Consider the following 50819-nt stretch of genomic DNA (forward strand, 5'->3'; position numbering starts at 1 on the left):
GTTGGATGAATTTTATTGATCAATTTAAAATTAGTTTCCTTGACTTTGGGGGGAATGGGCCATTTGATAGATACAGCTGAAGACAGCCAGAGGAAAGTTTCTCTTAAACAATAATTTCCAAATTAAAATGAGAACTATCAATTAAAAAAATTAAACCATGCAAGAAGTAAATAAGTGACTGGTTGGTAATTTGGCTTTTAACTGGAAATGTATCCATTGTTGAGGCTTAGCAGCAGTAGTTCTAATGAAAAGAAAATCTCATTTGCCTCAAAAAATGCACTGGATTCCGGTTAATATAATAATTTGCTCCAAAAATATAATTATTCTACCAAATACACTTTGAAAAGTAAAACCCAATTCAATGCAAGGCAAAAAGACTGAGGATTGAGGATAATAGTTGAAGTCTGAAATTTTAATTTCAGGGACTTCAGGAAATTATGTGGTGTGTGATATATTCTTTTTTTAATTTTAAAGCATAAATGTCCCATTTACAACCATCCAATTAAACAAAACAAATACATTTGGGTTTTGAGTGTTTCAACCAATGTTAAGGAGATGTTTTACCTTTGCTGCAAATGCGGCTTTTATTGTGAAAGTCTAATCCGGAAGTACAACTCTCATTCATGAAGCCTTTAGCTTCCCCGGCGCTCACAGAGGCCCTATTGTCGTCTGCAAGCGTTGTTCCTAAATACATTTTTATTTTTTTGCTACGGCAATGGACTCTGATGATTCAGGTAAATGTAAACAATGTCGGTGCATCAAGCTTAAATATTTTAGTGCATAGGCCTTTAGCGACCACAGGAGTTTATCTCTTAGCCTTTAACAAGCTAACTTTTGTAGCAATAATTCGCTTGTTAGCTTTAAAAGCGTAAAGTTTATTGGCTGTAAGGTTACTTTAACTTTGCAGCAGTACCATCAACGAATGATATGTTAATAAAATACATTGTAGTCGATTAAAAAATGACTTTGGGCTCCAGTCATTAATTTTTTTATTCAAGAATTCCATTGCAAAAGGTCTCTGTAACCCAGATCAACATCAATAAATACTGGTTCTTTTGATTCCTTTGTCTTGCGTTATCTATTAATGAATACAGTAATTACTAGGTTCCTATTTACTGATCTCAGTAATTAATACTACTGTTAAGTTGAGTAATTCTGAAATCTGTCTCAGGGAGAGGAGGATGGAGGACCAAACCAGTCCAGCAACAGAAAAACAAGATGAATATGAATATTCTTCGTCAAGAAAAGCTGATTGCTCAGAAGAAGAAAGAGATTGAAGCCAGAATGGCAGAGCAAGCAAAAATGAATGAGCAGCCTAATAACAAACCTCTGCCGCTAAGGTAATTGCACAGTTCCTAATGTGGCACAGACACATCATCACAAAAATGTCCTGTTTTATTTAATCATGTAAATTTGAATTGCGTATTTTCATGTTTCTATTTTATTACTTGTATTTTGCATTGTCAAAGAGGACTATAATATCATTTGTGCTGTATGTCGAACATAGGGCTGTTCGATTTTGCCCAAAAATAGAATCTCGATTTTTTTTCTCTCAAAATCCGATTTTCGATTACGATTACGATTATTTTGTGAATTGACAAAAGGCAAAGAAATGATTTCAAATATGCTGTTTTTTTATTGAACATTTGCCCCATTGGGCTTTAAGTGCAAACTTTGCTCTTATTAAACCAAAAATGAATGAATAAAGTGCAAAGCTCTGTAAAATAAGTTGAAAAAAAGTTTTAAAAAATATAATAAAATATAAAGTTTTATCTCTGGAAAAAAAAATCAGCAAATCAGCATTTGCAAACATACAGTAAGTTATATTTCCAATTAAATAAAACAAGACATTTTATAATTAAACTAAACTGGGTCTTTGCATGCTAACTAATAATGCAACCCATGAAGGAGGTAGAGGTGTGTAATGTCAGTCATTACATTTGCTATTCACATTTGCAAGTTTTTTGCAAGGAACACGAGCCGGTCTACCGCATCTGGCTTGAGGGATGCCCGGTGGCATGTTACAACGCCCCCTCCTACACTAAAGAGCCCCTCCGATGGGGCACTTGTCGCAGGTATTGAGAGGTATTTCCATCAATCATTAATATGGTATCAATCATTAATATGTGTCCATACAAGGTAAAAAAAAAAAAAGTGAAAAATCGATTTTACGAGTTTCACGTTTTAACATCGTTCTAATTACATAATCGCGATTACGATTTAAAATCGATTAATCGAACAGCCCTAGTCGAACATATAGCATATCTGGCAATAAAGCTTGAAACTTTGAACACATGGCAAAAATATAGTTTATATCATCCAAATAATTATTGTATTTTCTGAGAACAGTTCCTGTCATTCAGTGTTATAACTACAGAATGTTGCTTGTGCTACCAAAATTGAACTGATTTGATGTGGGAATGTGTTGTCCTTGCTGCTGATTCCAGCAGTGCTCCCAGTCCACAAGGGCCTTCCTCCAATAAGTTTGTAAATGATGGAAGCTTCTTACAGCAGTTCATGAAGATGCAGAAGGACAAACCAAATGTGTCTGGTTAGTATCGTAGACTTTATCATATAAATCTAAAAGTTGGATTTACTATGTCAGGTAATGATGACCCTTTTTAGATCTGGTCCTCACATCTGTCCTGAGTGATCAGATCACAAGTGGGGAGTTCTAATGTTTGCGTTATTTTTCCACATCGATTCACAATGTATGTCCACTGCAGCAGGAAACCCTATATTTTAACCATAGACTGTGAAAAAAAAAAAAACAATGGACGAAGCATTAGGTGATGTGACCCACTGGTCTCTGAAGAGTGCTTTTTAGAGCCCATTTTTCTTTATACTGGGTCCAGCCATGTAGCTTGGGAAGCTGCCAGATGCATATCCACGATATGTCAATCAAAGTTAGCTTCGGCTACCGGCTACTTCAGCAGATCATATAAATTGTCATATGAACTGTAAGAACCAGCTTTATTTATCCGTACAATGTGAGGGAGAGAATCTTTGAGGAAGCATGAAACTCAACTGGTGTCTTGGGAGAATAGTGTGTTACCTTAATTATTTCTTGTGATTACATGAATATTTTTGATTAAGAGTATCAATCATTTTGAAGCAGAAATGTTTGAATAATATAATTTGTTTTAATGCTAGTAAAATGTTAGTATAGAAGTGTAACCTTTTTCATCTTCTTTCAAGGTTCCCCTAGTGATACCAAGATGTCCTCAGTTTCCACTTCATCCCCAGGAAGTACTGTTTTACAAAAAAAGAACACATTTGTTGGCCAGCGGCCTGGCGTCGGAGTTAGCAAAATGCTTAGTCAGTTTAGGAGCTACTCACAGTCCAAGAGGAATCCAATTCTCAGCCAGAGGCCAAGCGTGTTTTCGTCTCCAGATGATGATGATGATGACGAGGAGGAGGCTGATTACGCCAGTTTCTTAGAAATAAAAGGTAATTCAAGGCCTGTATTTTTCAATGAATCTCAGGACATCGCCATGATTTGGGCATTTGATTGGTTTCACTACGTACACTTGTGGCAAAGTTGCCTTTTGACTGGCATTTTGTCATTTGTGCCCAAAGAGTAAATGTACTCATAGCGTGCTTAAAGTCTCTCCCCCAGAGGATTCAGACACCAGACTCATTATTGACAAGATGGCCTCTTTTGTGGCGGAAGGAGGACCTGAGCTAGAGAAAAGGGCCAAAGAAGACTACAAGGATAATCCTGTTTTTTCGTAAGTTTTGCAAACATTGTGGCCCAGTCAGATTCATTTTACTCGCAGTATTTTCAATACTTTATAAATTCAACTTTTATCCTTACCTTTTTAGCTTTTTATATGATAAGGGCAGCTTGGCGTATCTGTACTACAGAAAAAGAGTTGCAGTATTGAAGAAATATTTGGAGGGATCTAAGAGGGCATCGGAGAATGGTAAAATTATATTCATTTTCTCACACTGATTTTTCTCTCTTATATTTCCTTTCCTGAACTATAATTTCACAGGAACATTGCATTATTATTGTATCATTTCATTAAAATGTTTTTTCAAAATCATCTACAGATGGCAGGCAATTATTAGCAACTCTTTATTTTATTTACTCTAAAAATGTTTACTAGGATTTGATAAGTACAGGTGAGCTGCACTAGACCAACCTGTTATTTCTCACCAGCTGACTCTAGTGCAGTTTGTTCATGAATATTTTCTTAATTTCCCAGAGCAGGAGAATATTCCCTGCTAACCTAAAACCTTTATGTTTATGCATGAGTTGAATAGGGTCTTACAGTTTGTCAGTTAATTTCAAGTAAAACTACTAATCTGGTTGTGGGTTATCATCAAAATACTTTATAACTTAGGCTTCATACGTACCAGGATTGGCCTCCTCAATTTTCCTTTCTTGCGAAAACCATGTTTTTCAATTTTACTGTGAATATTTTAATTAATTCGCTACATTTTAGTCAGTTTCACCGTTATATACACTGTTTCCCCCATATTTCCCCCATTTAAGTTTTACTCCATTTAATCTTTTTTTGGTGTTATTATAAATATTGCATTCTTAACTGTGTGTATATATAACATTGTACATGCAAAAACAAGGTTTACAATGCAACAGTACATGTGGGGGAGACTGTTGGGATGTAGTCTCGCCATCTGCAGTAAAAACCTCACATCCATACAGTTCACCATTCACCCCCCCTTTCCCCCCTCATTCCTCCTCCCCTTTCCTCTTCTTATCCCCTATTGGCTCTAGACTGCTGGTGTGTGAGGGCCAGTTGAATAAGGTACAGTTGTAGAGTGTGAATTGAGTCCCAGTACTAATAGGATGCTTAAAGTCTCCCCCCCAGTGGATGCAGAAACCCAGCAAATGGTTGAAAACCTGGCCAGATTTGTGGCAAAGGGTGGCCCTGAGGTGGAAGACATCGCTATTGAGCGCAACCGAGACAACCCTGCCTTCAGGTCATTCACTCTATCGTTGACGTTTGCTTTTGTTTTGTTTTTTTTTTCTTGCAAATATTGGCATTCTTTAAGATCTCACTGACATACATATGTATCTTTACTCCTCCAGTTTTTTGTATGATATCCAAAGTCCAGCTCACCGTCTCTACAAAGAGAAGCTAGCGGAATATCGAGCCACATCCTCCCAGAGTTCTTCTCCTCCAGCAGCAGACTCCAGAACTGATGTTCAGAAACCAAGTGTTCCTCCAGCACCAGAAATCCTTCCAAACAATGTACCTACGTCTCATAATGAGGATTCAGAAACGCCACCTGTCAAACGGAAAAGAAAGAGTAGATGGGGGTCTGAAGATGATAAAGTCCAGTTGCCAATTCCTCCTATAGTAATTCCTCAGGAGTCTAACGTCCAAGACCCCACCACACCATCCCTTTCCGGTACATAAACTTGTTATTATTGTAATGCATACATGCAGACATTCATGTTCCACACAGTGGAGCGTGAATGTTTCTGAATGTGACACCATCTGAGTGTAGTTTTTTAAATGGTAATACACATGTTTTTTTTCTGGATGATGGTAAATATTTCCCAACCTATGTATTATGATGCATGCATGCATTTTTAAGTCATGGGATGTGACAGATACTGAACTAAGCTACTTTGACAAAAACCTGATACAGATTATTTTACACATTTTGATCATACTAATACCTTCAGAGACACAGTTTTTAATTTACACATTAATGATAAATTGAATGACTATCAGCTGCATGAATGGACATGTAATAAATTAGTCATTTTGTTGTAATATCTTTTTCAGCCCAGGAGCTAAGTGGTCTTGGTTATAAGAAGGGGAAGCCGCTTGGTCTGGTTGGAGTGACTGAACTATCTGACGACCAGAAGAGACAGATCAAAGAACAACAAGAGGTGAGAACTTCATAATCCCATAATATTTTAATTCTAGCTTTTTAAAGATAAACACATTTAAAGAGGGAGATCATTCTCACCCTAAACTAGTATAACAATTCATTAAATGCATCACTTTTTGACTTTTTGTTTTCTTTCCCTTTCCTTGAACAGATGCAGGAGATGTATGACATGATCATGAAGCATAAGCGTGCAATGGCAGACATGCAGAAGATGTGGGAGAAGGCTATTCGAGATCACCAACATGAGTATGACAGTGATGAAGAAGTGGATCAAATGGCTGGCACCTGGGAACATCAGCTAAGAAAGATGGAAATGGAGAAAACACGGGGTAAGACTGAGCAGTAGTAGAGGTTTTTACATGAACTTTACTAGCAGCTGCTGCTGTTGATTGTTGACCATTTTTATGAAGAAAAATGCTTGTTGTTTTCTTCAAGAAATGATTTTGTGCATTTCCAGAGTGGGCCGAGTCTTTGACGGAGATGGGTAAAGGGAAACATTTTATTGGTGACTTCCTACCCCCTGAAGAACTTGACAAGTTCATGGAGACCTTTAAAGCACTCAAAGTTAGTTCCCTCCCATTTCATTTGTTCTTTAACCTGATACAGGAAAGAAACTGTTAGGCAAGAGTTAATACATAGCATATTGTTATTTTGGGGTACGGGTGAACAAAGGCAAGATTTTAGAGTTTAAAAAAAGCACAAAATCCTAAAGTTAATTTGGAATTTACCCAAAAGTACAGAAAAGTGGGTTCATACATCTCCAATATAATTTATAGAGACATTTCTAGAAAAAAATGAATGTAAAAAAACAAAGGCGAGAGGAAACTTAGTTCTGTTTAGATCAACTAAACTGGAAGAAAACCTTTCATGATTTGTGCTAAGTCAGTGTAATATTATTTTGGAATAATTTATGTTTCTTCTAAACCCAGGTAAACATAGAAAAAGGGATTGTCTTGAATTGAAACACATTATTTGTGTCATGTCTACTCTGTGTTGTGTACTTGTAGGAAGGTCGGGACCCAGACTACTCCGAGTACAAAGAGTTTAAATTGACGGTGGAGAATCTTGGTTTCCGAATGCTCATGAAGATGGGCTGGAAAGAAGGAGATGGTCTTGGAAGTGATGGACAAGGAATCAAAGCTCCTGTTAACAAGTGAGTCTTCATCTTTCTTATATTACCTCTTGCACTGACCTTTCTGCGTTTGATTATTCATTAACTAATATATGAGTTGTCAATTAAAGATAACAAGATGAGAAAGATTCCATGAGTTTCAAATTTAACATAAAGTTACAAAAAGAGGTTTATTTTAACATTTTCAAACGAACTTAGTATAATTACTTAATCAGTACAACAATTTGACTCATGTATAAATCCACAATGAAATGTGGACCTATCTAACCTTTCATCTAATAGTGTTGGTCTTTTTCCAGTTGACCTATTACACCACACTCTAAAGCAATTGACAAAGAATTTGTCTAGAAGATAAATGTTTCCTTGTCAAGCATTGAGTTGCACAACTTTGCAACTCTGTAAATATTGTACCTCCTGTGCTATAAACTTTTTATAATAAAATGTGAAAGACGCTCTCACTTAATGTTTTAATAATCTAAAATAGGCTTGCTTTACAGACACTAAAAGAGATATTTTTCTTAATGCCTAACTACCAGAAAGACAAACAAAAAGTATTAATCATCATTATTTTGACTTTCTGTCCCTCTTTAGGGGAACTACAGCTATGAATGGAGCAGGTTTTGGTGTTGAACGTCCAGCTGAGCTTTCGAAAGGTGACGATGAATATGATGCTTTTAGAAAAAGGATGATGCTTGCTTACCGCTTCAGACCTAACCCACTGGTAACATATTTTATATTTTCTTTTCTTCAAAAATTGTCTATGTATTTGCACCTTTTAGAGATTATGTTCACTTCTGATTATATCAAAATCAATTTGCATTATTTAAATGTTTTAGATGTATACATTTGTATTATACATTTCTTTTGTCTTTACTGTGTTACTGATGTGCACAACATAGTCAACTTTAATTTAATTTGTTTTATTGTGATTACTTTCTTTTCTTCCTACAGAATAATCCACGAAGACCATATTACTGATGTTTATACTTTGTATCGTTCTTTAAAACGTAAAAGCTACTCTCTGCAGCTCCCTCTGATCTGCCTGGTGGTGAAGTGGACACTGTTTGGCTGTATCAATCTCTTTAAGTGTGTGTGTGTGTGTGTGTGTGTGTGTGTGTGTGTGTGTGTGTGTGTGTGTGTGTGTGTGTGTGTGTGTGTGTGTGTGTGTGTGTGTGTGTGTGTGTGTGTGTGTGTGTGTGTGTGTGAGAGAGAGAAAGAGAGTGAGAGAGAGGAAATGGAAAGGATGAAGCCGAAAATTTAACACAAATATTAATTCAGGAAAGTAACTGCTTTCTTTACATATTTGCTCACTGTTTTGTTACATTTCAGATTTTGTTCTGTTAATTCTTTGCACTCCTAGCTGAAGAACAGTTCAGTACAAGTCCAAATCTGCTTTGAGTAGGATCCTCACTGTGCTATAAGTGTTATCTCCTTTCACTATATATTGTATTGCTCACAATAAAAACATCCTCTTACTTAAGTGTAATGTTTTACTAATATCTTAACAAAAGTGGTGAACAGCAATTGCTAGCAACTGTTTATTAGGAAGCATGTTTGTGTTAAGATGAACTCACTGCAGTTTATTGGCACACCTGTGTGCCAAGTGTAGGTATTCATGTTACCACATTAATAACTTTATCACTTAACATTTCTCTGTGGCTCGGAACCACATTCATTAAGCGGGCTTCACTGGCCTCGGGCAGCCAGCAGAAAGGAGGGTAACAGATCAGTGAAATAAGACCTCCAGTTTTCCACTCTCTGGAGAGGTTTACATGGGACAGATATAACTCATGAGATCTCAGCTAAGCAAGAGTCACTTGCAGGACGTATCAGGGGCAGGAGAAGTCCTAGTCAAAGCAAAGTAAAGGATGAAGGAAGGCAAATATTATTTTTACGATTGATGTTTAGCCTGTAAAGCTCTGTTATGCTCCGGTTTTAGTTCAAATACCAAATTCTGTAACCAAAATACCATGGAAAATGTTATTGCAGTTTGATGGATGTCTTATCACATTTGGTCTCATACTTTATCATGATGTGTGCTACCCAAAATACAATACTACAGTAATTAAATGTGATCTTAGATTATATTTACTTTTTCCTATAAACCGATTGCAATATTCACTGAGTAAAGACCCAATAATTTTGATAACTGTAATACCAGAAACTTTCTTAGGGAGAAAGAATCCAAAGTTAGAGCTATGAAGACAAAATGATAAAATAACAGACAAATTTGATGTATTTGTGGGATCATGTGACATTGCAAGATATGAATTGTTTATTGCTTCTTATACCACAATATAAAACAAAAGGAACAAGACACATTCAATTCTTTTAAAATTTGATTTTTTTTTTTAAAGGGCATGTTTGGGGGATGTTGAACAATTTTGATTAAGATTTTTTTTTTGTACCTTGTATATTTTGTACCACCTCCTAAAAAATACAATATAAAGTTAAGAAAAATAACAATTAAAAAAAAATATGCAAAAGATAATGACACACACGCACATATATGTATATATTCATTCATTCATAAACTGTTAAAGACAGAATAATAATTTAAAAAGGATTTTCTGAGTGTCATTTAATGTCTATATAGGATTAATGTTCTCTTTTATTTAATTTTATTACATTATCTCGTTTGCACATGGGGTTTGCTTTTCATTTTAGTCATATGGTGTTACTATTGTCTTGATTTTCATTTTTGTAGAAAATTGTCTTTCAATCTATGTCTCATTTCGGCTATTTTGCAACATTTTTATCTGACATCACTTGCTGCCTCTCCTGGCATCCAGGTATTAGGTTAAATTAGCTGCACTTGAAGTTTGTTTTGTTGGGGATTTTTTGACTTTTTGCACCTCTAGGTTCAATACCTAGTTACATTTGATCTATTTGGAGAGATTTTACAACTATTTTACTATTTTTGGGACCAGGGACTAGGTCTCACGGTTTCGTGTGCTACTGTAGGTGGCGGAAATTAATAAAAATAAATATTTCAGGACTTGTATTATTGTTTTGTCCTCTTAAAATGTGTATATTTAATTAAACATATGAAAGAGGAAACATTTACTCTGTTTAAATGACTGAGTGTATTAAAGCAAAAGCAATTGCTGGGCTGAAACCCCTTTCAAGTCTCCCGTTTTGGCCGGGAAACTACCGTATTTTACCCCTCTTTCCCGCTGTCCTCCCGTATTAGTATTTTCTCGTAAATTTCCCGTTTTATAATATAATTTTTAAACAACAAACTGAATTGTCACTAGCCTCGCGAGAACTGCTGCTTGCTGTAGCCTGGGTGGCAGTTCTCGCGAGGTTAGTGGCGACAACGGGAGTGAACCATAGATCCATGGAGCGAACTCGGAACAACAAATCAGAGATGGATGGATCTAACGAGAGAGATTTATGCCATAAAAGTGAAGATTTCGTGGAAATATCTCTCAAACTCTGAAACTGAATTTACTTTTCTAAAGAGGAGCAGGATGGGGCTCAGTTACCAGTTCTGAAAGATAACAGCTGGAGACACAGAAACATGCGTCTGTGTCATCAGTCAGTGAATGCCAGAGAGCCACATGAGTGAAAATGACAAATTAAAAGAAAATGTAAATGTTTCACTTGAAAACAACCAATGTGTATATAAACTAAAAATATTTAAAATAAATAAATGTGCTTTAATTCCCCTTTGTGTTTTCATTTAGACTCTATTATAGGAATTACATACATAGGAATGTCCACAGCATTTCAGTGTCAACAAAGGTCGGCCTATCAGGCTATGAGCACATAATTGTGGATTATAAATTGTTGACAGGCAGTTATTTCAGATTTGCTGTAAAACTGTTTTAAAATGTAAGATATTGGATCTCGGTTGGGCTGGTGGGATAGCGGTGGAACATTTTCTGTATTTTTAAATCCAAAACTTGACAGGTACGGTGTGCCACTGTAGTGGGGGGGGGGGGGGGGGATATATTAAAATATGTACATTTAATTTAACATATAAAAGAAAAGCTGTGTAATGTATAATGTAGTGTTTAGACTCAATGACAGACTCATCTCATCCCAATTTATGCTCCCACTCATGAACACACCACAAGGGAAAACAACTTTTAAAGGGAAAGAAAAGGAAACTGAAATGTACAAGTTTCAGTGTAACCTGTAAAGGTCCAAAAATTTGGAATGAGATTGATAGTGCTATAAAAGAGTCTGGATCTCTCTCAATTTTCAAAGAGACTAAAACAAATGTTTTTATTAAATTATGTCTCTTCTTATTAAATTATGTTTAATTCTCAAATTACTCTCAAAACTATCTGTGAATGTTTATGTACCAATACCTGATGTATTATTTTTATAAAAATATCTTTGTATCTAGGAAATCTGAGGAGGTCTCAGGGTTTTATTGTGTGTTTGTTTTTTTTAGGTAATAAGGTTATTATATGTATCTGTGTAATTTATTTATAGTTGTTTTGCTATGTGACTGGGTCCCTATTCATAAGTTACAGTTAGCTTCTGGGGAGTCCCATTTTACAAACTTACCTCAATTGATTGTTATCTGTATTTGTGTTTTTAAATTATTTGTGAATAATATCTGTGAACTCTGTGAAAGAGGAAACATTTTACTCTGTTTAAATGACTTGGTTATGGTCGTGATATACATTCTCAATGTAAAATTGTTATTTTTATATTAATTGTGAAAAATAATAAAAAAAGATTTGAAACAGAAATGACTGAGTGTATTTGTTTATTTGTTTTTTTAAAAAGGATCCCCCTTAGTCTTCACCATGGGAAGACTATTCTTCCTGGGGTCCACACATAGACATACAAAAGATTACAATAATACAACTCAAAAAGGATGAAAAACATTCACTAGAATTCCTGAAATAATAAATTGAAACAAAAATAAAAGATTAAGTAACCAACCATCCACATCTTAAAGCAGCACAATGTAACATTCAGCTTTTGTTGAGTTTGGCGGCTCCTTTGGACAAAAGTGGTAGTGCTTTACCAGTAGTGTGGAAGGGTTCTTATCATGCACCTCGAAGTTACATAGTGCCAGTGAAGGCGATACAGACCCCTCAGACCATGACAGAGGTGTCATTAAACCTGTTGTAAATTGATGTACCATCACAATGACTCTGGAAATATTATATTAAGGTGGAAAAGTTACATTGTGCTGCTTTAAGTAACAATATTTGCTACTATCACCAGATCTGTATCCACTTTTGAGCAAAATAGTTTGCAACGAATTATAAAGTCGTTAAAGACTTTATAATTTATAATATACCCATACCTCTATTTATAGTAGTATAAATATACTACATATCATAATATACTTGTACATTATAATATACTTATACTACTATAATATATATACAATCATAGCCTACAGTAATTTAGAATAAATTTACTATTAAGTGTCAGAGTCCTTAAAAACAGGTGAGGTTCATCTGGATCTGGTTTGTTGTGGTTCCCAAGAACCAGAACCAAGAAAGGTGAGGCAGCGTTTAGTTATTCTGCTCCTCACCGGTGGAACAAACTTCCTGTAGACTTGAGGTCTGCTCAAACTGTCAGCTCCTTTAAATCAGGCCTAAAAACATTACTGTTTACTGAAGCATACTCCTAAATTAAACTTACCTGCTGTACTCTACTGCCCTTATTTTTAACAGCTTGTGCTTTTTATTATTTTACTTCTTTTCTTATCATCTTATTCTATATATATTATTTACTGTCTAAAAAGTCCTAAAAAGTCACCTACAGGAGGCTGCTACTCGTAACTGGGAATAATCAAAGCCTCTATTGCACATCCCGCTGTTCCTTCTGATTATTGTTTCTTGTTTTTGTTTTTGTTTTTTGTTTTGTTTTCTGCCTTTGTTTTGTATTACCTAGCTTATTCTATTTGTCTCATCACCTTTTTAGTCTCTCTCGGTGCAAAATAACAGTAATTCCCCCCTTTTCTTTTTTTTTTTACAATCTTCCCTACAAAGTACTGCTTCTTACCTGTATGTCATTCAATGTTATATGAGTTAAAAAAGGTCTCCAATGTAAACAAGTGTAATGCTTTCTTGGAATAATGCCTTTTAGTTGACTTTGTATCAGCGAATCTGTACTGTCATGAAACTGTACCTGATCCTATGCAATTCTTCTAATAAATTCTTCAATCAATCAATCAAGGGTTAAAAACATTACTGTTTACTCAAGCTAAATTAAACTTACCTGCTGTATTCTACTGCCCTTATTTTTAACAGCTTGTGCTTTTTATTATTTTACTTCTCTTCTTATCATCTTATTCTTAATTTTTTCAATCTTATTTGTTATTTACTGTCTAATTATGTCTTGCTGCTTTTAATGTCAATGTAAAGCACTTTGAATTACCTTGTGTTGAATTGTGTAATTTAATAGGCAAGGCAAGGCAAGGCAAATTTATTTATATAATATAAATAAATTTGCCTTGCCTTGCCTTGCCTATTAAATTTATAATATACTTACAATTTGCACAATAATCACAATATAGTATTAAAGCTAAAGCACTTGCTGGGCTGAGAGCGAGCGTTTGTGCTGGAGGGGAAACTTTGATCTGACGCAGTAAAGCCTGAATTATGGATCCGCGTTACACCGACGCAGAGCCTACGCCGTAGGGTTACGGCGTACGGCGCGCACCGCCGCGATACCCTACGCCGTAGTCACTGCGTCGGCGTAACGCGGGACCATAAATCCCTCTTTAACGCGAGCGGCTGCGTGGGGGGGGCAGGTAAACAAGATGGCGACAACCTGAGAGGAACAGACACACAATATCCACGGCGTCGAGTCAGAGTGGAGGGCGGGCGTCTGCTTCACCGAGGCACGGCCAGTCAGAGACCAACACAAGCATCGGTGAGGACTCGGCAGAGAGAGCCAGGTGAGAGCCAGGTGGCAGCAGAGCTAGTTAGCCGCTAGCCCCGTTAGCCCCGCTAGCCTCTAGTCCGACTCCGGGGGGAAACACGGCGGGGGCTTCGCTGCTGTTTGAGCGCTATAAACCCCAGCCAAACCCCCTGGTACAGACACATCTACGGGTAAATCAGGCGGGGTTTGCTCCCCCTGACAGCAGGGGAAGTGGGCTAGCTGTTAGCTGCAGCTGTGACGACGTTTATATGTCTCTGCCCGCCCAGCCGACCAGGGACGGGGGGTAAAGTTGATACAGACGGGTGAGGTTGGATATTTGCAACACTGGAGAACCTGCAAAGTGACAGCTGGGGGCTGAGGTTCATTCAGTCGGAGTTGGCTGCAGTAGCTCGGCTGATTTAGCTGGTGGAACTCTGTGAAGGATCGATGTGTGTTTGATATTGATCAGGGCTTGTTATGTTCACCAGAAGTGCTCAAGGTAATAGTTTCATAACGTTTAAAAGGCATGGCCCACACTTTGGGAGTCATTTGTGATTCCCAGAATATTCTATTTTTTTGAGATAGGATATTTGAGTTTTCTTAAGCTGTAAACCATGATCAGCAATATTAAAATAATAAAAGGCTTGCAATATTTCAGTTGATTTGTAATGAATCCAGAATGTATGACATTTTTGTTTTTGTAATTGCATTACAGAAAATCACAATATTCTAATATTGCAAGCCTTTTATTATTTTAATATTGCTGATTATGGTTTACAGTTTAAGATAAAGATTCCCAGAATATTCTAATTTTTTGAGATAGGATATTTGAGTTTTCTTAAGCTGTAAACCATGATCATGTTTGATATTGATCAGGGCTTGTTATGTTCACCAGACAAGGTAATAGTTTCATAACGTATAAAAGGCATAGCCCACACTTTGGGAGTCATTTGTGCAATTACAGGACTGTCTCAGAAAATTAGAATATTGGGATAAAGTTCTTTATTTTCTGTAATGCAAAAATGTCATACATTCTGGATTCATTACAAATCAACTGAAATATTGCAAGCCTTTTATTATTTTAATATTGCTGATTATGGTTTACAGTTTAAGATTAAGATTCCCGGAATATTCTAATTTTTTGAGATAGGATATTTGAGTTTTCTTAAGCTGTAAGCCATGATCAGCAATATTAAAATAATAAAAGGCTTGCAATATTTCAGTTGATTTGTAATGAATCCAGAATGTAGGACATTTTTGTTTTTTTAATTGCATTACAGAAAATAAAGAACTTTATCCCAATATTCTAATTTTCTGAGACAGTACTGTAATTGCACAAATGACTCCCAAAGTGTGGGCTATGCCTTGCTGTTGTAGCTGTCAGACATTACTTTGCATCACATCCAACGACAAATAGCGCATTTGCAAGTACCACGATAATACAGAGTATAAGAATAAGTAAGCATAGTGTACAGGACTGTCTCAGTAAATTAGAATATTGTGATAAAGTTCTTTATTTTCTGTAATGCAATTTAAAAAAAAAAAAAAAAAAAAAAAAAATGTCATACATTCTTGATTCATTACAAATCAACTAAAAATATTGCAAGTCTTTTATTATTTTAATATTGCTGATTATGGTTTACAGTTTAAGATTCCCAGGATATTCAAATTTTTTTAGATAGGATATTTGAGTTTTCTTAAGCTGTAAACCATGATCAACAATATTAAAATAATAAAAAGCTTGCAATATTTTTAGTTGATTTGTAATGAATCCAGAATGTATGACATTTTTGTTTTTGTAATTGCATTACAGAAAATCACAATATTCTAATTTTCTGAGACAGTCCTGTATACACGAGTCCATCAAAAAAAAGGAGTCAATGCACTTAAACATTTAAGTGTCGATTAGATTCTAATAATAAGAGTACATTTCTCTGAGAAATTTTAAATCTAAATTGAAAATACTTGAGGCCGATTCCATTACATGTACCTGTTTTTTGTGATTTGCTTGCTTTTTTAATTTTATTTTAATTGTATTTTATCTGTTGGTGTTTTCTGTCATTTATAACTATGTGTTGTAATTGCTGCTGCCTATCTTGGCCAGGTCTCCCTTGGAAAAGAGGTTTTTAATCTCAATGGGATTTTCCTGGTTAAATAAAGGTTAAATAAAAAATAACAAAAATAAACAATTTAGGTCTATACTTATTATGTAACTGAGACTTGCAGCATTTTGTTGGAAATTAATTAAAATGACAAAATCTGTCGAGTAAAAAAAAAAAAAAAAAAAAATCGGGGGGAGGGCTGTTGTAGCTGTCAGACATTACTTTGCATCACATCCAACGACAAATAGCGCATTTGTGCATGTTATGTAAGTACCACGATAATACAGAGTATAAGAATAAGTAAGCATAGTGTACAGGACTGTCTCAGTAAATTAGAATATTGTGATAAAGTTCTTTATTTTCTGTAATGCAATTTTAAAAAAAAAAAAAAAAAAAAAAAAAATGTCATACATTCTGGATTCATTACAAATCAACTGAAATATTGCAAGCCTTTTATTATTTTAATATTGCTGATTATGGTTTACAGTTTAAGATTAAGATTCCAAGAATATTCTATTTTTTTAGATAGGATATTTGAGTTTTCTTAAGCTGTAAGCCATGATCAGCAATATTAAAATAATGAAAGGCTTGCAATATTTCAGTTGATTTGTAATGAATCCAGAATGTATGACATTTTTGTTTTTGTAATTGCATTACAGAAAATCACAATATTCTAATTTTCTGAGACAGTCCTGTATGTTGGTCTCTCTATGTGGCCTTGTTGCTAAGGGGGGGATTATTGCTGTTTAATGTCAAGTTAACGACAGAGATGGAATTCAATAAGGTTAAAAGAAAAACGAGAATTTAGTGTTGATGCGGGGACACATTGTTTACCAAAGAAGGCTAACTTTGTTGAGATGCAAGTGAAATGATATGTGAATTTTCATTCATGCGTTTGCTTTATCCCTTTCTCAGGTACCATGCTGTAGAAACTGGTGACATGGAGGACACCTGAAGACGGTTCAACACATTTGATGGGTTATTTGACCTCCTGGAGGCCCGGTGACCTCAGAGATTAGACTGAGACTGCTGCATGCTTTTGGTGCTAGGATCAAATCCAGCTATAATCACATTTGTGTTCTATGGAAACTATGCCATGCAGCATGGACCCTTGACAGAAATGCAGTGCTGCAAGGCTGTGAAGCTAGACTGGTTGCCTTTACCGAAAGTTGTATGGTATCAAAGTTATTGAGCAGTAATTAAGACTGACACAGAGGGGAAGAATAACATCATAAACTTTAACTTTTCAAATTGATGTTCAACTGCACTCACTATAGACTTTGTTCATGATGCACAGTATAAAGCACTAAATCGGCACTGTAGCCAACAAGCTCTGCACCCCTTTAAGCTCCTCTTGAGCAAAAAGGGCCCATATGTTTACAGATTTCAAATTGATTTCCCCCCCCCATGTCCTTCAGCTCTCAGGCCTTGTTACTCTCCCATATTCAGTATTTTCTAATTCATCTTTTTGAATTGAAGCACTCGGTCTGCTGAAAGGTCAACAGTGGATTCCCCCGAACAACAGCGGTTGTAGCGATTCGCAAACATTTTTCTTGCACATAACCTAAGGTGTGGTTGCAAAACTACCAGTCATGAGTGCCGGAGAGCTGCATCATCTCGACTACCTGAATGATAATGAACTCATGGAGATGGATACTTTCATTCACCGCATTGACTCTACAGAGGTTATCTACCAACCACGGAGAAAGAGAGCAAAACTAATCGGAAAGTACCTGATGGGAGATCTGCTAGGGGAAGGATCTTATGGCAAAGTAAAAGAAATGCTGGACTCAGAGACGCTTTGTCGTAGAGCTGTCAAGATACTGAAGAAAAAGAAGCTTAGGAGGATTCCCAATGGAGAAGCCAATGTGAAAAAGTAAGTTGTTTTTTTATTTGTAGCTTTCTTTTGGTTTTGTCTTTTTCTGTAAGCTGCCATTCAAGATGCACATTTTCCCTCTTGAATTGGTTGACAGATCTCCTTGTATCACCGTGTGCTGAAGCAGGGTAGCATCTAAAACATGCAGGACAGTAGATCTCGAGTACCAGGGTTGAAGACCACTGCTTTACTGGAACACAATGGCCTTTACTTGACTTAAATGCTTGATTGAAATTAGTGATGCTCCGAAATGAAAATTTGTGGCCGAAACCAAAACCGAAAATAATAATAAACACTTGGCCGAATACCGAAAAACATACCGAACGATGGTTCTTCGCAGTTTTTCCATTTATTTTGCCAATTTTTTCACCATTGCATATATCAAATAAATCTGCTTTAGGCATGCTTTTCAAAGAAAACAATCTTTTACAAAATTGCAAGGTAGAAATATTTTTTGAACATGAAAAAGTGAACATTTTTTAATTTCCCAGCATTTTTTTAGATATTCCAGCAGACATTATACCAACAAAGCACAATAACTTAAAATAAATAAATTAGCAAAATAATTTTTTCGGCCATCTTTGAGCTTACATTAGGCCTATAACTGACTGCTGAAAAATTGGAACATAGGCCTTAAAAAAAAAAAAAATGCATTTAGTGCATTAAAGTGCATTGTAAAAAACGTGAAAAAGAAGAGGATAAAACAAAGTAAAGAAAAAGAAAATCAATCCCTTTCCCATACAAGTATTAATATGGGAAAGTGATTGATCTTCTTTTTCTTTATTTTGTTTTATCCACTTCTTTTGCGTCATCTAAACATGCCGTTATTATTCGTTTTTTTCCCCACTTATTCCACCGAACACCGAAAGTGTTTTTTTGCTATTTTCGGCCGAACAATTTCGGTTACCGAATATTCGGTGCATCACTAATTGAAATATCAGTTAAATAAATTAAACCGATGGTTTTGTTATGGCTACCACAGTGAGAATAAGCTTTCATGCTTGTCCCGTTCTCCTGTCATCTAAACTAGTGCTCTTCAACCCTGGTCCTAAAAGCCCACTGCCCTGCATGTTTTAGATGTTGCCTTGCATCAACACACCTGATTCTAATTAATGGTGATCATCAGCTTGTCATCAAGCTCTGCAGCAGTTTGGTAATGACATAGCCATTTCTATCAGGGTGTGCTGAAGCAGGGAAACATCTAATACATGCAACACAGTGGGCCCTGAGGACCAGGATTGGATTCCACTGATCTTAACCTTTTACTCCCTCATGCATACTTGTGTATTTTTAAGTTCAGTTCCTTTGTAGTTATTACAACTGATAAGTTGTCTTACCTTATTCTGGCACATACAACGGCTGCAATATCTTAGTTTCAATGCTGCTAAAATACTGTAATGCCTTGGTTCACTTTAACCTTGTTAAAGCCTAATTTGGAAATTGGAGTTTGTTCAATCGTGCAGTCTTTTCAAGTGTTGAGTTCTTTGCCCTGTACTCAGTCTGTTCTCATACACTCATCAACGTAATTGTTTGTGTCAAGATTAATTATAACACTTTAATCTGTAACCATAACCAGCAGTTATGTGAAGATGCATTGCGTCAAGCTATTCCATCATTTAAACTTGCCACTCTGAATTTGAAGTCGAGCCTCAAGAAATGTAAGTGGTTGTAGAGCCATATGAAAATACACCAGGCAGGATACCAAAAAGTTTATCAAACCTCAATTTAATTGGTGCATAGGTCTGGAATTTGCAGTAACTCAATACTTTTTGATGTTCAGACTTGAAAAGTACTTACTGGAACCATGAAGACTTTAACAGATGTTCAGAGGTTTAAGGAGGCTCATAAGATAAACTATTGATAAGCAAGTTAAAAGCCAATGAAGAAGAGAGAGTTGAGGAGTGATATCATTTCAAGAGCAGCTTGATTTTATATGTGTATTTAAAAGTATTGGTGAAAGGATGATGCTTTATTCTGATTTAAACAACTTCTCAATAACATTGTTTACTATTTGAACATGGTTATAGTCCATGCAACCAAAATTCTCTTTTTAAATTGTGACTGAGGAAGTGATAAGGTAACCATAAAGATCTTTAACTGTACTGTACCATAAAATTTCTTACTGTTGCATTTCTTCATAGCTGCCATAGTAACAACAGAGCAATTGTTTTGTATTTTCTGGGCCCTTTTTATCTCTGTTCTGTCTTAATACCACTCTGATTTGGCTCCCGTTCATGTGTCAAAACCTTTTTTCTGTATAATCAATTTTTTGATGAGTACCAGAAGTTTTAATCACAGCATTATTATTAAATATTACTCATACAACTTTTCCTGTGGGCTTGTTCTAATTATACAGTTGGATTTAGAAAATTATTGTAAATGGTTATTTCAAAGCACAGCAAGTTCCCTTTTGGCCAAAGTCAAAATGGTAAGAGAATAGTTGAAAACTGGTTTAACAGTCCAGTAAGTATCAGTTTCATTCAGAATTGTCCTAATAAAATAATTCCTTTTGTGGACTTATTTTTACTAAAACTCACCATTATGAGATAAACTAATTAAATTAAAAATATCAAATTTCCTCTAAAAGTAGGCTGTAGCTCTCTAAACTGGATCTTTTTCTTTTTTTTTTGCCTTAATGCTTAATTTGTGTCAGAAGTCTTTTCATAATATTCACAGCAGTTGATGCTCTACAGTAGGGCTGGGCGATTTTGGACAAAAATAAAATCCAGATTTTTTTTTTTCTCTGAAACCCCGATTTTCGATTTCGATTTCTTTGGTAAAACTACAAAAGACAATGGAATAAATTGTTTAAAATATTTTATCTTTATTTTTAAAGAAAAATAGCAAACAAATTTCCCTATTGGGACTGAAGTGCAATTGAAAGATATTGTAAATCCTCCTTGAGTTTAGTAAAGTGACAACATATACAATTTTCTTAACCAAACAAAGATGACTAGACGAGCTCTGTCTGTAGTGCAGCCAGCTGCAAAAAAGGAAAATCGATTTTCCGATTTTCCTTTTTTAACATCGATTTTGATTATTAAATCCGATTTAGATTTAAAATCGATTAATCGCACAGCCCTACTCTACAGTAAAAATAAAATGTGAGGGAACATACCATGTGAGGGGTCTGGGCTGAGCCTTTTTATTTGCTACCCATTTGAATGTACAGCAGAAGCAAGACTATGGGGATTTTTGCTTAAAACATGGTCAGGCTGGACAATTACACTGACCTGAGTCTACAATGTGACAGTACCATGAAGATCTTATTTGCTGACAGAAGTCTTTAGATCCAGCCCACCCAAACTGACATGGTTGAATAAGATCGACATTTTTGAGTTGGTAATGACACCCAAAAAAATTTTATCAGGCTTCAGAAAAGGGATTTCATTTTCTTTCTTTCTCATAATACGTCACCTTTAACATACTCTGGCCTACCAAAGTGTTAGCAATGATTAGGAAATCCTGCTATGTATCTCAAAACTGTGGGGAAACACAGCTATTCACAGAATATGGCCCAGTATTTTCTGTATTAAAAGATATCAAAAGATGCTTTCACACTCCTAGTTTTACTAGTTAGACCAACTTTTATCATGGTTGGCACTCAGACAGTTCTGGGTCATTTCACTTTCTGAGCAACCCTATTTGAATGCAGAAGCTTAAATTAGTCACTGTGCTTGTGTTACATGACAGGCAGTTTGGCCAAAGCTTGTAAGCCTCTTCATGAGTGGGTACCATAGTAGCCCCCAGCATCTCCATTCAGCAAGTGTTTAGCATTCCTCACTACCAAGCACTTCCTAGTTCTACAGTATTGCTTTTGGGAAGAGCTTGCTCACACTAGTATTGATTAAGCAATGTGACTTCTGTTTTGTATGGGAATACCCCCAGAATGTGGGTCTGTAATGATAAGAGGATACATGGACACACCAGTACTGATAAGTTTCAGATTTTAACATGTTTTTGTTGTTTGTTTTTTTTCTGTTGCTGCTGACTGCTTCTGTATCGTTTAATTGCAATCCTATCACCTCTACAGCCTGAAGGCCATAATGTTAAAGGTCCTTCAGTGGCATTTGAACTCAGACTGGGATGGTCTGTAGCAATCACTTAGTCTTCAGTTTCTTTTTGACCTTTTTTTGTAATTTTTGCAGCGTAGATTTGAGCAGAGGTTAGAATGCGGTGGGTTTTGCTTGACTTCAGATATGTCATTTGCACTTGTTTTGTTGGTTTTTAGATGGTTTTCAGCTTAGAAAAAGGCTGTTTATTACAGCGTGCAACATATTCACCATGTTTCTCTTTGATATGAACATTAAATAGCGACTTCTCAGAGCAGTGATGCAGCAGGACCTGGTTGTGTGTGAAAACGTGAGGCTTACAAGGCCTAGAATATTCTTTTGTCAGTGGTAAGGCCATGTTAAATGCAAAGCACTGACGCAGCTTATCATTTGCACAGTGATGAGACTCAATGTCCAAGTTTGGTTTAATTGTTTTTGGGGTTTGTTTGTTTTTTTTTTTAGTTAAGGTATAGACAGATATACTAGGACCATTTTTATGTTCTGTTTTCATAGAATATAGAAAATTGTGTTTTCCAGGAGGGGTTGAGGAAACATCAATTCCAAAGCAACATTTTGTTATACATTCACATTTTAAATATAACAGCCAAGACAATCCTTTTAATTTTCTTTATTATTTTTTATTAATAGTGTGCTTTTAGCATCTGGGACTATCATATTGTAATGGTGCAAGACATACCTTGCTGAAACAAATTTTTCTCTTAACTCCAATGTTCTATGATTAGCAGCCACAACTATTGCTGACAGTCATTTCCTGTTCAACAGCTTCTTAAAACAGTACAGTATTTAAAGAAATACAATACATGCGTTGGAGTAGCATTTTTGTCCTAGTGAGCTGTTGTTTAGTACCTTTTACCTGCACCTGCAGCAGAAATGAGCCGGTGTTAAACTTTATAACATTCCCACTCATGTATATATTTGGCTTGATCTGTCAATATAATGTCTTCTCTTTATGTCCATCTATAGGGAGATTCAGCTGCTAAGACGACTCCAACACAAGAATGTCATTCAATTAGTGGACGTGCTCTACAATGAAGAGAAGCAGAAAATATATCCTTTAGTTTGAAAATGAATGTATGACTTTTTAAATAAATCTGTTTTTGATCATTTGCTTGTATTATCAAAGTATTTGTTTGATTATGGCAAATTTTTCTTGACTCCTGATTTACGTATATGGTGATGGAGTATTGCGTTTGTGGGATGCAAGAAATGCTTGACAGTGTCCCAGAGAAAAGGTTTCCAGTATTTCAAGCTCACGGGTAAGTTGTTTTTTTTTGTTCTCCGTGTCATTGTTTCTCTCTCCTCCTTCCTTCTCTAAATGTGCCTTCTCTGAGCCTCTCTGCTATATTTAGTTTGATGCTCTCGCCAGCCACTTCTACAGGACTAAGTTTAGATCTGTGTCTACAAGCTCTCCTGTTAAAATAACCAACCCACAGATAGTATGAATGTGTGCTTGCTGCCAAAAAGCCGATGAAGCGCAAAGTGATTAAGATTTTCATTTACTTATATTTCTGCTCCTCTTTTAATGGTGTAAATTAATTCCTCTTGTATCCTCTATTTTTGCAGGTACTTTTGCCAACTTATTGATGGCCTTGAATATTTGCACAGCCAGGGAATAGTTCACAAAGACATAAAACCAGGGAATCTGCTGCTAACCACAGATGGGGCGCTTAAAATCTCTGACCTTGGAGTAGCAGAGGTGAACTCAGACTTTGTGTTACTATTGCCCTCACACTGAACCAAATCAAAACATGTAACTCCTGCTAATTGCAAGTTTTAATCTTTTATGTAAAAGCAATAAATCATTTGTAGAGCAAAATATAGTACTTTGTGTTAAAATTGCTCACACTATTTAAATGTTGTTTTTTTAATGAATGTCATATTTCTTGTATTATTTAACCAGGACATATTGCTTTTTACTTACGTAAAAATCAAGTAAATAAAAATTGTGTAATTATCTTTGAAACCATATTTTACAGTTCACTGAATTCCCTCTCCTGTGTTTTCAGGCTCTTCACCCATTTGCGCAGGATGACACATGTCGCACCAGTCAAGGCTCACCAGCCTTCCAGCCCCCAGAGATTGCCAACGGACTGGACACCTTTTCAGGGTTTAAAGTGGACATTTGGTCTGCTGGAGTAACACTGTAAGTAACGCAGTCAATTTCCTATGTCTAACTTTGCACCTTTGTCCATCGTTAAGGTCACCAGCCCTTTCTGCTATTCTTGAACTTTGCTTCTCTCCATTTAGATACAACATTACGACAAGTCTTTATCCGTTTGAGGGAGACAATATCTATAAGCTATTTGAAAACATTGGAAAAGGAGACTACACTATTCCTGAGGAGTGTGGACCCCTCTTGTCAGACCTGCTGCGAGGTAAATGTTGTGAACGAAATTTCTTTCGCCTTAAAAGAAGACTAAGCAGAATGCTCTCAGGCCCCTTTTACATTGGCGGATATCCCACATTTAGCGTGCCGATCGAGCGTGTCATCTGCCCTTTTTACATTGACCGAGGCGGGGTGGCGGATCCAATCTTGCACAGTCAAAACCATACAGTAACATTGAATAACTGCCAGATATTGAAGGTTGAAATTATCTTTGGAAAAGGGACATAAAGCACCCTTTGAAAATATGTTGTATGAACTGCCTGAAAAGCAGACAAAAATATCTCTCCTTTTTTTCTTCTTAATGTTTAGAAAATAATTGTTCAGCTGTTTTATTGACAGCTGATGTTAGAGAAACACATGGACAGCATGATTCTTTAGTATGTGTCACCATCTGCTTGCACTCTGTACTGGGTCTCTGGAAAGCGCCTAGAGACAATTTTGTTGTATTAAACGCTATATAAATAAAATTTAATTGAATTGAACTCCTCCAACCAACACTGGAGCTTGTAGACACCAACCTATAATGACCGCATCAATGTCTGAATGACCAACCCACTATTTTGTTCCAACAATGTCATCTCTCTTTGAGGATTGATAAAGAATTATAGAATTGTGTGTGGATTTATGGACAACAAAAATGCTCCAAATCCTGCACACATTCATATTCACTCACTACACCACTGTATACAGTCAGTCAGGCAGTGCAGTACCTTCATATGGAGTTTTGTGACTTTTGCTTTCTGTTTTAGAACTTTAGCAGCTCTAGTCACTGAATTATTGATTATGTTTCTGATATACTGCTTTCCTCTTCACTTGGCTGCAGTCTCTCTACCTCTTTTCAGACTGTTGGGTGGAACAACTAGAAAATGAAGTCGCCTGAACAATGCTGGATAGTGGCTGTTTGATCTTTTCTGTCTGCATCCAGTAGGTGGAGCTGTGTCACTGACTTCCCACCACAGTCTTCCTCCAAACAGAAAGAAATCCCTTTATCTGTTGACATGGTTTCCATTGATCTGGAACCAGCAGCAGAATACTAAACATTTCATAGTCAGGCGTAGCTTTTCTTGAGTTGAATGCTGCAAAATTCCTGTTCCTCCTAAAATGAAAGAATCATCATGAGTTCCTTTTTTTCCCCCCTTGTGAAACACGTTTTGCTATGTGAAAGCAAGCCAACTGCCTGTTAAAATCTGAGAAGAATGTTGGGAAGATTATGTTGGTGTCAAATAATGAAACCCTTCAGTAAAGGCTGATTGCCCAACTACTATTAAAGCCTCTTATTCTTTTTTTTTTTTTTTTTTTTATGGAAATGAATAGGTACCTTAATTGTGGAGCCTTTATCCCTACGTTTGAAAGTACTACCTATTGGAGTTATTTAGAAAAAAATGTTGATGCGGTGAGTTGGTTGTTCAACAATAACTGCTGGGGAAAAAAATATTGCTGTGTGAAAACACGCTGGGCCTCGATACCCCCTCCCTCTTCTGTGAGTGTGTGACGTCTTTCTGTGATGACGCAGCACCTGAGAGACAGTCACTCCATAATTACATGGGCTAAAATAAACCTAGTACCATAAAAGGTGTCCTTCAGCAGGCGCAGCAGTACTATCTACTCTTTGCCTTCTCCTCTTATCTGCAGAGTGAGGGAGAATTGCATCATTAGGATAGGCAGCACATCCCCTCCACCTTATCAAACACCCCCCAGTTTCTCTCACAGACCCGTTGTACATTATAACAACGAAGGCACAAACATCACTTTACATCGATACAACTTTTATGCTGTACTTATTGATGTTTTCTTACGTTACCTCATTGACTCTTGCTGCTACACAGGATCATTTGACAAAGCAACGAATGAGCTTATTTATTTATTTATTCATTAATTAATTATTTAATTGAAAGGACTTGCAATCTGTCTGTGGCACCCCCTGCACCGGTTTGTAAAATGGTGAATGGAAGAAAGCGGTAGAGAAAATATCCACCATTTTTATAATAAAATCCACCTCTAAAATATGTTTTTTGTTTTGTTTTTTTTCCAGGAATGCTTGAGTATGACCCTGCAAAGAGGTTTTCCATACAAAACATAAGGCAGCATAAGTGAGTGGTTTTTCTTTGATATATATTTATCTTATCGTAGTGCCTAGAATTGTGTCCCCTAGTGACTACCTAAATTATTAAATGAGGTAAAACCTATTTACTGTAAGTTTGAATTAAATGTATACACATTTAGATAAATGTGTTGGTACCTTTCCATTAAAGAAACGAAAAACTCAGTGGCCAAAGAAATATCTTGAAACTAGGACATGTTATGATAAATAATTTATTGAAAGCTGACTAATGAAGATCAGACAATGCTTTTAAATTGTAGTTGAACAGATTAATTTAGATTTTTTTTTTTTTTTTTTTTTTTTTTTATCAAAACCAACCTTTTAGTTTGGTTCTCTTCTGGAGCTGCTTTGCTGCGTCTGGTATAGAGGTGTCTTGAATCTGTGCAGGTACAATAAAATCTGAAGACCATCAAGGCATTCTGGAGTGAAATGCTGGCCAATGTCAGAAAGCTTGGTCCCAGTTGCAGGTCATGGTTCCTCCAACAGGACAATGATCCAAAGCATACAGTGAAAAACACCCAACAATGCCTAAGAGTAAATCACTGGACTATTCTGAAGTGTCCTTCTATGCTGTTGAAAGAGTTGAAACGCACACAGTCTGGAAAAGTCCTTCAAACCTGAGACAGCTGGAGCAGTTTGGTCATAAGAAGTGGACCAACATATTTTAAGGGGTCACATTAGTTTTGTCCAGGCCAGTTTCACAGTTTTTCACACTGTATTTCAGTTTAATAATTTAAAAACCCAATTTCTGATTTTTAATATAACTAAAATGTGGCATCTTACCCATGGGACTTTAAAAAAAGGGTATACCGGTAATTACATTGAAACACGAGTGATAGTGTTGAATTCTGTTTAGATCAGTTTTTCCCTCTTTCTGCAAGAAAAATAATTATCTTAAGTATTTATAAACAAGTCGCCCTCCCTCTTCATGAGATACATGTAAAGCTATACTGAAGGAACATTTCATAAAACTGATTTTTTTTTTAATGCTCTCTGCAGTTTCCATCACTAGAGATTAGGCTTTCAGAGGGCTAGGTTCAGAAAACAGTTTCTGAATAATCTCTGGCTGACTTTAGCAACATCCTGTTATTCCTTAGCAACATTAAAATGTCCTCAGTGTGAAAGTTTAAAAAGACAAAAAAAAATCTCCTTTTAAGAACTTTTTTTTTTTTTTTGATATTTTTATTAGGGGGTAAGGCACAGTTGAACAGGAATAAACAAGAAAAGATATACAGTCTACGTCCTTTTTTTTTTTTTTTTTGGATTAAGAACAGAACAAAAAATCCACACAAAATTATGACAAATACATGAAAATTATTATATTCTTATATATAAGTAATATTTAAGTATTAAAGCTAAACATTATGAATTAAAAAATAGATGAATAAAAAGGGGGAGAAAAAAAGAAAATAAAAAAAAACCCAAAGCAAAAAAAACAAACAAAAAAAAAACTAAAGAAAAGTAAATACAAAGATAAATAAAAAGGAGGAAGAAAGAGAGGAATGAGACTTTTAAGAACTTATTTGAAAGATTTTCATATTTGTGAATCAAGAATTGCACTTTTTTTAAAAATGTGAATTCATTTATATTTTCCACCTACTCACTAACATCATAACCTCTCTCAAAACCTTGACAGCTGGGTACGTAAGAAACACCCTCCATCTGAACCTCCTGTACCCATTCCTGCCAGCGCAGAAAGCAGGGACCCATGGCGGAGTATGACGGTGGTTCCCTACCTAGAGGATTTGCACGGCTACACAGAGGACGATGATGACGAGCTCTACGATGGAGAGGATGAGATTATATACACTCAGGACTTCACGGTGCCAGGTAAGGGTGGGCACTGTTGGACTGGAGATGAGATGAACGAAAACAACTTTTAAGGCACTGATTCTGATACTGGAATTTGTCAATGCCAACAGATTCCAATACCACAGATGTTTTACTTTAATATTGTTGGTGGTGGTGAACTTGGTTGTCATGGGTAAGGCGGCTAGTGGTTAAAATAAGCCATCACGGTACTATTTGTTTTTGCCTCTGCAGTTTTCAACTGTGTTTACTTCACACATGTTGACATTAAAAACTACAGGACAATCTTCTCCCACACTCACTGCTCCATGCTCTGCATCTCCGAACAGCTGAGATGGCATCGACTGGAACATTAGGTTTAATTAGTTGCCCTTAATTTGGAGCACAGACTGCAATCGGTTAATTACGATACTGTACTGCTGACGGCAGAGGTTTATTCTTCTCTGTGCCTTGAGATGGGGTTGGGGGCCAGTGACACTGCTACAGAAAGAAACCTGTGTTGTGCTTTATTTCAAAAGAACATTTATAAATGTCCTGACGTGTCTCTTAATACAGTTTCTGATTTTCTTTTATTATTTTATCATTTTTATATATATATATATATATATATATATATATATATATATATATATATATATTATATATATCACGATTGGGATGCAGACCCAGTCTTTGTGGCAGTGAGTGAGAGGCATCAGAGTAGAATATAAAGCCCTGACACCGAAAACTGGCCATTTAATCCAGAATGGCACGAGGCGTTTATGTTCGTGTTTCCATTAGGAGGCTTCAAACTGCTGTGTCTCATCTACTCTGAGAACAGGGCTGTGGTTAAAAGTGGGAATGTAAAACACCACTATGAAACCAAGCACAAACTTGCATTTGGGAAAAGTTACCCACTAAATTCGCCGGCCATGTTGCAGAAAATAAGTGCTGTTGAAGCCAAGTACGATTGGTCAGGATTTTAACTCATTCCTTTACTGACCAGCAATTCATTCAAAAAGCCATTCATTGATGGATTGAGGAAAAACAAAGAGGTTTGTGAAGAAATAAAGGAATTATCTGTGTGTATCAAGACCTACAAAGGAAGTCGGGTATTGGCCAAAGGTGTGCTAGAACAGCTGCATAATGCTGGTGCATGATGATTCATAAGACTGTACGGTGGACTGGTGCATGAACAAAGTTTGCTCTCTGCAGACCTACTTAAATCATAATTATTAACCCCTGCCTTAGATTGTAAGATGAATTAAGGGTTGAAAATATGTTTGATTTCATGTTAGAAAGGCAAAGATTCAAGCCCAGAGGTTCTATCTTTCAATGCTGAGTGTGATTCAGTAGTTTTGTCAGATGCTCTGTTTTACTTAGCCTTCCTCTAACATTTATTTCAATCTCACATCTTATTGTTTTAACTAATCATTATTGTCATTGACATCCATCTCACCAATATCTTTTTACTTGGCATGGAAGTTCCTGTCATTTACCAGTAACAATTATTGATTTCACTTTGAGTTATTTCTGTACACAGTCTGAAAACAACTTGTACAGGTCTACATGGATACTGATTGTTGTTCATTTTATTCAGTTTATATTAATATAGTCACCTGTGTAGGAAGATTTTCCCCTTGACTCGTTTGTTGACTATTTTCATGATTGTTTCTGCGTGGAAGAAATCAAGTCTTGGTTTTCTTCAAACTTCCTCAAACTAAACCGTAACAAAACAGAGATTCTCCTCATTGGAACAAAATCAGCTCGATCCAAAACTGACAGTTTTTCGTCGTTATCGACAATTTCTCTTTTTCCCCTTCCCAGCATGACACCCAGAGACTTAAGAGTCTGGCTGTCATCGTCGACAGTACTTTATTCTTCCAATCCCACATCAATAACATTACCCGGTCTGCATACTAACACCTTCATAGCATCAACCGCCTCCGCCCCTCCCTTACGCCCCATGCCACTGCTATCCTCGTTCACAGCCTTGTCTCATCTCCCCTGGATTACTCCAACTCGCTGCTATTTTACCTCACTCACAAATCCCTCCATGAACTTCAACTGGTTCAGAATTCATCAGCAGAACCCCCACCCCCGTCACATATAGATTCCTGCAGCAGCTCCACTGGCGGAGGCAGGTGGAATTTCGCATTAAATTAAAAATTCTCCGGTTAACATTCAAGGCCGTCCATACCCTACCCATACCCCCCCCCATATCTGTCTGACCTGCTTCATGCTGCTACTCCCTCCGTTCTTCCTCCTCCATCCACTTGACTGTCCCCACTGCCCGTTTCACCTGCATGGGGTGCAGAGCTTTCAGCCGTGCTGCTCCCCAGCTCTGGAAATCATTACCATCTCAGCTCAGAAATATCTATTCACTTCCACTCTTCGGAGGCAGCGTTGAAGTCTGAACTCGGAAGACTTTTGGGAAGGAGCCTCACAGCAGAGACGTGGTTAGATAAATCAGTTTTCTTCATTAGTAAAAAGATAAAGAAACTGAGAAGGAATGGCAACATTACGAAGTGTTTGATTGTGTTACAGGCTTGAAATGCCAAAATTAATGTATAATGACATGAAATTAAATTGGGTGAAAAACAACACATGAAGCATTTTGGGTTCACACCGATTGCAAAGAAATAAAATAGGGCTGTCCAAGTTTTATTTGTTTGTAATTCAGTTTTTGTATCTCTCTGTTTTTAACCCACTTAGGAGAAGGGGATATTTTTTGAGCCTTTTATTTTCCTCCATATGAGAGACATAATTACAGGGAAAATTTAACTGACCAATGCACTTCTTGTACAATGTCTGTGATGCATATGGTTCATTGTTTTACACTGAGCTGCTTAAAACAGGAATCTTAAGTTAGTCTTTCCAAGTGTAAAGTTGGGGACTACATTGTGTTTGTATTTATGAAGGAATGTTACATTCAGGTCAAAAGATTTTTTTGTGGAAATTGAATAAACATTGGCATAAAGCAGCATATTTGCCCTTTCTCAGGTTGTTAACAGTATTAAAAACATAAAAAAAATACCTTGAGGTAATTTAGAACAGCACAAAATGTGTGAATAAATATGAAATAAATATGCGATTAATCGCAGTTAATTACAGAAATCATGGATTCATTAAGATTAAAAATTTTAATCGTTGGCCAGCACTAAAATAAAAATAAAGTAAATGCAAGAATCACCATTAGGTTTTTTATTTTCCAGTCATTTTTACATTCCACCTTCTCAATAAGGTGTAGTAATGCAGGATACAGTCTTCCATAGAAAGGTGCTGGTATACTGGGACATTTGATATTTTTGCACTCCAGATTTCCAGGTCTAAGTCGATGTATCTGTATTTTAAAAAAGGTTCCTCGGTAAACAAAATTGCGATTGTCTATTCAGGTGTCTGGAACCATCTAACTTTAGTCCTGTTTTGCTCACTGTCAGAAAATGCAGACACTTTTCTGTCTGTTAATTTTGTTTTCAAATCCCAGTGCAGAATTGACAGATGTTTGGAGGAAATGATAAGAGTCTTTTATATTTGATTTAACTTGTTCCCCAACTCTTCTTTTATCAATCCCCCCTTAGAATTCAGCTCATTTTTTTTATATGTTGCTAGGCAACAGCCAGTAGTGATAAATTCTGCAGCCAGTGCCGGGTATCGAGAAGCAGTGCCCCACATAAAAACCTAACAGAGCTGCAGAATGTGAATGAAGTGATCTAAAAATAGTCCAGTCGAGGGGTTTTGGTGTGGGACTGAATGGTTTTCCAAGTTTCATTCCCACACACACACAAAGCATTGTCCCTCCAAGGAAGCTTCAAATGATGCTGGACGAGTAGTGTATTTGGTAAACTAAACAACTGTTTGACCTGTTGTTTAACTTCAGCAGTAACTACATGACACTGCTTATATTATTTTAGTAAAATTAAAGTCTGGCTTTGTTTTTCATATTGTGAATTTCCATGTACCGGTATCTGTAATTACTAATTTCTCTCTCATGTGACGTGTTATCTGACCTGGCATTGGACCGGTGGTGTAGACAGATTAGCTTCACTTCCCATCTGGCAGACATGTTTGTAGTTCGAGCAGCAGCAGGTCGAGAGTTTACCAACCATTCTATCGCCAGGTTCATTCGCTCATATGGATAATTCATACTTGCCAGAAAGCAGCAGGTATCATTTACGTGATTCACTTTTTTTTATTTATTTTTTTATCTATTTTTCATCTTGAGTGTTTGTGTTTGTTTTCAGGGCAAGTTACTGAAGACGACCATGATCTGGGGAACTCAGACCACAGCCCAGCTGTAGCCAAACCAGTTTGTGTGAATGGGACAGAAGGAGGGTCTCTGAATAGCAAGGCCAAAGCCGAACGCCGATCCTCCTCCTCGTCCAACCCCTCGCGTAAAGGAGTCTCCACAGCCAGCAAAATCCGCAAGCTCTCCACCTGTAAGCAGCAATGACGCCCTTCTCCTCCTCTTTCTCCCACAAAAACAAACCTGGTGAGTGTGTTCGAAAGCTGAAACTGAATGTTTTGAAAGGGGGCTTTAAAGAAAAAAAAATGTTTATAAAGGTTTAGAAACTGTCAACGGCTGCATATCCAGATGAAAGGTGGAATAGAGGAGAAGGTAACGTAGTCAAACAGAATGAGAAGTGGCCTTGGGGAGGTGGAGCTGAAGTGGAAAATGGGGATGGAGAGAGAATCGGTTGATATTCAGCAAGCAGTGCTCTGACTCAGTATTACTCCCCAGGCAAGCACAGGGGCGTTGTCATATACAGTAAAAAAAAAGAAGCTATCTTTGTTCTGGTCTATGTTGTTCCCTTTTTTTAAGGAGGGATTTTTATCTGCAGCTCATCTTTTAAGGGGGTTGTCGACGGTCCTCATTCAGATGAAGTGGGGCAGATTTTTGCTGCAAGCATATACTAAAATTGAGGAGGTTGACAGTTTTTTCAAATGTTTTTCAGTTACCACCCACAGCTGCTCTTTCTGTCTTGCACACATACGAACCCCTCGCTGCACGAAGCCATTTGTCACGGGTGCAGTGCAGAAGAGATACTGTGTTTTAATTTGTTCAGGGGATGACTCACCCTAGATGTGATAAAGGGGCTGTGGGATGTTTTTTCTCTCTTTCTCAGTCTGTAGGTTGACTGTTTCCGTTTTAACAATAAGTACTTGTAAAAAATCTGTCATAGACTACAATTTCATTTGTCAGCTACATTTTTTTTTAATTTTTTTGTCTACAAGCACTGAAATACAAAGGAAATGCAGCTCGGATTCCACCAGACGTGTTATAATCTGCTCTGGCTTTGTTCCTTTCAGGTTGATGTGTCCTCATCCTTCTGTGTCTGGGCTCCTCGCAGTTGTGAGAGGAACTCGCTGACTTTAATGTCCCCATACCCTCTCAGACAACTGGCCTTTTGAAGATGAGGTGCAGGAGACCAGGAGGAGGAGGAGGACAGCATGAAATGTTCTTTTTGCTCTGAGACTAAGGCACTTGCTGTGAAGTTGGTGTTTATTTTCTACATTATTTTGGCTCCTTCCAACTTGTCATCCAGTTCTGTCCTCTGGTCATATTTCCCCTCCTCGTTTAGTCATCCTCTTCAGAGGACCAAGTGTTGCACCGGACATTGGACACCATCATCCCTGTTCCTGCCAATCATGCCCCTATCCTCACTTTCTGTTTCTTTGACTACCTTTGTTTTTACAGAACCCAAATGGCAGTTTTTAATACACATTGTGATGTGTAAAGAATTAAAGTGAGAAAAAAAAAACAATGTTATGCATAATTCTATATTTAAATTTATGAAGAGAGTAATCCTGATAGTACTACCACCAACATAAAAACTGCATGCTGTACAAAGATGGCGGAAAGGGAAAGTGCTTGGTTTGTGGAAAGACTGACCTGTTGAGGATGTTTGATTTAGATTTTATTTTTATTTTTCCAATGAATATTTTTTTTTAATTATTATTTATATAAAATGTGTCCCACACAGGCTGTTTTCTTGAATTATCTTTTGTTTGTATTTTAGGTTAGTGCATTTTTGTTATTTAATACAGTACAGTTTTTCAGGGTTTTTTTTTTTTTCACTTACTCATTTTTTTTCTTACTCATCGTTTAGAAAGCTATACTGATAAAAAAAAACAACAGAAAAACACACCATCTTTCTGCTTGCAACTACATTTTGCAGTCGGCACCGATGTCGCTCAGTCGCAGGCGGTGATTCCTGACGAGTCCAGTCGGCTTTTTTCTATTGATCCTTTACTGCACTGATCACACCAGCAGGAACCGTGCCACAGTCTTTCACATTCAGACCCATCATCAGCTCCTCACTGGGAATAGATCAGAGAGCAGGTGAGTCACAGCTGCGAGGGAGGGAGGGAGGGAGGGAGGGAGAAAGCGTTGCGTCCCACGTCAGCGAAGTTGGCATAGAGACCCTCAGTTCAACGAGAACAGCGCCATGAGGATGGACTGATGCCTCACGCTCGCAGGCAGAGGAGCATTTCAATATGAATATGTGCAAACACGTCAGCTTTCTGTTTCTGTTCTCATGGTCATAATTGTTCTGCTGCAACAGTTTCACAATACACCAGCTCACATCAATCATCTTTCAGCAGCAAATCAAATAATTATGGAAGGAGGAGCTACTTGTTTGGTGGATGTTTTTTTTTTTTTTTCAATTAATTAAAATGTTATGGTCAAAGTATTCACACCATTGCAATTTCTCAGATGTCAATTTCCATCATGAACAGCATCTTATATTACAGGAAGTGATGCTCTTCACCCTTGAAATCCTAAAAATATCCCCTGGTTAAAGCTGAAGCAGTTCCTTTGCAAAGGCTCCCACCTGAATCACTGCCTGCGGTTGGCAGCTTCACTGATGTGAAGATTTACTGCGTCGGACATAAATGTCAATGTGTCTTTCACAGTTTGATGACGCAAACAAGGTGTCTGAAGTTGATCAGAATGATGGCAACAATACTTAATTTTTTTAAAGGATCACAAGAGCGTTTGTGGCTCCTGTGAGAGAAGAACATGAGCTACAGGTTCTCATCTTGGTTGAGATCAGTTTTAAGTTCCCTACTTAAATTATAAGGGTTGTTGTTGAAACTCTGCAGCTATTGAGTATGTTTAAGGTTGTTTTTCTATGTTTGTTTAGATGAGTTGACTTTGGAAGTAAGAGATGTTCAACATGTTGAGTTATTAAAAAAAAACAAAACAGATGGAGAGGAAAAAGATGAGCCATTTCCCAGATTTCAAGCCATGCTTGTAAAATCAAATGAAAAGAAAAAAAATTAAAATGTGTCTTTCTTTTTTAAAAGGCCAACACCATTCTCACTTCTCTGTGGTTCACTCTATTTTTAATATGGTAATAAGCTAAAAGGTTGAACTGTTGGTCTAAAAGTCATAGAAGTTCATGCGTCATCAACTTCAAACATCACCTGAGTCTTGCCTCAGCAAGTCTTCGTTGGAGCTCCTGGATACCACCTCCATAACAGATGCTCGTCAAAAATAAAAATGGATCGAGTATGTATATGAAAGACCATTGCAAACACAATTCTAAGATCAAATCTTTTTCTAGTTTTTATGGGTTTTACTTTAACACAGAGTGTATTATCAGACTGAGTCAATGTTCATGAAAGAGAAGGCTGCAAGCACTGAAGCATTATAATAACACGTTCAGGGTTGTTCTTATTCATATTGCCAAATACAGACAGCTCTCAAATGTTCCTTTCGATGACGAGACAAGAAGGACACTTGAGGGGGGATGGGGTTTTAAAATTAGAAAAAAGGATGAGCGCTATTGTCTTTCTTCCCATCAAAGTGCTTTTCGTTTGAAGGTAAAACAGTATTCACTTGTACAGCATTCAGACCTAGAGTAACATGCTAAAAACTCACAGTCAAGTCTGAAAATATTTTCTAGTCATGGGTTTACATCCTCTAAGTTAAATGAAGTATGCATTTAGATTTTGAAGAGTGATAACCAATAGAACGGGGCATCACATGTCACATGGCATCACAGTGGCAGTCAAGGTCTGAATGGAAATGCTGGATAAACCCGGCATCACGAGGATCATTAGGTGCTTTAGAAGACAGCTGACAGAGTAACTAATGATGTTTGAATTCCTATTGACCCCTAAGTCCTTTTGTTTTGGTTTATAGATTTATTATTTGAAAGAAATTTAATGAAGGATATGGCATAGTTAAGTGGGACTGAATCCAGGGGAGGCTGTATGAGACACGGCGAGGACCTCCTGCCCGGGTTTCTCAGCGCTCTGCAGGCCGCTGTAGATCCTCTCTTCCACTGACACGACCAGCTTGTCTGTCAGACTGCCCTCCGACTGCAGGGAAACCTCTGATAGCATGGCTTGACTGCTGTTGTTGTTCCTGTTGCTCACTTTGGGATCCATGCGGCCCATTTGTGCAGTGACGGTGCTCACAGACTGATTGGTTGTGCTTTCTGTGTCCTTGTCCAAAGAGACTTGGCAGTCATCAGTCTCACCAGTTGACCCTGCACAGCCAGACCTACTTTTCCTTGTATCAGTTCCTTCAGATATCCTGCTTGCCACACTTTCTGTGACATCCCCTGCTGCTGCTCCTCTAGTCGATTGATCTTTGCCTTCTGCTCTCTCTCTGGCCACTTCCTCGGAAGCTGCCACCTCGCTGGCTTCTTCATCTGCTGCGCTCGCTATGCGTGAGAGAGTGCTATAATATCTGGTATCCAAAGGGTAACCGGCGCTGTCACCCCTCCTCAGGGGTGTAAACCTCTGCCTTTCCAACGATGGAGAATACCTTCCCCCGGTGACCGAACCCGGGTCACTGTATTGCTTATGTCTCTGCCACTGTTTCCGAAGGTGCACTCTGGACCTGTGCCTGGACCGTACCGGAGAGTCCTGCTGGTCGAAACGGGGGTCGTGACGAAGGAACTCGTTAAAAAGAGCGTCCGTCTTCTCATCGATGCTGTAGTCGCGTCGGCGGAGACGAGGCCGGTGAGGACTGGGCGGCAGCAGGACTGGTTTCAGCAGTGGAGACATGGGCTGAGGTTGTGTTTCGGAAGGTTTCTGCGGATGTAAGGACTTCAGGAGTTGATATGGTTCTTGAAGGGTCAGAGATTTGTGCTTTAGTTTCCCTTCTGTCTCTGTGCTGTCTGCGATTTGGTCCTCCAGCTCCTCCTGAAACAGCCGGGCATCAACACTCTCGCATACTGAACCTTTTCTCCCAGAGTTGGTGAAAAACAGCCTTCTCTCAGATGCCGTCTTCCCTCGAGTAACTCCAGGAGTCCCGAACAACCGCATCTCCTCCGGAGCCCGAGAGGGAGCTTCAATGGAGGCATAACCGCTGTCCATTTGAAGGAGCTTCCTGTTTCCTCCCTCACCCTCTCCTCCACCGGCTCCACTCCCCATCTCAGTCTCTGGACCTGATGCCCTTCTGGTTCCTCCCTCCAACCCTTCTCCCTCCCCCTCCCCTTCAGGCTCATCGTCTAAATCTTGTGACAAGCAGCTCTCCAGGCCAGATCGAGCTCCTGCACCTCCAATTGATGAGACGCTGTCCGCATCACTTCGGATGGACTCCCGGTCTGTGCTGCTCTGGTCTGAGGAGGCGTATTGCTCCAGAGAGGCTCGGAGGCTCCAGATATCTCTGTACAAGGAGGGAGGTGCCTCCAAGCTCTCCCGACGGGTCATGAAAGACAGGGATGAGATTGAATCGGTCCTTTGCCTGGCTTCAGCTCCTAACATCACCTCATCTACGTCATCCACTTCTGCCTCATTCTTTCTCCTCACATCTGCTGTGCCACTCTCTGTTTTTGTGTCGTTAGGTTTATTTAACATATCTTCAAACATTTCCTGCATGGCGGCCTCTTGTTCTGTCCCAAACAAGTCTTCGTCTTCTGTAGCTTCTAGCATATCTCCTGCTGCTTGAGTTCTTATAACTGCAGGGGTCTCTAGGTCCTCCTGCCTCCCGTTGACTGTGGCCTCTTCTTGTCTCTGAATAAAACCTGATGGCAAAGCAGGTTCCTCTCCCCTGGCGTTGATGCTTCCGCCTGCCTCCACCATGGCCTCTAGTTTTAGCCTGCACAAATGGAGAGCAGTCAGATGGTATAATACAGATTTCTGTAAATGACACTGTAAATCAACCAGGGGCGTCAATTGGGTATAGCAAGGTACGGCAGCCGCTACACCTTTGCTTCAAGGGAAAATGTGAATGTTTGATTTTTAAATACATTTATGGAATTACTCTGTGTCTATTTGTATTGATTATTCTATTACTTAATACATATAGAATAACTACAAATGCAAATCAGAACAACATGATCTATTTCACTTGTTATTATACACTGCAAAAACTCAAAATCTTAACAAGAATATTTGTCTTATTTCTAGTTAAAATGTCAAATTTTTAGTAAAAAAAAATCTCATTACATTTCAGACAGGACTCCAAAACAACCATTTTCACCTGTTTCAAGTAGATTTTCACTTAAAATAAATGGAAAAATCTGCCAGTGGGACAAGATTTTGTAATAGATAAATCTTGTTCCACTGGCAGATTTTTCTACTTATTTCAAGTGAAAATTTACTTGAAACCGGTGAAAATGGTCAAATAAGTTATTTTTCTGGTAATGACTCTTGTTTTAAGTGTAATAAGATTTTTTGACTAAAAATGAGACATTTTAACTAGAAATAAGACAAACATAATAAGATTTTGAGTTTTTGCAGTGAGCGAGACTGCATTTGAAAAAGTTCAAATTTTCTTGAACACACAGATAAGCTCCATAGCAGACTTCTGTGATTTGCTAGACGTGTTGATTTATACTCTAGTTAAGTTCTGTGACTCGTAACCTTGCCATACCTTAGCTTCGACTGAATTGACGCCACTGAAATCAACAGTGTTACGGGGAGGATTGTACCTCTGGAGGAAGACTGAAGATGAAGGTGCAGTTGCAGGATGAGATAGAGACTCTGCAGAGAGAGACTGGAGGCCGCCGGTCTGGATGGGAGTTTGTGGAAAGGAGTCAAAGCTGTCATCTCGGAGGGGAGAAGAGTCCTCTTCGGTGTGGTCAGTGGTTTCACTCGCAGCTCTCTGCCTCTGAAAAGGCTTTCTCTTTGGGGATCCTACAAGAAATGTGCGCACATCTTCAGATTTCACAGTGCTGGTATTATATTGCTATGTCTTTTCAAACTAAGATATTTCCCATGAATCAAATATCTATGCAAACCTTTGGCATCAAGGCTGGCAGCGCGGTGACTGGTGTCAAACTTCCACCTCTTGAAGTAAGGCCCAGCTCCCTCGAGACTGGCATGGCGACGCAGTTTAGAGAAGAATTGCAGAACTGAAGTCTGGGCCACAGATTGTGAGGAGTCTCCTCTCTGTCCCCTTTCACTCTCCGTCTCTCCCCTGTCCCCGATAGCTTCCATCTGACAAGAGAGACGAAGAGGTGGGATGACGGGCGGAGGTGATGACACATTAAAGAAGAAGACACACTGAGATGAATTGTAACATGAATCGGAAGGCAAAGCCCTCAGGAGACAGCAGTTTGTCATTTTGTCACTCCGTCGCAGCGAGGACTGATGACACTATGCATCAGTAGACTGGAGCTGCTACCTGTTTTCCACTATTCACATATGTCAGAATTTGGTCTTTAAATGCTTTGTTTTATAACTTGCACATTTTTTTATGGCCAGACCATTTCAGGTTTAAATTTTATGCTGTATAACCAGTACTGGAGTTGAGGGGGGATGAGGGGGGTGGCATCCCCCCTGAAATAAAAACGGACAAAATCATCCCCCCTGTAAAACTACCATCCCTTATGTCATTTCATCAATGAATGTGGTTTTACTGCTATTTCAACATTTAGAGTCATCGCCAGAAAAATGTGACAATTTTCACCTGTTTCAGGTAAATTTTCACTTGAAATAAGTAGGAAAATCTGCCAGCGGAAGAAGATTTATCTTCTCATTACAAAAAAATCTTGTTCCACTGGCAGATTTTTCTACTTATTTCAAGTGAAAATCTACTTGAAACAGGTGAAAATTGTTGTTTTTTCCAGTGATGAGTCTTGTTTTAAGTGTAATGAGATTTTTTTACTAAAATGAGACATTTTAACTAGAAATAAGACAAATATTCTTGTTAAGATTTTGAGTTTTTGCAGTGATCCATTTTACTTATCCTGTGAAGGACAGAGGCATATTCATAAGTTCAGAAAACTGTTTTTTATTTTTGTGTTTTGATGTATTAGATGTAAGCCCAGTGGATATTTAAAGCTTACAGAAGGCTGCATTTAACTGCTGCTATGTCATTCCTGCAGTATTTCTGCAGGTGTTTTGGTCACTGCTATTATTTGTAATATATTATATTATTTGTAATTGTCATGCTGAGTGCCAGGCTGTGTCTAATTGTTTGTTTATTGTTTTGGGATTGTTGTTAACCATTTTATTTGCATGTTTTTGTTTGTTACTGTTTGAAATGTAACCTTTTCTGTGTTTTGAGTTGACATGCAATTACCTTTTGTTTGAGTTTATTAGACACAGCTGAACACAATCAACTGAATCCTGACAGACAGCTGCAGTGGCCAATAAACCACTGCAGGCTGGCCCCCCAGACCAATGGTGGACCAGGGGAGGGTTCCCTTCCCCCCTTGATATTCAAGGGAGCTGCAGAGTTGAAGACTAGAGTTGATGAACAAGAGTGGATGGACTGTGGTGGCTGGACGGAGAATGGGCAGAGCTGAGGAGGATGGACTGACGTACAGAGGCCCATGGGGGCCCAGGTGGTTGGGGAGCCCCCGGCAGACTCGGACCGGGGATCCCTGTTGGCGTGGGCCAACTGAGACTGTTCATCTTTAACCTTTTAACCTTTTTATAGATTGGCCATTTTTAGAACAGTTCTATTTTTAGTGACATTTTACAACAGTCTTTTGCACAATAAATGTTTGTTGCTGCACCCCTGCTTTTTGTTGTGGGTTACTAAGCGCTGCTCACCCTCGAAAGTATTTCATTGGGGACTTGAACCACCCCTGTGACATAATCAGCACAAATTATCTGTCCCCATATGATAAAATCCACCATCCCCCCTGATTTTTTTTTTACAACTCGAGTACTGTGTATAACTACATCATAAACCTATCAGCTTGTGTTTTCAGATATACTTCTGGTTTCTCTTATGTTTTCTTAACTCCTTTGTTCCAGTGTTGTTGCATTTTGCACCTCAAGGCCACAAGAAAAGCTTCATAGAAACATCAGCTTTGATTTGAAATGATTAAATAAAAAGTGTAAGACTAAAAGTGATGGTTGCAGCTCTAATACTGCACCCTGGAGTTGTGTGCTGAAGACTTGAACAAATGCTGCCATTTTGCAGTTTTAGTTTTCACTGTTTGCCTTGGATCATCCAATTAAAACGTATTCTCTTGAACCACATTGAATTAAAATGTCCACATTTGAAGGACACGTACTGTTTGGGAGCGGGTGTGCTGTGCTTTCATGGCTGAGGGGGACGGCTGGTCCAGGATGACGGAGTGATGGGGGTCTCCTGGCAGGCCCCCACTCACACTCTGTCCCATCCAGTCCGGTACTCTGCTCTCAACAGGCTGGAGACAAAATTCAACAGGTTTGTCTTTCAACTCAGATTAAATTTCACAAGATGGGACAAATGTGAAAGGTTGTTACCTGGTAGATGGTGAGGGGTAGTTTGGGTGCAGAGGTCTCACTGATGTTAATGGTGCTACTTTCCACTGAGTCACACTCCATGATGGTGAGTATCTTCAGGTCATTTGAGGCCGGAGGCAGGTGAAGGTGGGTCAGTCTGGCCTTTTTCAGGTGATGGAAGTCCCCTTCAGTCAGAGTGTACCTGAGGACGAGGGTTGATAATCCAATCTAAGTCATTCAAACTTCCAAGGGGGAGAAAAATGATAATAATAAGCTCCAACTGTACCTGCGTCCTTTGTCCTGAGTCATTTTCTCCTGTTCATAAAGTGCAGATTCATTGAAGGAGACTCTGCGGCCAGTAGACCCAGTGGAGACAAATCGCTCAGACTCTCCATCATGACAGCTCGATGCAGAGAGAGCATCTGATTCATCCAGACGAATTGTGATTTCTAATTGGAAAAGACCAACAAAGACACACCAGATAATGATGATACTGGACCAGAACACACACGTAAACTCAAAAAAAAGTTTTAAAAAAAGGCACAATTCTGACCTTGCGTGGGATGAGAATCCTCAGCATAAGTGGTATTTGTCTTCTCGGGATCATCGCTCGCTCTGTAAAGAGGAATGAGTCCACGTTGTAGTTTTCCATATCATTTTCAACCCCCTCCCGCCCAAACCAGGTTGATCTCAGTTACATGTATCCCCGTAATCCCTGCGTCATTCCAATCAAACCCCAGACCTGCACACACCTGGAGTAGCGCCGTCCGCCCAAGCAGCAGCGGTGACAGAAGAGCAGCAGCAGGGACAGCAGGACTAGGGTCCCCCCAGCGAAGACGCTCAGCAGCACCAACAGCAGCACATAGTTCTCCACCTGTCCGGCCGACACTGGCACGTCCTGCAAACACCAATAAAAAAAAGCTGGGATAACTATGGGGTTTATTTTTTAAGACATTTCATGTGCATTTTACCCTGCAGCACTACATTTAAAGGGGAACTTGTATCCACTGCCTATAACAATGAAATGCTGTGTACAAAGCACAATAACTAAATATTAGAACTTATTCTAAAATGGCCACATGGGTTTGTCTGCATATCTTTACATTTGATACCACATACCATATTTTTGGTCATGTGCATCTTACTCATTAGGTGCACTAAAAAGAATTACAAAAAATGATTTAATCAAACCAGAGAACAATTTATTCACCATTATTCATAGTCACCTTTATATGAAAAAGGGATCAAATACTTTGGCAGCTGGATTTTATTTTTGGATCTTGTCTCTATTTGTGATTTGAACAGCAGCTAACTTGTTATGGTTGTGGGTTTATGTGAGTCTTGTTCAGTTCTCTTTGAGTTGTAGTCTTGGTTTTTATCTGATCTTTTGTTGTTTTGACACCTGTTTTTGCGTTTTACTTAATTTTGTTATATTTTGAAAGCAATTCCCATGGGCTGTGACTTCCCCTGGTCTTCCCGTCATACTTGACTACACTTTTGTCTCTTCATCCCTCCAGAGTTTGTCAGTGTCAATAATATATTGCCTCGTCTTCCCCTTTTCCCTGATAGTCAGCTGTTTGTATAGATGCTCGCTCTGTTGTTTGCTTTTCTTTACACTCCTTTTTCTAGTAGGCTGTTCTTAGTTTTTCCCCCTCACTTGTCTTCTGGTTCATGTATTTTATCTTTACTTCCTGCTTATGGCGGCACCTTTTGTTCAATAAAGGACTTTTGCCTCCAGATCGCTGCATTTGGGTCCTCTCTACGCCTCGTCGTAACATAACTGTGTTCTCGAGAGCATGCAGGGATTTTCACAAAAGAGCCATATTTTTAATGCAGTTCTGCCTCAGGGCCTGACGTCAACACCACTTGTTAATGGGTTTTGGAGTCTGTTCTTTGTGTTCAACATTTCTGCAGATTCTCCAAATCTTTAACTTATATTATTTCATATGAGTCATAAAAAACCCACTCTTTTAAGAGTTTATTTCCTGTTTTGAGTGAACCTGAACATCTATTTTGGCCTCTCAGTTTGTCAGTCACAGTCTGAAAAACCTTTCAATGGGGGAAAAAAACTGAAGTAGAAGGTGTACATTTACACCCTCTTTAGATGTGATGGCAAGACAGAGCTATACTTAACCCTAAACTTACCCTTTCCATCTGCATGGGGAGTCATTGTTTCCATCAAAACAGACATTTTCAAATCAGATGGCTGGTTTCCTTTTATTAGCTGCTTTTTTAAATCCAGATATTCTAAAGATAAGACTGTTGTTAACCATGCCAATGCCACGGCCGCATAATAGTTTTAGTACTGTTGTTTGCAGGTATAAGATGTAATAATAATAATTTCACCCCATCTGTGTGAAATAGTTATATCTGTAGAACTTGTAGTAATTGACTTTTTTCCCCTGAGTTTGGCAGCACTGATGTGTCTCTTTGTGACATTATGATGTCAGTTAAGCGCCTTGATATTCAATGAGTGGAATTAACTGTGAAACACCCTTTTAAGTCTTAGCCTCCTCACAGTGATTCTTATCCAGATTCACACTCATATATGTACTGTCAGCTCACTCACGTACGTGCATAAATGACAGCGCTGCTCTCTTCTGATTAATACTCTCAGTCTTGGCAGAGCGAGGCTGAGGATGCTAATCGAAACGTCATCCAGACCCTTAATTCAATTTCCCAGCTCTTCTCAATGAGAGGGAAATGAGGCCTCCGCGGGCTAAAAATGGAAGTCTGAGGAGGAGGAAGAAGAGGAGGAGGATGCCGCCGACGCACATGAGCAATCCCCACCAAAGACTTTCCTGGTTTTGCTCCCACTTTGTTTCAGAAGAGGGGTGGAAAAGACTAATTGGGACCTTTACAACATCACAAATAGAAGATTCATCAGTTGTAATATTTAATTTTATCTAACTAATGAAAAGCTTTGGAGACTCAACATTTGGCATGGCTTTAGGAACTGCTGCATGCCCTGCACCCAAGTCCCCATTTCAGGTTTTTGCTCCAACATTCACGTTTCTCCAAGAAGAAAACAAAACAAGACTATAACAACTGACCTCAATCAACCCATGAAAATGCATCAGAAAACAAAAAGTGTGTGAGAAGGAGCCAAAGCAGCAGATTTTATGATGAGTCTGCTGTCGCCGTCTGTGGGAGAGGTTCCTCTGTACGGCTGCAGATATGCATGCAGGAATCAGTCGCCTTCCATCTCCGGCTCAGTCTAACAACAGTCGACCACACCACGGAGGAAAGAACCACACAAGGCCAACAATGCACTCATGTAGATGTAAACTTTCTTTTTTCATTGACAAATAGATTTTTCCTAGTGTGTTGTGGCCTGGAGCAAGTTTGAAGCTCAAGGATGAGTAAAGTAGGAGTTACTGTATGTTCAGAGATACTGCAGAAGCCTACACTTAGATGAACCTGTGTATGTGTGTCCATTACTCATTACGATACATGAGTAAGAAATATGAAAAATTCTGATGTTTTTACAAGTTCTGCCAACATAAGTGAGCTGGAGCAGTGACGCCTCTCATCAGTCTTCAGGCCGTGTTTCTAACACACTCTGCAGAGTAAAACTGCACTCAATTGTCCCTCTGCAGAAATGAATTTAACTCACCAATAATCACTACCGGTTCAGATAATATCCCTACATCCTCCCGGGGATATGTGGCACACAAGCCCACAAGCACACTCAGTCCTGCTCTGGAATCAGGTACAGACAGGTCTGCTCCATCTGCAGCCCAGTGCTTATCACTGGAACACCGGGTTCCTCTCTGACCGGTCTCTCCATGTGTTCCTCGTGTCAGCTGAGCTCCACTTCAATTCATGAAAGTATTCACCAACAATTCTTCAAGCAAAGGCATCACACAGCAGAGTGCCGGCACCGGCCGGGTGTGTGGACGGTAGGTGCGGGTGGAGCTGACGGAGAGCGGAGGGCTGATGCAGCATTACTCACAGTGGAGTTCTCCGTCAGACTTGTCAGAACAGGCAGATCATTGCTCATGGTCCAGGTCAGTGTGAACGAGCCCTGCAGACGGGGAAGAAAGTAGAGGAAGGTGAAGACACAGTAGCTGACTGATGCTGATACAACTTTTCAGTGAAGAATATTCAAAGGGCATACTACTTAGTAAATGAGATTAAACTCCATCATGAAGTCAGAGCTGAAGAGCTCTCGCTATTTTAGGACAAGGGCTGATTTAACAAGTTTCTTTGTACCTTAAAGCTGCATAAACACCCCTCACATTGTGCTGGGTGTATAAGTATAGACTATGCGTATTCTTGTGTATTTTTAACATTCCATCCTGTTCTGTGAATAAAAACTAATAATAGCACAAACTTAGTATTAAAATCTCAGAGCCTCTGTATTTTTAAGAGACAATATTATGCTTATTTACAGGTTTATCATTTTATTCGGGATCCATAATAATCAATTTAAATGCTTTAAAGTGTAAAATAAACTTCATTATTATGTAAAACCGTGCATTACCACAGCATATATTTCCAGGTTTAGTCTGAAACTCGGTTTTACTTCTTGCATTTTTTTGAAACACCCGTCACAAAATATCCAGCCTGGGTTAAAAAAAAGAAGAAGAAATAAATAAAAGTGGTAGCAACTCGTTCTTTGTTGGAACTTTACTTGGCACACCAAACGAACCACTTGGCAGACTTTATACAAATAAATGATACAATAATGAAGGGAATTAACAAGAGTTAGGAACAGTTCAGCAACAGAGAATCACTCCCTTATGTGTTGACTGAGGGCTTCTTCCTTTCAAGAAGCTATAAAACACACTGAGGAAAAAGGAAAAGGCATAAAATCCCTTATTTGATAGCTCACACACAACGTCTGACATATCACAGCAGCTTGTAGGTGTGCTCATAGTCTCCATATCTGAACTATGGATCTAATATTACGGTGAACAAGGGGTTTATGTGCCACTGACTCACAGATCTGTTGGTTTTTAACAACTTGGCCACAACTTTATGTTATATAACTGCCAAAAAAAAACACTTCAAGAAGAAAAACAAGGATGAAACAGATTTTTGATTTTCAGGAGTTAAACTAAAGTCCCAGCTGCAGAGTTTGATGTTGCAGAAGATGTAAACTGCATGATCCTTGTGAAATTCTACTTTCTCCCTGTCCTTTATACCTAGTTTGTGATTCAGGCTGTTTCAGTTGTTAGATCTGATGAAACATCACTTTGTTGTCAGGCTGAAATAAAAATCTCCTCAGAATCACAGAAAAGATTATACAACTGTTTCTCTGTCGATGTAATAATCCTTTAACATCCAAAACCTTATCCCTAACCGTTGCAGCTGTGTTGTGTTCAAAGACAGACAGACAATAACTGCAGGCACGATTTTCTCGGAGCTCCATCACTTAAAGGTCTCACCCTGTAAAAGGACAGATCTGCAGTAACGTCTATGAGACGGCAGCGTGCTGCTTGTGTAACATTAGTCCACGATGGCGTTCCTCTCGTATGCTGATAGCACATCTGCACATTCCCACACTGTGAGAGTCATACTTTATATAATAACCAAGCTCAAGGTAACTAGAATGTGACTGAAGCTGTGAATAGCAAGAAAACACACTCACACACACACACAAACACACACACACACACACACACACACACACACACACACACACACACACACACACACACACACACACACACACACACACACACACACACACACCAACCACTGCACATGCATGTGAAACCTTGTTCAGTTGAGTCATCTTCATTGACGGTTTACACCCAGTCAGTGCCACTGGATCCTTTTGTGCAAACATTAGTGTGTGTTCAGAGTTTCTCTGTTGCTCAGATTACACAGAAACTGAGCATCATTTTACAGGTTGCGTAGAAAGACACTACCATTTTACAAAGTGTCAGCCTATTTGAGAGCCTGTCTGGTTACTGTCTCACTACAGCTTTAGTTTTATCACTGAATGTTAAACAGATGAAATTGTTTTCAGACGAATCTCACAGGCGTTATACTCTTTACTCGCCCACGACCTCCACAATCATCACAGCAAGCACCCTTGCGTTTTGTTTGTCCCGTTATCACAGCAGGGCAAGTTCAGTTCAGGTGGAAGCAGTGTATTAACAGATCAAGAATAATATAACCACACAACTCAACTCATTAAGGTCAACTGATAAATGTAATAATCTATCGAACTATTTGGGTTTTATCTTCTTTTTTTGTTGTTATTTGTATATATTTGTATATATGTATATATATATATATATATATATATATATATATATATATATATATATATATATATATATATATATATATATATATATATATATATATATATATATATATATATATATATATATATATATATATATATATATATATATATATATATATATATATATATATACATACCTGGAAATATATGCTGTGGTAATGTACGGTTTTAGTTTATTTTACACTTTAAAGCATTTAAATTGATTATTATGGATCCTGAATAAAATGATAAACCTGTAAATAAGCATAATATTGTCTCTTAAAAATACAGAGGCTCTGAGATTTTAAACAGTGCTTTAGTAGGGCGCTATATATATATATATATATATATATATATATATATATATATATATATATATATATATATATATATATATATATATATATATATATATATATATATATATATATAATGTAGTCTCTGCCTCATTAGTCAAACTTCTTCACTTATAGCATCTATGTTGAATCCATGACTGATTTTTCAAGCATCTAAACTTACATGACTTTTGCTGTGATGAAAATGTGTTAGAATATGTTCTGTCCCTTTAGGATCCGAACAAGCTTAAACTGCCCACCAGTGACTTTGTTTAAACCAATTAAACCGAGATTATGCTGATGCTGCTGTCTATATTCTCACGAATACTAACACACACATGGAGAGGGAGAGGCGGACTGCAGCACATCAGCCTGACGGGTGTGAGTGAGAGATGATGAAGTGATCCAGATGTGCTGTATCTTACTGTGTTTGCGGGCGGTGTTGAAGGAGCTTCCCTCCTCCTCCGTGCGGACGGAGTGACTACAGCGATGCGCTGCAGCCGGCGGCGCTCAGCATCAGCACCAGCATCAGCATCAGCAGCATCTTCCCTCTCCTCCGAAAACCCGCCGATCAGGGCTGTCCCATGTCTCGGGACATCTCTCTCCGAGCCTGCGGAGTGATGGATCACGACAGGTCACACCAGAGCATTCATGAGGCGGACATACACGAAGCCCACTGGGGTCCCTGCGCGTCAGATTATAGTCCAATAAATCTAGAGCTGTGTCATCTATCCCACATCTTACATAATGACATAGTACCACAGTGCAACGCAAGCACGTCCGTGGATCCGAGGATGGTGAGGTTAACTGAGACCGACAAAAATCAGACTCACCCTGCTGGGAAGTCTGTTTTGAAGCCGTGCACTCGGCGCCTTCCCCGTCTGCATACTTTAATTTGGGCTTCAAATAAAGACCGTAGTTATGAATGAAACCACACGCGTTTGGACACGCCCACCGCCCGCTCCCGTCGCAGCACGTGACTGAGACTGATGATGATGGTGGTGATGATGATGTGAGATGGAGGAGAAAGCCCTTGCTCATTTATATAGCTCCCAGATTTTTTGGAAAAAAATTGAAGCTTACATCACATCACATTCCAACATACCAATTAATTTGAATGCCAAAGATATACTGTTATACTATAATAATAAAGATAGGAAAATGCAACACTTAATTAATCTGATTATTCTAATTGCAAAATTCCACATACATAAAACCAAATTTTCCAAAGGTCGACCTTTCTTTCCTGCTTTTGAAATTGATTTCAATAACTACCTTGAATGTATTAAAAGAATTGATAATAAAAAATGTATACACACTGTTAACATAATTGAAGAAATATTTGGAGAAATATAATATATGTCCTGCCATTTTCTTTCTTTTTATTTAAATTCATTTATTTTATTATATTTATGTTACTTATGTAATGACTTATGCACTTCATCCACTTTATGTCTCATACTGTATTTGTTTATTTAATTCCTTGATGCCTGACTGTTTTGTATTGTCCACGGTCAATGTTCTGACTGTAATTGGAACTTTTAAATAAAGTTTGAAAAAAAAAAGCTCATTTATAGAGCAATCTCTCATGAATGGCAGTTGCTTGACCGTGCGGTGGATTGGTTTTCACGCTATTTCTGCCGTTATTTTTGATTGGTGACACAATCTAATCTAGCCAATACCAAAAAAAATATCATCAAAATATCCAGTGTGATGTGTTTGTCTCTGCATCGTTGCGATTTAATATGCACAAGGCTACCGACGGGTGCAGTGAAGGTGTAATCTCACGCTTCGCCGCCTGGTGGCAGCATTGTCCCGTGGTTTTTTCAGTTCAAGCCAGGATGGCGGGTCCGTCTCCGTGCAGTTTTTGTTTTATCAAGTCAGAGCTGCTCCATTTCACTCTAATAAACAAAATAATTTTAAAATAATCGGAATTTTATACCAAGCAGACACAGTATACACATTCTGGTAATCACCCAGAAGTCCACGTGACTCCTGTGTTATAAGGGCTTCACATGGCATAGCCCCATGGACACATGGAAACATGTGATACATGGGGCCCATAAGGGACAAGTGGGCTAAATAGCTATGGAGCTCACAATCTAGTGCTGGCTGGGTAATGAAGGGCAGTGTGTGGGCCACACTGATAAGACAATTTTACAGACTGCATTTGAAACACAGCTTGATTTTTCTTCCCCAGACTGCTGAATCCACAAACTAACACACATTTGTTGGACCATTTGTGTGCATTTCATTAGCTATAATTTGCTATTTAGATAAGTTGTGGTCTTGTTACCCTGCCCCCCTATGCATTTAAAATGTGTTTGCACAACATAATTATTCAACTGCATCTACACCCACATTGTAATCCAGGGAATGCAATTTGCAGGCTCAGTCTCTGCAGTTTGCATTTTGTGTATAGTATATACTATAGCT

At 38.2% G+C, this 50819-nt stretch overlaps 3 protein-coding genes across 4 annotated transcripts; 2 read left to right on the forward strand and 1 right to left on the reverse strand.

The window, feature by feature from the left end:
• Window positions 1-607: 607 nt before the first annotated feature.
• Window positions 608-8486, forward strand: sugp1 (SURP and G patch domain containing 1). Of its 2 annotated transcripts, none has more exons than XM_061732096.1 (14): window positions 608-734; window positions 1172-1340; window positions 2448-2551; window positions 3199-3450; window positions 3608-3731; window positions 3826-3926; window positions 4827-4950; window positions 5060-5382; window positions 5766-5872; window positions 6026-6203; window positions 6332-6438; window positions 6882-7027; window positions 7598-7727; window positions 7958-8486. In XM_061732096.1, exons 1-14 carry the CDS (start codon window positions 716-718, stop codon window positions 7982-7984), a joined length of 1911 nt encoding a protein of 636 aa, XP_061588080.1. In that variant the 5' UTR covers window positions 608-715; the 3' UTR covers window positions 7985-8486. The 2 variants fall into 2 exon arrangements, with proteins under 2 accessions (XP_061588080.1, XP_061588081.1); XM_061732097.1 differs by having other exon boundaries at window positions 2451-2551.
• Window positions 8487-13731: 5245 nt separating this feature from the next.
• stk11 (serine/threonine kinase 11) lies at window positions 13732-34158 on the forward strand. Its single transcript, XM_061732098.1, has 11 exons — window positions 13732-13886; window positions 16867-17827; window positions 22864-22947; window positions 23067-23156; window positions 23464-23596; window positions 23907-24043; window positions 24148-24275; window positions 26319-26376; window positions 28024-28217; window positions 32420-32667; window positions 33486-34158. The coding sequence occupies exons 2-10, from the start codon at window positions 17544-17546 to the stop codon at window positions 32626-32628; spliced, it is 1317 nt and encodes a 438-aa protein (XP_061588082.1). The 5' UTR covers window positions 13732-13886; window positions 16867-17543; the 3' UTR covers window positions 32629-32667; window positions 33486-34158.
• A 1445-nt stretch (window positions 34159-35603) lies between these two features.
• LOC133451934 (voltage-dependent calcium channel beta subunit-associated regulatory protein) lies at window positions 35604-49317 on the reverse strand. Its single transcript, XM_061731093.1, has 11 exons — window positions 49217-49317; window positions 48809-48993; window positions 45760-45831; window positions 42557-42702; window positions 42358-42419; window positions 42091-42253; window positions 41826-42006; window positions 41612-41746; window positions 39380-39578; window positions 39071-39275; window positions 35604-38235 (listed from the first exon to the last, which is right to left on the reverse strand). The coding sequence occupies exons 3-11, from the start codon at window positions 45805-45807 to the stop codon at window positions 36369-36371; spliced, it is 3006 nt and encodes a 1001-aa protein (XP_061587077.1). The 5' UTR covers window positions 45808-45831; window positions 48809-48993; window positions 49217-49317; the 3' UTR covers window positions 35604-36368.
• Between the last annotated feature and the right edge of the window lie 1502 nt (window positions 49318-50819).

The sequence above is a fragment of the Cololabis saira genome, chromosome 10 (assembly GCF_033807715.1).
Source record: "Cololabis saira isolate AMF1-May2022 chromosome 10, fColSai1.1, whole genome shotgun sequence".
NCBI classification, from domain to species: domain Eukaryota; kingdom Metazoa; phylum Chordata; class Actinopteri; order Beloniformes; family Belonidae; genus Cololabis; species Cololabis saira.

Bases quoted from the DNA above. Each gene is read 5' to 3' on its own strand.
- LOC133451934 (XM_061731093.1), bottom strand. From the start codon at position 45,807: ATGAGCAATGATCTGCCTGTTCTGACAAGTCTGACGGAGAACTCCACT. The intron at 42,420-42,556 runs GTGTGTGCAGGT...TCCTCTTTACAG, and splicing joins GGCGGACGGCGCTACTCCAG to AGCGAGCGATGATCCCGAGA. The intron at 39,579-41,611 runs GTACGTGTCCTT...CTCTCTTGTCAG, and splicing joins AGCACACCCGCTCCCAAACA to ATGGAAGCTATCGGGGACAG.
- sugp1 (XM_061732096.1), top strand. The intron at 2,552-3,198 runs GTTAGTATCGTA...TCTTCTTTCAAG, and splicing joins GGACAAACCAAATGTGTCTG to GTTCCCCTAGTGATACCAAG. The intron at 7,728-7,957 runs GTAACATATTTT...TTCTTCCTACAG, and splicing joins GCTTCAGACCTAACCCACTG to AATAATCCACGAAGACCATA.
- stk11 (XM_061732098.1), top strand. From the start codon at position 17,544: ATGAGTGCCGGAGAGCTGCATCATCTCGACTACCTGAATGATAATGAA. The intron at 23,597-23,906 runs GTGAACTCAGAC...CTGTGTTTTCAG, and splicing joins CTGACCTTGGAGTAGCAGAG to GCTCTTCACCCATTTGCGCA. The intron at 26,377-28,023 runs GTGAGTGGTTTT...AAACCTTGACAG, and splicing joins CAAAACATAAGGCAGCATAA to CTGGGTACGTAAGAAACACC.